The sequence below is a fragment of the Triticum aestivum genome, chromosome 7B, assembly GCF_018294505.1.
Source record: "Triticum aestivum cultivar Chinese Spring chromosome 7B, IWGSC CS RefSeq v2.1, whole genome shotgun sequence".
In the NCBI taxonomy this organism is placed as follows: Eukaryota; Viridiplantae; Streptophyta; class Magnoliopsida; order Poales; family Poaceae; genus Triticum; species Triticum aestivum.
In genome coordinates this window covers 309,407,787-309,479,875 of record NC_057813.1, presented here as the reverse complement: position 1 = coordinate 309,479,875, position 72,089 = coordinate 309,407,787, and the positions used below count along the sequence as shown (strand labels likewise).

General features: G+C 45.2%; 1 protein-coding gene and 1 long non-coding RNA gene across 2 annotated transcripts; both read left to right on the top strand.

Annotated features, from left to right (window-relative positions):
- Window positions 1-50,465: 50,465 nt before the first annotated feature.
- On the top strand, window positions 50,466-53,186 carry LOC123157922 (uncharacterized). Its single transcript, XM_044576109.1, has 7 exons — window positions 50,466-51,069; window positions 51,208-51,311; window positions 52,265-52,366; window positions 52,505-52,592; window positions 52,726-52,808; window positions 52,947-53,034; window positions 53,168-53,186. Exons 3-7 carry the CDS (start codon window positions 52,330-52,332, stop codon window positions 53,184-53,186), a joined length of 315 nt encoding a protein of 104 aa, XP_044432044.1. The 5' UTR covers window positions 50,466-51,069; window positions 51,208-51,311; window positions 52,265-52,329.
- A 2,454-nt stretch (window positions 53,187-55,640) lies between these two features.
- Window positions 55,641-58,465, top strand: LOC123161373 (uncharacterized). The gene is made up of 3 exons (XR_006480686.1): window positions 55,641-56,227; window positions 56,743-56,895; window positions 57,619-58,465. It is a non-coding gene; the product is annotated as an uncharacterized lncRNA (long non-coding RNA).
- Window positions 58,466-72,089: the final 13,624 nt, after the last annotated feature.

The window sequence follows — 72,089 nt, the reverse complement described above, 5'->3', positions numbered from 1 at the left end:
CTTGTTCTTGCTCCAATGTTCACCCTTCTCCAAGCTAGGCCCTTCATTTGTAAGCAAAACAAATGTATCCAATTTAGGCAGCAACATATTCTCATGAACATTAGAATCATTACCAAGGAACGAAAGTAGCTGGTAATTCAATTGGCATGCGTGAGCTCTAGTAATTGGTCCAGTATGTATAGTAGAAGGGACTGTGGGTGTAACAACGGTATTGATGTCCTTATCACGAAGGCACCAAAGGAACATCCCTCCCTGGCTATCACCCGAAGAGACAGGTGATGATGGTGCCGGGGAGGGAGGGGAAGAGCGGAAAGACGGGCGATAGGACGCCAGTAGGAGACGAAGGCGTCGATACCTTCGTACTCCGACCTGACGCCTTGCCACCCGCCTTTTGTGTCTTCCCTCGTTTTCTCTCCCTCGCCACCACTCTAGGAAGACGCAGGACCCCCAAGCCGTCGCCTCCCCCGGAGAAGCGGCCAGCGGCCAAGACGGCCGGGGTGCTCGAGGTGCGTCGGTCCCCACCTTGGTGGGCAGGAAGGCGCCCTCTGCTTCGACATCAACCCCGGTTCCGAGGGAAGGGGCAGTGCTGGGATTACTAGTGACTCCGAGCCCTGCATCCCAGACGGGCGTTGAAGGCTCCAGGAACCTGGTCGCCAGGCCAACGAGCTGCAATGGCTAGCGGTAGGGTGTCACGCTCCCCGCCAGATGGCCGGCCGAGACAGAGGAGGCAAGCATTTCACCACAAAGGAAAAGCTTGATATCTCCAGCACTGCGAATGGCTCGCGGACCGTGCCGCCTCTGGACCTGGACCAGACTCACTCCCCAAACATCAACACGAGCACTTGGCATCATCAGTGCTAAGCTAGGGCCCGGGGCCTGGTCCCAGGCTCTCCCTTTCAGATACCCAGGAGAAAGCACGGAATGGAGGAATAGAGCAATGTGGATGAATGCCTCCGCTCCTCCCCCGCTCCTCCTTCTATAGGCTAATTGGGGCTGGGGGCTGGTTCCCCGGTGGGTAACCGCCGTCCTCCTCCACCAATTCAAAAAGACCGGGGCCCTGCCTTGATGCTCTCCCACACCATGCGCCTCCATTACCTACCCCACTTAATGCATGCAGCATACATGGCTAAGGATAAGGGCATGGTGGGAAGAGTGAATTGGTAGTTACTCACCCGTGTGTTAAAGTCATTCACGAGCCATTACAAGAATGGGCCCACCACAATTGGCGTTGCACGGCGCGCAAGAGAACCGGAAACTGACCCAAGCTCGGGTTAAGGAAGAAGAAAAGAAGATCTCAAAGGGCGGAGCCACCCTTCCACTCCTGCCTTTGTACTGGTTAGGGCCTACCCCACGACGCCCAGCGACACGTTCGTGCCAGGCCCAGGGGCTCTTGTCGGTGCAACAAATCATGGGTTCATTGCCCGGACTGTGCACATGCCCAAGGACAAGATTACAACACCAAGATCAGACCAAGCAAGAGAGATCAATTCTTTGAGGGATTCAAGTACAGATCAGGAAGACCAAGATGAGCCAGAGAAGCAAGATATCACTAAGGAAACAACCTCCCTTGCCGGGCAGGCGAGCCTGGTGAGGTTGTGTTTTTCCACGGAAGCAAGCTTCCAGATTGTCCCGGCAGGCCTGCCAGGGCTTTCGGAGGCAAGCCACTCCACCGCTCCACCTCACAGGCAACTCAAGTCATCGATCAGTGCGGTGTCAAGTCCCAAAGTAACTAAGTGGCTGCTTCTTGCCACATGGCAGCCACTTCCCATAGCAAACACCTCCATATGATACCCGTCCTGAGACGTGTCAAGCAAGCATGCACAAAGCTGGCAAAACAGCCCGGCAAGGGTTGCCGGGCACGTTGTGATGTGACACTCGACGAGATATTTAATGCATTCTATCAACCTGCATAGTTAGGTATGATAGCACTGTTTGCTATCCAATCAGTACGTAAAGACTGATTTGCCGCTGTGGTGATCCCTTTATCTATAAAAGGAGGCCCATGGCCACTGTATAAAGGATTCATACCCTCACATATTCATACGCATGTAGCCACTCTCGCCTAGAGGCAACCCTCTGGGCAAGTGTGCTACATTCGCCACCATTATCCACCATCAATCCACCAAAGCAGGAGTAGGATTTTACGCCTCACAGCAGCCCGAACCTAGGTAAAATTGCCCGTGTGATCTCTGTCGCGTTGTTTTACGCTTCTCCTCTCTTTGTGACACGTGCCCATCCTCCCGCCGACCCAAAAGGGGCTCATGGCCCCATAGGTGGATGTGGTTTCCCACGACACTCACTCCTGCCCAGAGCTGCTCCATCGCCTCCCCATGCCGGAGCCGAGCCGTCGGCCTCCGCTCAAATTACCATGAGCAAGGCCTCCTCCTCCCCTCCTTTCTCCACTGGAACCCCCCCCCCCGGACATGGCGGAACTTTCCCCCTCTTCTTCCCGTACACCCATACGTCATGGCGCTGATGCCGCCATCACCGTCGTCCTTGTCCGTCGCGGCCGACCCCCTGCCTGACCCGGCACTCCTCAGCGACGGTGCCACCCATGGATGGATGCGACCCGGTCCCTTAAGCACTACGGTGGGCCGAGCGCCGCAGTAGGTGGTCAGGGCCAGCGGCAATCTCCCGCCGATGAGGCCTTTCCATCCTTTGTCGCTGGCGGGAGGAGGGAGACGACCCTACGGGTGGACGCCACAGGTCAGTGACCCTACCAGCGGGCCCCTCCTGATTAAGTGGAGACACACCGGGACCTTCCTCACTTCCCCCGCAGTGAAGACGCCCCAGAGCGAATACGCCTCCAACGTGGACCCGTCACACGTACGGCTGAGCCGCTGGGCGAGCCCAGTTGCTCCTCGGCGCTAAATCCCGCCCAGTGCACGCTGCCGCCACTAGATTTAGGCCCGTTATGTATTTTACTTTTTTTTTCTTTTTCAGCAGATTCAAATCTTTCCACAAGGCTCATTCAAATCCAAATTTGATTATTCAAGTTTCCACCGACTCCATAAATCAAGTTCTATTTAATGAGTTACAGTGAACATTTTTACTGTGCCTATTGACACTGGATCTATTTAATATTCCACTTATTCACTTATGCCAACTTCAAAAATCCATATTAGATTCATTTCAACTCCAAATCCACTGAAAGCAATTTCTTAATGTTTCTAAAAGCATGCCTGATTTAATGGGTACTTTCACTCATTTTTATAAAAAAGGCATTCTGTAGACTCCTTGCAAATCCATTAAATCTCTTGATTCCATCATATTTAAATGTTCAAAAGTATTCATTGATCCACTTCCAATGAAACCATTTTGGTCATTTTTCATATGACCAGAGGTATCCTAGAAAAGTCGAAATCACATTTTTAGAGCACTTTTGTTTTTGCCTTGTTGTGTTGCTTATTGTGATTGTTTCTGACGTTAGTTGACGAGGTTGATGGAATACTCGAAGATGGACCACAAGGACTGAAGACCTTGAGGCAAGCATCCCTTTGACCATGTCTATGAAACCCTTTTTGTGCATTTCATATAGCATCTTATTATTGTTGCATCGAAATCATGATGAGATGGTAACCACTTTGGAGGGTTTCCTTTGTTACTTCCTTGTTGATACTTGCATTGTGCATGACCCTACCTTCCTATGAGGGTTATGCCGGTGGGAGTAGATAGGATGCTAAACTAGTTGCTACGCAAATGGGGCGGGTATGCACGATGTTGGAGACAAATTTATTTTCAAAGACTTTTCAAAAAACCCATCGGGTGCCACTAATTCCTGAGGGAGATGTTGATCTAGGTAACCACTTGATAAAGAAGTGGTGTACCGAGGCAAGTGAGTGTGTTGTTTTTGAATACGGATTGGTTTAAGTTGCGACCGTTACTCCAACCTTACATGTGCAACCACTCTACCCTTATAAGGGAAAGGGCATTATTGATCACCTAGTTCATGCTAACATGGATGCCTGCATTACTAGTGACGGGAGTGGCATGGTCACTCTTAGGATGGGGTCATGCTAGGTAGGGCGACCATGGCTGTTTTTACAGGGCACCGGACACACCATTGGTACCCCGTGCTTGTGATATGTGATGAATATGGGAGCGTGGCTCCACAAAATTCATTATGTGACAATGTTTGGCACGGGGCTTCTACCAATCGAGTGGACTCCTTGTTAGTCACGGCTAGGGAAAGGTAGTGATAGGGTGCTTACCCCGGGTACTTGAGGTACCGCGGGTAATGGATGACACGAAAGTTCACCGGATCTTGTGGGTAAAGTGTGCAACCTCTGCAGAGTGTCAAACCATTCGAATAGCCGTGTCCACAGTCAAGGACTATTGGGTAACCACTCTTGGGCTACACCCATTGTTTACAAAACCTGGTGTGTATCTGAGGCAAGCAACACAGTTTGGTAATATTATAGATATGATTCATGAGGAAGTCACGATGAGCTTGAGCATGAGTTCTTCATAACGCTTTCTAGATGTTGATGTCTGTAACCTTCTGATACTTGTTGCAGACTCATTCATGTCCTTGACAAATGTTGATCATACTTGCATGAGAAAAACTAGCTTTCTACAAAAATGCCAAATTAGCAGTAGAGCCTTGCATAATTATTCTGTTATTACTCTTGGGTTGCTTGCGAGTACATTCAAAGTACTCATTGGCTTGCCATTGGTCATTTTATTGGCCATGCATGAGAGTACAGGAAATAATGAAGAGTACCATGGTGACAAACATGCAAGCTAGGATGCTTCCCAGTCAGAATGCATGTAGGGTTAAGGCAGATGGCATGGGTTCATGCTATCGTTGAAGACTTCTGCTGCAAGTTTATGAAGACTTGGCCATAAAGATCAAATTTGAGTAAAATGGTGTGTGTTGGGTGTAAGACTCTTGTTATTTAGTTTCTGTGTGTTTAGTGAGCATTAATCTCTAGGATCACTGTACACGGGCATTCAGTGATCATGACTTATGAGTCGGCGTCCCCACATAGTAGGGCTGGCTGGCGTTGATAGTACCTTCACTATCAGTGCCACCCTCGATGACAAATAGGAAAGTGCGCTTGTTGTCTTCTTGCGGGCGAATATCAATGTGTTTGCCTGGCAACCATCGGATATCCCTGGTGTTCCTAGGGAGGTAATGGAGCACCACCTTGTTGTTTTCCCTCATGCCTGACCCGTCAAGCAGAAGGTCTAGAAACAAGCTTTGGAGCGACAGCAGTTCATTGCTGAGGAGATCAAGAAACTTCAGGCAGCTGGTCTGGTCAGAGGAGTATTGCATCCAACATGGTTAACAAATCTGGTGGTGATGCACAAGGCTAATGGGAAATGGAGGCTTTGCATAGATTTCACGGATTTGAACAAGGCATGCCTGAAGGACCCATTTCCCTTGCCGCGCATCGACCAAATTGTGGATTCCACCTTCGAGTGTGATCTGCTTTCTTTCCTGGCTGCATATTCTGGATACCATCAGATCTTTATGTCCAAGGAGGACGAAGAGAAGACGACGTTCATCACCCCATGTGGCACATAGTGCTTCATACGGATCCCTTCGTATTGAAGAGCGCCAGATCCACTTTTGCAAGGGCAGTCCAGATTGGCTTTGAGTCCCAGCTACACAAAAACATTGAAGCTTACATGGATTATATTGTGGTCAAGACCAAGGACAGATCAACCCTCATTTAGGATTTGGAAGAAACCTTCGCTAATCTGCGCAAGATCAACTTGAAGAGGAACCCATAGAAGTGTGTCTTTGGCGTTTCTTCCAGCAAGCTACTTGGCTTCTTTGTGTCCCATCGGGGAGTAGAGGCCAACCCCGACAAGATCGAAGCTATCAAGCAGATTCAAACACCCAAGATAGTTAAGGACGTGAGGCATTTGACTGGATGTGTTGCCGCGCTTAGCAGGTTCATTTCCAAGTTTGTCGAGCGCGCCTTGCCATTCTTCAAAAACTTGAAGAAGGAAGGACTCGTGGAGTGGACCCCGGAGGCGGATGCTGCACTACAGGATTTGAAAACCTATCTTTCCTCTATGCCCACTTTGGTCGCTCCCAAACCACAAGAGTCGTTGCTGCTATACTTAGCAGAGACTAATCAAGTGGTTAGTGCAGCACTAGTGGCGCAGTGGGAAGTAGATGAAGGGGCAGCCATAGCCATTGTCCCCTCCTGAGAGGAAAGTGAACACGCCCCGGCAAAGTCAGATGGAGTTCAAGACAAGGGAGAGCGAGGCAGCGGAGACAGTCCCAAGGTTGCGGCAAGGAAGAAAGTGGTGCACCGCCTAGTGTACTTCTTCAGCTCCTATTGCAGGGGGCTAGATCAAGGGACTCTGGCGTGCAAAAGTTGATTTTTGGCCTTGTCGCAGCCTCAAGGAAACTGTGCCACTACTTCTAAGCCCACGAGATCACTGTTGTCACCTGCTTTCCTCTACAAAGAATACTCAGAAACCCCGATGCCACCGGCAGGATAGTGGAGTGGGCCTTGGAATTATCCAACTTTGGTTTGAAATTTGAGAGCAAATCAACTATTCAAAGCAGACCACTGGCAGAGTTTATTGCAGAGTGGACACCAACCCCTCATGAAGAAGTGTTGGAGACCGTTATCCCCGGCAAGGAGGTACCCTAAGAATGGATATTTCGATCATGCTTTGTCCCTACGGGAGCTGGCATACTTCTTGTTGCCACCACGGGGGAACACCTTAAGTACGTCGTCCAAATGCATTTTCCCCGGGAGAAGAGTACCAAAAATACTGCAGAGTACGATGGGCTCCTTGTCAGGCTCAGGATTGCGATAAAACTAGGGATCAAGAAGCTGATCATCCACGAAGATTCACAACTTGTGGTGAGACAAGTGAATAAGGATTACCAAAGTCCATTAATGGAGGCATACGTTCAGGAGGTGAGAAAGTTGGAGGAGCGCTTTGACGGATTGCAAATAGAGCACGTACCCCGTGCAGAAATAGGTTGTTGGTCATCTATCAAAGTGCATTGCGCAAAAACTCCCTATGGAACCAGGGCCATTTGTGCGCAAAAACTCCCTGTGGAACCAGGGAGTTTTGTTCTCCATCTTACTCAGCCCTCTGTATCCCCGACAGCAATGGCCAGGAAGAGGAGGAAACTGGACTCCGGCAAGCCTCTCCTGGTAGAACCTCTCGAGGCTCCCGGCAGAGAGCTTGGCGGGAACAACTCCCCTTCGGTCACTGAGCTACCCCCTCCCACAAGACCACCGGTCCCCGCGATCGAGGAGTGCACTCCCACGAAGGTGGAGGTGCCGCTAGTCCTCATTGCTGAGCCTCCGGCCTCAACTTGGCGCGGCACATAGTCCATTTCCTCCAAACTGGAGAACTTCCCGAAAAGCAAGAAGAAGCTGAAAGAGTAGCTCGGAGGGCCAGTATGTATCATTTCATTGATGACACGTTGTACCGAAGAAGGCCCAACAGTGTGAAATTGAAGTGCATTTTCCTAGAAGAAGGAAAGGAACCCTGGCGGAGATACACAAGGGTATGTGCGGCCCACACATTGGGTCGAGGGCTCTGGTTGGAAAAGCTTTCTGGCAAGGATTTTACTGGCCCATGGCCCTCAAAGATGCAGTTGAGTTGGTAACCAAGTTGGAAGCCTGCCAATTCCATTCCAAGAATATCCATCAGCCTGCCCAGGCTCTTCAGACAATCCCTTTGTCATGGTCGTTTCCGGTCTGGGGGCTCGACATCTTTGGCCCCTTCACCCGTGCTACCGGGGCTTTAAATTCTTGTTCGTTGCAGTCAACAAGTTTACAAAGTGGCCGGCAGTAGAGCCAGTGAGAAAGGTGACTGCTCAGTCAGCTATCAAGTTCTTGAAAGGATTGGTGTGCCGCTTCAGAGACCCTGCCCGAATCATCACTGACAATGGCACCAAATTCATGAGCGACGCCTTCATGCAATACGCTCATGCCCTCAAAAGTAAGATCTCGTTCTGCTCTGTTTCTCATCCAAGGAGCAATTGGCAAGCTGAGAGGGTGAACGCTGAAGTGTTGCGAGGACTCAAGACATGGACATTTGTTAAGCTGTAGAAGTGTGGCAGGCGATGAATCAACGAGCTGTCGATGTTTCTTTGGTCCCTCAGAACGACACCAAATCGAGCTACCGGGCAGACTCCCTTCTCCCTAGTCTATGGGGCAGAAACAGTTATCCCCATAGTACTCATTTATGGGTCACCTCGACTGCTTGCCTACGATGAAGTAGCGCAAGAATAGCACCAGCGTGAAGACGCTGTGCTACTCGAAGAGAACTGTCTCTGGGCTGCTATGTGTGCTGCATGCTACCAGCAAGCCCTACGTCGCTATCACAGCCGCATGATCCATGCCCGGAGTTTTGAGGAAGGCGACCTTGTCCTTAGGCACGTTTAGTCCACCAGTGGTACAAACAAGTTGACGCCGAAGTGGGAGGGCCCTTACCGAGTTGTACGAGTCACCAGACCTGGCACAGTCCGTATGGAGATCGGAGATGGCATTCAGTTGCAAAACTCATGAAACATTGAGCATCTCCGTAAGTTCTACCCATAAGGCGCAGCTGTCGGGCCCTGCCCGACAGCCACCCTTTTGTACATGCCTTGCTGATGTTGCACCTAACCCCTTCTACAAAGCCAGACGCAGACCCTGAGCAACAGAGAAATAAATGAAGCGCTGGGGGCCCCCGACAAATTGCATGCATGCATAAGCATATCATGAGCATAGCATGTTCATGTAGATAAGATCGATGTGGCATCATTTTCATCTGCACTAAACTACAGGCTCCTACCATGGGCTTAGTCCTAGAGAGGAGAAGAGAAGACAAGTGTACATCACAATCCCGGGCAAGCCAAACAGATAAGTTCTTTCTTACCCATACGTTTTTTGTAAGTAGAGACTTGTGCATATGAAAACCTCGCCATCTTCGAAACTTAGGTGCTCCCATCTTTTGACCCGAATGTTGCTTCAGTCTAGATGGTCGCAGTGGCCTTTGGCAAAAAAGTTTGGCGGGGGGCTGGTCCCTATTTACAACTTGTGCCAGGAAGGCCTAGCTCCGCGGCAACAAACTGAGGGTAACGGCAGGATAGCTGATAACCCACAAGTATAGGGGATCGCAACAGTTTTCGAGGGTAGAGTATTCAACCCAAATTTATTGATTCGACACTAGGGGAGCCAAAGAATATTCTCAAGTATTAGCAGCTGAGTTGTCAATTCAACCACACCTGAAAGACTTAGTATCGGCAACAATGTATTTAGTAGCAAAGTAGTATGGAAGTAACGGTAACAGTGGCAAAAGTAATAGTAGTGGTTTTGTAGCAATTGTAACAGTGGTAACGGAGAAGTAACTAAGCAAAGATCAATATGTGAAAAGCTCATAGGCAATGGATCAATGATGTATAATTATGTCGGATTTAATTCATCATGCAACAGTTATAACATAGGGTGACACAGAACTAGCTCCAGTTCATCAATGTCATGTAGGCATGTATTCCGAATATAGTCATATATGCTTATGGAAAAGAACTTGCATGACATCTTTTGTCCTACCCTCCCGTGGCAGCGGGGTCCTAATGGAAACGAAGGGATATTAAGGCATCCTTTTGATAGAGTACCGGACCAAAGCATTAGCACTTAGTGAATACATGAACTCCTCAAACTACAGTCATCATCGGGAGTGGTCCCGATTATTGTCACTTCGGGGTTGCCGGATCATAACACCTAATAGGTGACTATTGACTTGCAAGATAGGATCAAGAACTCACATATATTCATCAAAACATAATAGGTTCAGATCTGAAATCATGGCATTCGGGCCCTAGTGACAAGCATTAAGCATGGCAAAGTCACAGCAACATCAATCTTAGAATATAATGGATACTAGGGATCAAACCCTAACAAAACTAACTCGATTACATGGTAAATCTCATCCAACCCATCACCGTCCGGCAAGCCTATGATCGGATTACTCACATACAGCGGTGAGCATCATGAAATTGGTGATGGAGGATGGTTGATGATGACGATGATGACGAATTCCCCTCTCTGGAGCCCCAAACGGACTCCAGATCAGCCCTCCCGAGGAAGATTAGGGCTTGGCGGCGGCTCCGTATCGTAAAACGCAATGAATCATTCTCTCTGATTTTTTTTCTCCCCGAACGTGAATACATGGAGTTGAAGTTGAGGTGAGTGGAGGTCCAGGGGGCCCACAAGGCAGGGGCACGCCCCACGGGGGTGGGCGTGCCCTGCACCCTCGTGGACAGGGTGTGGGCCCCCTTACGTTGATTCTTTTGCCAATATTTTTATTAATTCCAAAACGTGTCTCCGTGTATTTTCATGTCATTCCGAGAACTTTTATTTTTGCACAAAAATAACACCATGGCAATTCTGCTGAAAATAGCGTATGTCCGAGTTATTTCCATTCAAATCATGCAAGTTAGAGTCCAAAACAAGGGCAAAAGTGTTTGGAAAAGTAGATACGTTGGAGACGTATCAACTCCCCCAAGCTTAAACCTTTGCTTGTCCTCAAGCAATTCAGTTGACAAACTGAAAGTGATAAAGAAAAACTTTTACAAACTCTGTTTGATCTTGTTGTTGCAAATATGTAAAGCTCGCATTCAAGTTTTCAGCAAAGATTATGAACTAACCATATTCATAATAACATTTAGTTCTCATGTTTACTCATATCAATGGCATAATCAACTAGCGAGCAGTAATAATAAATCTCGGATGAAAACCCTTTCTCAAAAAAATCATAATATGATAGAACAAGATGGTATCTCGCTAGCCCTTTCTGAGACTGCAAAACATAAATGCAGAGCACCCCTGAAGATCAAGGACTGACTAGACATTGTAATTCATGGCAAAAAAGATCCAGTCATAGTCATGTATGGTGGACTCATATGGAATAACTTTGGGGCTTATGGAAGTGGATGCACAAGCAGTATTCCCGCTTAGTATAAATGAAGGCTAGAAAGAGACTGGGAAGCGACCAACTAGAGAGCGACAACATTCATGAACATGCATTAAGATTAACCAACAATGAGTGCAAGCATGAGTAGGATATAAATCACCATGAACATAAATATCGTGGAGGCTATGTTGATTTTGTTTCAACTACATGCGTGAACATGTGCCAAGTTAAGCCACTCGAATCATTCAAAGGAGGATACCACCCTATCATACCACATCACAACCATTTTAATAGCATGTTGGCACGCAAGGTAAACCATTATAAACTCCTAGCTAATTAAGCATGGCATGAGCAACTACAATCTCTAATTGTCATTTCAAGCATGTTTCATTCATAATAAGCTGAATCAGGAATGGTGAACTAATCATATTTACATAAACAAGACAGGTCGAGTTCATACCAGCTTCTCCCATCTCAATCAATCCATCATATATCGTCATTATTGCCTTCCACTTGCACGACCGAATGGTGTGGATAATAATAATAGTGCACGTGCATTGGACTAAGCTGGAATCTGCAAGCATTTAATAAAAAGGAGAAGACAAGGTAATATGGGCTCTTGGTTAGATCAACAATAATGCATATGAGAGCCACTCATCATTTTCATCATGGTCTTCTCCTCTCAACCCCCAAATAAAAGAAAAGAACTAAAAGTATTTACACGAGAAAGCTCCCAACAAGCAAAAGAAGAACGGGAAATATTTTTGGGTTTTATTTTAATTACTACTACAAGCATGGAAAGTAAACTAACTAAAAGCTACAACTAACTTTTTTGGTTTTTTCTTAAGGTTTTTCAAACACACAGGAAGAAAGCAAGAAAAGAAAATAAAATAGTATGGATAGTACAATGAAAAAGTATGAGCACCGACAACTGGAATGAGTGTGTGAACATGAATATAATGTCAGTGAGAAATACGTACTCCCCCAAGCTTAGGCGTTTGGCCTAAGTTGGTTTATACCCATGGATCGAAGCTACCCTCGCCGGTGTACTAACGAGGGTCCTCAGGGTACCACTGGTTAGCGAGCTCCTCCGGATCTCACTAATAAACAGACTCCCGATATGGGTCAAGTGGTGGCTCTGGCTCAGGCTTTGGAGCTTGTGTCCGCTTCCAGTATGCATAACTGTCCTCGGGCAGGATGAGGTACGTGCCTGAAAGTATGGTAAACAAAGAGGGTGCAGGCAAGATAATAATCTCACAATGAGTTTTAGCAAATATCAAGTTATACTTAAGTATCTTCTTCTTATTTTTAACAATAAAATCATGTGCTAACATACTCTTATAGTCTAGAAAAATAGTGGGCAGCAACTTTTCCTCTTTCTCATGATGCCTAATAGGTATCTCAAAGTGTTTAGCAAGGCGTGAAGCAAAGATACCTCCGAAGATGGGGCCCTTCGTACAGTTCAAACTTAACTATTTGGCAACAATAGCGCCTAAACTGAAAGGTGTATCAAGAAATAAAGCATGGCGCAAAATAGCAAGGTCAGGAGCACTAAGGTTCCCACTGTTCCCGCGATCAATTAAGCATCTAGTAGCAAATATTGTGATGCGGATCATCCCACGTTCATCCCCGTGTACACTCTGACTACTCTCCAAGACCCAAGAGGACATATGACGAGACCTCGAACATACGCCATTGGACACAAGGTTAATTCACTCCTCTTTGAACCGTCACTTTCCGCATGTGAGACATGGCTACTACCTCATGCATGGACCATGCATATACTCAGGTACAACTGAGATGACCATGGAGAATCCAAGGACCAAGGCCAAGCATGGAAGAGGAGAAGGAAGAAGAAGAACGGAGCAAGAAAAGACTTGCCCGGATCATCCGGATACCCAGTCGGACGATCCGGACCAAGCCCGGATGATCCGGACCCCCGCCCGGACGATCCGGCTAATGTGCCCAAAGAGACCCGAAGCCTACTCGACGAAGCCAGATCATCCGGACGGCCGCCTGGATCATCCAGGTCACCTTCCGGATCATCCGGACCACGCATGCGTGTGTGACTTGGGCCGAGGCCCATGTACCCCTTCGCCCCCCTAGCCTATATATACGACTCCTTCATCTCTTTTCTAGGGTTAGCATTGTGATAGCTCATACTTGGAGATAGAGCCTTGCTCATCCATATGGATCTACTCCACCGCGAGGGACCTACACCGCTTTGGAGAAGATCCTCGTTGGATTCAAGACCTCCTCTCGGAGAAGACCCACTTCAAGACCTCCTCATGGAGAAGAACCGGTTACCCTATGTATCGTCCTTTGTTGGATTCAGATGTTGTATCACTTTGTGTCTCGAGGATCTAGCGCATGTGTGACTATATTATTGTTGGTTGAGTGTTTTCTCTTGTGTTTCCCTCATGTTCCCCTTGTTTCCCCTCTCGTGTTCTTCGTGTTCTTGGTAGGATTCCCTCCAAACATGAAAGATCGGGCGTCTAGGGTTCTACCCTACATCATCTTGCTATCATGAGCCATGTTGATCACGTTTTCGGAGCCCCTGCCCTTTGTTTTCTAGCTTGATTTTGTTGTTTTTCGTCCTAATCCGAAAATCCCCACCAAAAATAGCCCCCAATTTTTTTTGTGATTTGTTGGTTTGATGATGTTTTGTTGATTTTGATCCATGGATTTGCTTGGTTTCAAGTGCATCTAGCATTCCCCATCTTTTCCCCACCTTCCATCCATGAAATCTCCACAATTTTTGCACCAAAATCATCCAATTTCTGCCCAAAAATTCGTCCCCGAGAGGAAATCCCGAGAAGTTTGACCTGCACGGATCATCCGGAAGTGCTCCCAGATCATCCGGACACCTCCTGGATAAGCCGGACCCTCTCCCGGACATCCGGATAACCCACCTGCCCAAATACTCGTACCCTAGTTGACGAACCCGGATCATCCGGATGTACTCCCGGATCATCGGGACATAGCCCGGATGAGCTGGACCTCCTCCCGGATGTCCGGTTAACCCTGACACTGACTCGGCTGAAATTTTGTTTTGGCCATAACTATTTCATCTGGAGTCTGTTTTTGATGTTCTTTAGCTCGTTTTGAAACTATTGACATCCCCCATCCCACAAAAATACTTCCAACATCATTTGACTCCATAAAAGTTTTGGAACTTTGGCATCTTTGCCTAGGGCCACCACCATATCATCCGCATTACCACCACCGACTTCTGCAACCTAACCCATTTTTTTCACCATAGCATTAGTGCTTGCTTGAGTAGTGATTCGAGTCTCCTAAGGTGTTTCGGCTACTTAGGGACGGTTGCTTCTTCATCAACCACCACCACCACTTCTGCATAACCTTGCCCACCATACATTTCCACCACCCCAACTTAACCCAATTTTGTTTGAGCTTGTTTGAGTTGTTGCCTGTGTCTCCTAAGGTGTTTCGGCTACTTATGGACAGCAACTTCAACTTCGACTTGCATAGCCCATCATTACACTTCCGCATTGCCGAGTGCAAACCACCACCACTTTCCGCTACCAACATTTGACATTTGCCTTTGGAGATTTTGAGTTTGCGGTTTTTCCGTTTCCTAGGGTGTTTCGGCTAACTAGGAACGGGTCAACTTCGGCAACACAGCCTCTCATCATTGCCAAGGACGGTAACCTCGATGACACCATTGTATATTCCCCTTGCAATTGCATTGATAACCCCTAGCCCATTTTGCGTCACTTGCCTATCGAGACTAGCCATTTGAGTATTGCCGGCAATGTTGCTTGTGCACATTAGTGATCCGTACCTTCCATTGCATATATACCATATCATATTGGTATCATCATATCATCTCTTGTGTCACAGGATTGTTCCCGCATATACACAATTGCTATCTTGGTTTGTGCATTTCGCAAAAGTGGCCATACAAAAAAAGCTTTTAAGCAAAAAAAGAGAGCAAAGAAGCTTGTAAGCAAGTGCCATAGCATCATACCACATTGCATATAAGATTGTCATATCCGGTCATCTTGGATCATCTTGAGAAGAACACTGGGAACCATACATACATAGAATACTTGGGATAGTAAGTTATCCATTTTGCATCTTATTGGTTGTGCACAAGTGTCGTATTCGCCTATAGAGCAATCGTGCTAGCGTCTCTCTTGAGTTGTGCAACACGAGCGTCTTCTATGGATTCCACATTTTGTGCTCATTCCTTGGTTGCATGACCCCATTTATCTATCCGTGTGTGTGTTTCCGTGTGCCACATATTTCTATTGGTCTACTTGTTTCGCTTGCGAATTAGTGAATCTCTTGCAACATTATTGACTCTTGCTAACATTTTGCATCAATTTTTTTGTGCCACTATCCTCACCGAGCTCCACATAAGCCTTATTTTGTGTAGGTGTGAGAAATCGACGAGATCGGTACCAATTGTGATATTTCCTTGTTACATCATTGAGTGATCATTGATGCATTTTCAACATCGTTCAAGGTACATTAGGTATAGTTCTCTCCTTTCTTCCATTTGCTCGAGTCTTGTGATGGATAGGCAAGGCATTTCATCTCCAGTCTTCGATAACAATGATGGCGCGAACGACTACATCACCAAAGCGTCCATCTTCGGTCTACAACAACAAATGCAAGGCGCACAATCAAGATTGTGAGAGCGCATTGACAACATCTCCATTGACATTTGTCACTCCGAAGCGAGGAAAAGGGACTACATCGACAACAAGCTTTCCACACAAAAAGAGGAGCAAGATGCAAGGATGGAGGAGATTAGGGCCTTAATCAAGTCTTCTTCCCCTTCGTCATCTTCAAGTCAGCAATGTTCAAGCCAGAAGTCTTCGGAGCGCGAAAACAATGCAAGCGCAATTCATCCACGTCCACATCTCGATGGCGACCACCATCACGTTCGTGGTCATCATCGTCATGAAGGGAAAGTCATCTCCAAGCAACATGTGCACGATGACGACGAACGACATCTACTACAAGATCAAGCACGATAATGACATGATCATCATGAAGATGCTCCACAAACGCAAATGCACAAGTCCCAAAAAGCCCTACTACACGCCAAGGCGAAGCTTCATGAGAAAAAGAGAAGACCGCGAGACGAGCACCACCAAGACGTAGTTACGGCTACACCAACCACTTCGACATCTTTGCCAAGTGTTATCAAGGCATCTTCGCCTTCGGACGTACGACATCTTCGCCTACTTCCCATGAGTTCGCATACATTGACATCTTCAAGAACAAGGCGACCACCTATGAGCGAGGGTGACACTTCCATCGTCGGAAGCCCCTCAAGAAAGATGGCCGAGAATGGGAATTTCCCTTCAGTCATGGAGACAAGCTATGAGGTACCACATCATATGGACCTCCTACAACAATACGGCAACAAGACGATCGAGCAAGGGCCATCCCCTTCGACCATGGCGACAAGCGCGAACCTCTTCAACAACATGAAGACGACGCCCATATTGGACTCATACTCCAAGTCAAGCTACGCGGCTGCACATGGAGACATTTGCACCTACATCTCTCCGACACCCACATATGTCAAGATGCCCCAATTGCCATGTGAGAAGAGCCACCCCCCCCCCCCATGAGTGAGATGAGTGACTCCACCATATGTGACATTGAGTGCACTTCCTATGAGAGGCTAAGTGTGACCACCACTAGCCCCACACATGAGAGCATGCCACACATCCTATGTGAGATTGAGTGCCATTTGAGTGACTCCACCAACCATATGAGTGAGAGCATCCTTCAGGGAGTGAGTGAGCCACAACACTTAGCGAGTGAGGTAGTTGACATGGCATGTGAGGCCACTATGATTTCTAATGACTTAACCTCTAGTCCGAGTGTGTTTTTGTTGGTGCTAGGTCTCCTACATGACGACATGCCTATCCTCGATGAGTCCATCCCTCCAATGGAGACGACGATAGCCATGGTGGACGATGATGCACCCCCCACATGGTTCCATCAAGATGAAGTTGACCATGACTTGATCTTCAACACCTCACCTACAACACATGAGAGATGCTCCAAAGGTAACATAGGTGATGGTGCTTCTCTTGTCCCACTAGCGGACTATCTTACCAATGATTGCTTCCATGATGTTGACCCACCTATTCCCATGCTTCATGCTAGTGCGACCTCCTCATGTCTTGACTTACCTATTTATGATGAATATGATGATGAGCATGTTGAGTTGCCTAGTTGTGATGCTATGCTCCATAGGATATCATGTGAAAATTCTTTTGGTCACATCATGTTTGATAATCCTTTAAACTTGTCATATGCTATGAGTGAGATCTCCCATATTGCATCACTTCAATCTCAACATAGTAGCTATGCATGCCCATTAAAATAAATCCTATTTGCACTTATGTCATAGATGACGAGATGACGGTCATTGGCTTTTGTTTTTCATGTGATGATATTGCCATGCTCCCTTTACATGATTTGCGCAATTCATCTACTATGCCATGCCATGATCACATTGTTCCAAACATGCTTTGTTTTGGATGTTTTCAATATTCTCCATGTGATGTTTCCACTGATGCTCATGAGGAGACCCCCATAGTTTCCTCATACATACTAGGAGATCTTGATGCATTTCATACTTTGCATAGTTCCCATGATTGTGTGCACCATATGCATTCCATGAATAACAATGTTCTACATATATCTCATGATGCATTGCATCCTTTGAGTCTCCATTATGCCATACATAATTACAAACCTCTCATGATGGATGACATGTTTTTGTATCACGCATCTCATTTATTTGAGCATTGGATATTTTGTGCTAACCAACACAAGCACGTGCGCATCATGATGGATGATGTGTACATATACCATGCACACACAATGTTTCCTTTGCCTTTGTTTTGTGTAGGTACTTATGAACACTCGTCAACCTCACAATCCCATGAGTTGACGAAATGAGCTCTTGAGAGCAACGAAGCTTTGGGATCCCCTGGACTATCATCCCCACCATTCTCTTCACGCAACGACTACGCACATCTCTTTTACTTAGCTCTCACACGGCTATGTGATATTTACCACTTGTCACCTTATGCCCATACTATCGTGTTCACTTTGCATGTTATGCCTCTTTACATGATTTTGCCATGCAATTGTGACCCTTGCTTGCATCTACCCATGATTCACCATTATGCTACTTTTATGTGTATTTGCATGCTTGGTGGAGATCCTTGTAGCTATTACCATGATTTCTTTGTGCCCCACGCTATTGATACATCTTGTGTTGGGAGAGTGGTGTAGGGCGAAACCCTAAGGGGTTGATCTTTCACGTATGGATGGGATCCTACGGAGAAACACGAAGAACACGCGGAAGAACACAAGGGAAAACACGGGGAGAAATGACAGAATCACTCAACCGACAAGTAATTGATCACACAAGGGATAGATCACCGAACACATAAGGTAGCACGAGATTCAAAATCAACAAAGGAAGATACAAGGGTAACCGTTCTTCTCTGTGAGGAGGCCTTGATTGTCTTCTCCGGATCGAGGCCTTGAATCCGAATGGATCTTCTCCGAGGAGGCACGATCCCTCATGTGCAGTAGGTCTGGTACGGATGAGCTATGCTCTATCTCAAGATGAGCTATCACAATGCTAACCTTAAAACATAGGTAGGAGAAGAGTATTTGTAGTTTTCGGGGCGAAAGGGTACACGGGCCACGCCCCAAGTGGCTGCGCGCAGGCAGGGCTGGAAGTTCCGGGCTAGGCCGGAAGTTCTGGGTGCCGAAGGTTCTGGGCAAGGTCCAGCCTAAGCCGAGAGTTGGAGCGGGTGGAGCTGGGCTGGCGTCCGGGGCACGGAGGGTCTGGGAAGGCCGGAAGTTACAAGGGCCAGAAGGTCCGGGCCAGGTTCCGGGCAGGTTCCGGGCTAACCAGAGAGTTGACACGCCCGGGCTGGTTGTTGTCGAAGGAGGCTGGAAGCTCCGGGTGGGCCAGACGTTCCGGGGGCCGAAAGTTCTGGGCTATCCAGGGAGTTGACGCCTGTCGCTTCTTCTTCAGCTCCTGGCTCCATGACTTGAGTGTAGTACCTGATCACGCATAGCATCTCGGACTTAGGCAGTAGCCATGTCTCACTTGAAGAAGAGCGGAACTCAAGTAGGAGTGATGTCACCTCAGATTGAATAGCACGAGCTCTTGCTCTTGTCATGGGTCCACTTGAAGCTTGGATAGTTTATTGAAGGTCCATGGGGATGACCGAAGGATGCTCCGCATCATCTCCCCCCCCCCCTTGTGAAAGATCCGACCTCGGATCGAAATCCTCCTCACCATGGTACGGGGATAGATCGGAGACGTTGAAGATGTCGCTCATGTTGTACTTGTCGCGTGGGAGGTCGATCTTGTAAGTGTTGTTGTTGTAGCGTGCTAGAACCTTGAAGGGTCCATCGGCTCGAGGGAGAAGTTTAGACTTGCGTTCATTGGGGAAGCGGTCCTTGCGAAGGTGTAGCCACACGATATCTCCGATGTTGAATATCATGGGTTGCTTGTTGACGTTGAGCTTGGACGCGAGGCGTTGTACTTGGCGCTCAATGGTGTGCCTTGTATCTTTGTGCATCTTCTTGATGTAGCTTGCACGGGCACTTGCGTCGAGGTTGGTGCGCTCTTGTAGAGGAAGAGGTAGAATGTCCAATGGGGACAATGGGTTGAAGCCGTAGACGACCTCGAAGGGGGACTTGCCGGTCGTAGAGTGTCGTGCACGGTTGTAGGCGTACTCGGCGATGGGTAGACATTCCTCCCACTCCTTGATGTTCTTCTTGATCAACACGCGAAGTAGAGTGGAGAGCATCCAGTTTGTCACCTCCGTTTGGCCGTCGGTTTGAGGATGGTATGCGGATGACAACAAGAGCTTGATTCCGAGCTTGGCGCATAGCGTCTTCCAAAAGTACCTCAAGAACTTGACGTCGCGGTCAGAGACGATTGTCTTTGGTACTCCATGGAGGCGCAAGATTTCCCTACAAAAGAGATTTGCAATGTGTGAAGCATCGTCTATCTTGTGGCAAGGAATGAAGTGTGCCATTTTAGAAAATCGGTCCATAACAACAAAGACGGAATCCTTTCCATTTCTAGTTCTCGGCAAACCAAGTACAAAATCCATGCTAATGTCTTCCCAAGGTTGATAAGGAATAGGAAGAGGCATGTAAAGACCATGGGATTGAGCTTTAGACTTAGCTTTGCGACATGTAGAGCATCGATTGGTGAAACGTGATACGTCGCAGAACATCTTGGGCCAAAAGTAGTTCTTGGAGAGCATGGTGAATGTCTTGTCGCGTCCAAAATGTCCCATGAGTCCGCCTCCATGAGCCTCTTGCAAAAGGAGAAAACAAAGAGAAGACTCAGGAATGCATAATTTGTTAGCTCTCATAAGATAACCATCCTTGATGTAATATTGTTCCCAAGAAGTATGCGTAAAACACTTAGCATAAGGGGTAGCAAAAGATGGATCATTAGCATACAACTCTTTGATGTGCTCAAAGCCAATGAAATTCAATTCAAGTTTAGTGACAAGCGTGCATATGCGTGAAAGTGCATCCGCAACTACATTTTCCTTACCATTAATGTACTTGATGACATAGGGGAAAGATTCAATAAATTCACTCCATTCGGCATGACGCTAGTTCAACTTAGTTTGACCTTTTAAGTACTTAAGCGTTTCATGATCGGTATGGATGACAAACTATATGCCTATCTTAATGGCTTTAAAGAAAGCGCTGCCAGGGAGACAACCCGGAAGTTTTAGAGAGTCATTTATTCTGTTGAGTGCTTTTATTTATTCTAAAAACAAAAAAATAAAAGAGGGGAACCTAAAAACTTTTCAAAAAGGAAAGTGAATGTGAGAAAGACAAGCATTGTTGAAGTGGGAGCTAGCCTTGAACTTTGTTCATGCTCACGGAAACTTTGTGAATCTTGGTTACAGAAACTTTTCATCAAAAATAATTATCCCCTTGTATAATTCCATTGTATTATAAAAATAATGTGCCAAGGTTTGCCTTTAGGATGTTTACAATGCTTGTTGGTTTGTACGGTGCAGGACAGAAACTTTGGATGTAGTGCGCGATTTTACATTTTTAACTTAAACGTCAAACGGTTCTGATTCTTTTTAAACTATCTTTATGTACAAAAATTTTATCTTTCCTAATTTTAGTACAATATTTTGGGTACCAGAAGTATGGTGAATGTTCAGATTGCTACAGACTGTTCTGTTTTTGACAGATTCCGTTTTTGATGCATAGTTTGCTTGTTTTGATGAATCTATCAATTTTTATCAGTGGATTGAAGCCATGAAAAAGTTATATTATAGTAGACACAGTGCAAAAACAAAATATGAATTGGTTTGCAACAGTACTTAGAGTAGTGATTTGCTTTATTATACTAACGGATCTTACCGAGTTTTCTGTTGAAGTTTTGTGTGGATGAAGTGTCTAATCAAGGATGTCTCAATATGAGGAAAAGTAAGAGAGACAAGAGCTCAAGCTTGGGGATGCCTGAGGAACCCCAAGTAAATATTCAAGGAGACTCAAGCGTCTAAGCTTGGGGATGCCCCAGAAGGCATCCCCTCTTTCTTCAACAAGTATCAGTATGTTTTCGGATTTCTTTCGTTCATGCGATATGTGCAGGTCTTGGAGCGTCTTTTGCATTTAGTTTTCACTTTTCTTTTATGCACCATGCTGGTATGCGATAGTCCTTGGTTGATTTATAGAATGCTCATTGCACTTCACTTAAATCTTTTGAGTATGGCTTTATAGAATGCTTCATGTGCTTCACTTATATCATTTGAAGTCTGGATTGCCTGTTTATCTTCACATAGAAAACCGCCATTTGTAGAATACTCTTTTGCTTCACTTATATTTGTTAGAGTGTGGGCATATCTTTTGTGGAAATAATTAAACTCTCTTGCTTCACTTATATCAATTTAGAGAAATAACAGGAATTGGTCAATCACATGGTTAGTCATAAAATCCTACATAAACTTGTGGATCACTGAATATGATATGTTTGATTCCTTGAAATAGTTTTGCGATATAGAGGTGATAATATGTGGGAGGTACTAGTAGATGGTTGTGTTTAGTAAGGATGTTGGTGTTAAGGTTTGTGATTCCTGAAGCATGCACGTATGGTCTACTAACTATGTAACCAAATTGTCGCGCATTGTATTTTTATTGTTTATCTTTGCGTGAAGGTCGGGGCGCGCGATGGTTAACTCCTACCAACCTCCCCCCTAGGAGCATGTGCGTAGTACTTTGTTTCAAGGGCTAATAAATTTTTGCAATAAGTATGTGAGTTCTTTATGACTAATGTTGAGTCCATGGATTATACACACTCTCACCCTTCCATTATTGCTAGCCTCTTCTGAAATTTTTAGTGACTCAAAATAAAAGTGAACGAAACTCAACAAGATTGATAGCAACTACTCCCACAAGAGCCTAGAGGCTATATCATGCATTAAAACTACTTTAGACCATATAAATTTGACATGCAAGCTCAAGAACAGGGTCACCTCAGCAGCAAAAATTTGCAATAGATAAAGCACTAGAACAAACACTAATTAGACCATTGGAGGAGTCACATACCGAAGAACGATCCCGGTTTGTGAATGAAGCTTTGAGCAAGGAGATCGAAAATGGCAGCAAAACAAGCTAGAACACAGGTTTGAGCTATGGGATGATTTTTTCAGGAGGAAGACGAAGTGTGTGGGTGCTGGAATAAGTGGAGGGGGGGCACGTGGGGCGCATGAGGCAGGGGGCGCGCCCCAGGGTGTGGGCGTGCCCTGTACCCTCATGGCCAAATGGTGGGTCCCCCTGGTGTGTTCTAAGTCCCAGAAATTCTTAGATATTCTACAAAAAATCATACTCCATTTTCAGGGCATTTGGAGAACTTTTATTTTTGGGGTATTTTTTATTCCACGGATAATTCAGAAAACAGACAGAAAATATTATTTTTACTTTATTTAATCTAAATAACAGAAAGTAAAAGGAGGGTGCAGAGAGTTGTGCTTTCTAACTTCATCCATCTCATGCTCATCAAAAGGAATCCACTAACAAGGTTGATCAAGTCTTGTTAACAAACTTCTTCCGAATAACATGAAACCGGAGAATTTCGAATAACACTAGGTTACCTCAATGGGGATATGCATGTCCCCAACAATAAGAATATCATATATTTTTTTGACAGTAGGAAAAGGGAATTCAAAACCTCCTATAGTAATTGTTGAAATGTTTCCAATAGAATTGATACTATGAACTTGAGGTTGTTTCTTCGAAAAGTGTACCATATGCTCATTACCGTTAACATGAAAAGTGACATTGCCTTTGTTGCAATCAATAATAGCCCCTGCAGTATTTAGAAAAGGTCAACAAAGGATGATCGACATACTGTCATCCTCAGGAATATCAAGAATAACAAAGTCCGTTAAAATAGTAACGTTTGCAACCACAACAGGCACATCCTCACAAATACCGATGGGTATAGTAGTTGATTTATCGGCCATTCGCAAAGAGATTTCAGTAGGTGTCAACTTATTCAAATCAAGTCTATGATATAAAGGGAGAGGCATAGCACTAACACGGGCTCCAAGATCACATAAAGCAATTTTAACATAGTTTCTTTTGATGGAGCATGGTATAGTTGGTACTCCTGGATCTCCTAGTTTCTTTGGTATTCCACGCTTAAAAGTATAATCAGCAAGCATGCTGGAGATTTCAGCTTCAGGTATCTTTCTTTTATTTGTAACAATATCTTTCATATACTTAGCATATGCATTTATTTTAAGCATATCAGTGAAACACATACGCAAAAAGATAGGTCTAATCATTTCAGCAAAGTGCTCAAAATCCTCATCATCCTTTTTCTTGGATGGCTTAGGAGGAAAAGGCATGGGTTTCTGAACCCATGGTTCTCTTTCTTTACCGTGCTTACTAGCAACGAAATCTCTCTTATCATAACATTGATTCTTTGATTGTGGGTTATCAAGATCAACATCAGGTTCAACCTCTACATCATTGTTATTGCTAGGTTGAGCATCAACATGAACATCATCATTAACATTAACATTATCACTAGGCTCGTGTTCATTACCAGATTGTTTTTCAGCATCATAAATAGAAATATCATTGGGATTCTCAAGTGTGTCAACTACAGGTTCACTAGAAGCATGCAAAGTCCTATCATTTTTATTTTTCTTTTTCTTAGAAGGACTAGGTGTACCAGTATTAGTTCTCTGAGAATCTTGCTCAACTCTCTTAGGATGGCCCTCGGGATACAAAGGTTCCTGGGTCATTCTACCACCTCTAGTCATGACTCTAACAACATTATCATTATTTTTATTATTCAACTCATTGAGAAAATCATCTTGTGCTTTAAGTACCTGTTCTACTTGAGTGGTAACCATGGATGCATGTTTACTAATAAGATTAAGGTTACCCTTAACTCTAGACATATAATCGCTCAAGTGTTCAACCATATTTACATTTTAGTTGTCTACCATCATAAGCATTGAAGTTTTCTTGTTTAACAATAAAATTATCAAACTCATCCAATCATTGACTAGCAGACTTGTTACAAGGAATATCACCTTCATCAAATCTATAGAGATAATTTACCTCTACTACCTATGTCGGGTTATCAAGACCATGTATTTCTTCAATAGGTGGTAAATTCTTAACATCTTCAGCTTTAATACCTTTTTTCTTTCATAGATTTCTTTGCCTCTTTCATATCTTCAGGACTGAGAAATAGAATACCCCTTTTCTTCGGAGTTGGCTTAGGAGTTGGTTCAGGAAGTGTCCAATCATTACCATTACTCAATATATTATTCAATAGCAATTCAGCTTGCTCAACAATTCTTTCCCTGAAAAGACAATCGGCACAACTATCGAGGTGGTCTCTGGAAGCATCGGTTAGTCCATTATAAAAGATATCAAGTATTTTATTTTTCTTGAGAGGATTATCACGCAAAGATTTAAGTAGTCGGAGAAGCCTCCCCCAAGCTTGTGGGAGACTCTCTTCTTCAATTTGCACAAAATTATATATTTCCCTTAAGGCAGCTTTTTTTTATGAGCGGGGAAATATTTTGCAAAGAAGTAATAAATCATATCCTGGGGACTACGCACACAACCAGGAGCAAGAGAATTAAACCATATCTTAGCATCACCCTTTAATGAGAAAGGAAACAATTTAAGAATGTAATAGTAGTGAATCTTTTCCTCATGAGCGAATCAGGTGGCTATATCATTCAATTTAGTGAGATGAGCCACAACAATTTCAGATTCATAACCATAGAAAGGATCAGATTCAACCAAAGTAATTAACTCAGGATCGATAGAGAATTCATAATCCTTATCAGTAACACAGATAGGTGAAGTAGCCAAAGTAGGGTCATATTGCATTCTAGCATTCAAAGACTTTTCTTTCAACTTAGCTAACAGTTTCTTAGATCATATCTATCATTGCAAGCAAAAAAGTCTCTAGCAGTTTCTTCATCCATAACATAACCCTCAGGTACAATAGGCAATTCATATCTAGGGGGAGAATCTTCATCATCACTTTCATCAATATTATCAGTTTCAATAATTTCATTCTCTCTAACCCTAGCAAGTTGTTCATCCAGAAATTCACCTAATGGCATAGCATTATCAAGCAGAGAAGTAGTTTTATCATAAGCATCATGCATAGCAAAAGTGGCATCATCAATAACATGCGACATATCAGAATCAATAGCAGGTGCAGGTATAGGTGACGCAAATTTACTCATAACAGAAGGTGAATCAAGTGTAGAGCTAGATGGCAGTTCGTTACCTCCCCTCGTAGTTGAGGGAAAAATCCTAGTTCTTTCATCTTTCAAATTCCTCATAGTGATCAACAGATATAAATCCGAAGTGACTCAAAGAATAGAGCTATGCTCCCCGGCAATGGTGCTATAAAACCGTCTTGATAACCCACAAGTATAGGGGATCGCAACAGTTTTCGAGGGTAGAGTATTCAATCCAAATTTATTGATTGGACACAAGCGGAGCCAAAGAATATTCTCATGTATTAGCAGCTGAGTTGTCAATTCAAGCAAACCTGAAAGACTTAATATCTGCAACAAAGTATTTAGTAGAAAAGTAGTATGGAAGTAACGGTAACGGTGGCAAAAGTAACAGTAGCAGTTTTGTAGCAATCGTAACAGTGGTAACAAAGAAGTAACTAAGTAAAGATCAATATGTGAAAAGCTCGTAGGCAATGGATCAATGATGGATAATTATGTTGGATGCATTTCATCATGCAACAGTTATAACATAGGGTGACACAGAACTAGCTCCAGTTCATCAATGTAATGTAGGCATGTATTCCGAATATAGTCATATGTGCTTATGGAAAAGAACTTGCATGACATCTTTTGTCCTACCCTCCCGTCGCAGCGGGGTCCTAATGGAAACTAAGGGATATTAAGGCCCCCTTTTAATAGAGTACCGGACCAAAGCATTAGCACTTAGTGAATACATGAACTCCTCAAACTACGGTCATCACCGGGAGTGGTCCCGATTATTGTCACTTCGGGGTTGCCGGATCATAACACGTAATAGGTGACTATTGACTTGCAAGATAGGATCAAGAACTCACATATATTCATGAACACATAGTAGGTTCACATCTGAAATCATGGCACTCGGGCCCTACTTAGAAGCATTAAGCATGGCAAAGTCATAGCAACATCAATCTTAGAACATAATGGATACTAGGGATCAAACCCTAACAAAACTAACTCGGTTACATGGTAAATCTCATCCAACCCATCACCGTCCAGCAAGCCTACGATGGGATTACTCACGCACGGCAGTGAGCATCATGAAATTGGTGATGGAGGATAGTTGATGATGATGATGGCAACGAATCCCCCTCTCCGGAGCCCCAAACAGACACCAGATCAGCCCTCCCGAGGAAGATTAGGGCTTGGCGGTGGCTCCGTATTGTAAAATGCAATGAATCCTTCTCTCTAAATTTTTTTCTTCCCGAACGTGAATATATGGAGTTGAAGTTGTGGTCAGTGGAGGTCTAGGGGGGCCACGAGGCAGGGGGCGCACCCCAGGGGGGTGGGCGCGCCCTGCACCCTCGTGGACACTGTGTGGGCCCCCTTATGTTGATTCTTTCGCTAATATTTTTTATTAATTCCAAAACGTGTCTTCGTGGATTTTCAGGTCATTCTAAGAACTTTTATTTCTGCACAAAAATAACACCATGGCAATTCTGCTAAAAACAACGTCACTCCGGGTTAGTTCCATTCAAATCATGCAGTTTAGAGTCCAAACCAAGGGCAAAAGTGTTTGGAAAAGTAGATACGTTGGAGACGTATCAATAGCCTACTGGGGAAAACTTGTTTACTCTAATGTATAGAGGCACTTCACCTCTGCACGGGCACATTACGTGCACAAGTACCCGGCAAGGTTTATGTTTTTCATTAAATATGTTGATCAACAAGTCCAAATCTTACAAAACACAAACATGGATAAAAGAGATTACATAATTTGAACTAAAGTTTGGCAAGTGGCTGCATATTTTAAATTGAAAAAAGATAGATGCCCGTGATGCCTTTGCTCTGTCCCTCCCCTCCTTGGGGCTGCAGGGGGAGACCAAGAAGACGAAGGGATGGCCTGGTTGGGATTCGGCGCCTCCCTAGGATCAGGATGGCACCGTTCCGGGGCTAGAAGGAAGGAACCAAAGGGCAGGCGCGGGTGGTAACAGTGTCGGAAGACCAGCCGGTGATGATGGTGCTGCCGGCAAGCACGCCTCGTCGGAGCAGTCATCCTCGGTCTTGACGCGGTGTGGGTTGCTACCACCTTCCTCACCGTGGTCACTCAGGAGCGCGCGCCCGCTGCTGCTTAAATCCCCACCATGACGGCCAGGGCAGGCACCAGGCGCTCTGTAGGGCTCCACAGAGAGCATGGTCATCTCTAGTGACCGAAACTAGAAGGATGCATGTTGTCCCCTAAAGAAGCATACACGGGCACAAGGAACCGCCCACACGCAAGACAGGAAGAACCCCGAAGGAATGGATCTGCCGTTACCAATGGCGAGCCGCTCCCGTGGTCTCCCTTCGACATCATAGGCATAGGGGTGTAGGCACGATTGACTACCACGCGTTGCGTCCATTATGGGCTCCGGCGTGATGTCGCTCACATAGCCCCTGACTAAAGTTGAAGCTCCGGGTGGCCCGGCGATGAGCGCACCAGAGTCGCGAACTCCGGTTCTACCACTGTGCCCCCCCTGAGGCATGTGCGAAGACGGGAGAGGGGTCCTATCCCAGCGAAGACATGAACACGCCCTTCTTCTCCCCGAGCATCAGCATAAGCATTCGACGTCATCAACCCCAAGCAAGAGCCCGGGGCCTGGCCCGGGTCTCTCCCTTTCACCGTAACTAGAAGAAAGCATAGGATGGAGGAGGAAGGGTGTGTGTATAAACACTCCCACTCCTCCCCCACCCCCTCTTTTATAGGCGGACTGGTGAGGGAGTCGTTGATTAAGGGGTCCTCGGGCGTCCGGCATATTGGCATGGGCCAGACTGATGGGCTGTGAAGATACAAGACCGAAGACTCTCACCTGTGTCCGGATAGGACTCTCCTTGGCGTGGAAGGCAAGCTTGGCGCCCGGATATGAAGATTCCTTTCTCTGTAACCGACTTTGTACAAGCCTAGTTCCCACCGGTGTCTATATAAACCGGGGGGTTTAGTCCGTAGAGGCAATCATAATCATACAGGCTAGACTTCTAGGGTTTTACCCATTACGATCTCATGGTTGATCAACTCTTGTAACACTTGTATTCATCAAGATCAATCAAGCAGGAAGTAGGGTATTACCTCCATAGAGAGGGCCCGAACCTGGGTAAACATCGTGTCCCCCGCCTCATGTTACCATCAACCTTAGACACACAGTTCGGGACCCCCTACCCAAGATCCGCCGGTTTCGACACCGACATTGGTGCTTTCATTGAGAGTTCCGCTGCGTCGTCACCAAAAGGTTTGATGGCTCCGTCAATCATCTACAACAACGCAGTCCAGGGGGAGGTTTTCCTCCCCGGACAGATCTTCGTATTCGGCGGCTTTGCACTGCGGGCCAACTCGCTTGGCCATCTAGAGCAGATCGACAGCTACGCCCCTGGCCATCAGGTCAAGTTTGGAAGCTTGAATTACGTTGCCCATATCCGCGTAGACCTGATCTTCGATGGATTCGAGCCCATGGCAGCCGCTCCCTGCCACCACGATGAACATGACCTAAATCTATCATCGGACCGTGCCTAGGAGATAGCGCCTGTAACTGCTCTGGCCCTCGATCCGGAGCAGATTGCACCGTCCGAGGATGGGAAGCTCAACCCCGCCGCGGAAGCCACAGACTTAGCAGTGTTAGAGCCACACACAGATCCAACCTCGAGTAGGGCCTGTGTCACCGGAACCTCGGATTCGTCTCCGGTCATAGGTTCCGAACCGTGTACATCCTCGCCCATCGAACCCGATCAGGCGCCGATCGTTGAGTTCAGCTCTGCGGACATCTTCAAACACTCACCTTTAGGCGATGTGCTACTCAATAAAAGCCCTCTCCTTATTAGGGGACTCTCAGACGAACTATATCCGGTTTGGATTGGAAGCTGATGACGGAGAATTCCGCTTCCCACCCACCACCCACTTCATAGCCACTGCCGAAGACTTAACCGACATGCTCGATTATGACTCTGAAGACATCGACGGTATGGACGACAATGTCGGAGAGGAGCAGGCACAAAAACCACCTCTTACAGGACGCTGGATAGCCACCTCCTCGTATGACGTATACATGGTGGATACACCAAAAGAGAACAACGACGACAATGAAAAGGATCTAGTCGAGGATAAGCCTCCTGAGTATACAGCCAAAGCACCAACGTCAGCGGTGCCGCTCTAAACCACTCCGTGGGAAAAATAGCAATACCAGCACAGGAGAAAATAATACTCCGGACGATGCCGAAGACAACGAAGACCCCGTTGAGCAAACTTCCGAACAGGATGAACGGGAGGATGGGCGAGTCAGCCGTAATGAACAGGTCGTTAACGAAGACTCGGAGGACAGTAATTATCTTCCACGCTCCAAGGATGAGGCGAGCCTCGGCGACGAAGACTTTATCGTCCCAGAGGAGCCCGTCGATCAGGAGCGCTTTAAGCGTCAGCTAATACCCACTGCAAGGAGCCTGAAAAAGAAGCAGCAACAGCTTCAAGCTGATCAAGATCTACTCAATGACAGATGGACTAATGCCCTGGCAGCCGAGGAATACGGCCTCAAGCACCCAACCAAAAGTTACCCGAAACGCAAATTGTTACCCTAATTCAATGACGAGGCGCTAGAGCCCGTCCTACCAGCGCGTAATGCGGCTGACCGACCACCACGTGGCCAGGACAAAGCGGCAACTCAAGCCGAACACCAGCCTGCACTACCTCGATGTAAGAACAGAGACACACAAGCTCGGGGATACACATATGACATGTGGCATGACCTAGAAAAAAGAGCAGGTCAGACCAGATCGATCTATGGATCCCAGGGGCGTGCCCCGATGTGCGACGATGGCCATCCGGCCGGACGTGACTGCTACGTCTTGAGCTTGCGTTGGTTTTCCTTGAAGAGGAAAGGGTGATGCAGCAAAGTAGCGTAAGTATTTCCCTCAGTTTTTGAGAACCAAGCTATCAATCCAGTAGGAGGCTCCTCAAAAGTCCCACGCACCTACACAAACAAACAAGAACCTTGCAACCAACGAAATAAAGGGGTTGTCAATCCATTCATGGCCACTTGCGAAAGTGAGATCTGATAGAGATAATATGATAAGATAAATGTTTTTGGTATTTTTATGATATAGATTGGAAAATAAAAGATGCAAAATAAAAGTAGATGGTAAACTTATATGATAAAAGATAGACCCGGGGCCATAGGTTTCACTAGTGGCTTCTCTCAAGATAGCATAAGTATTACGGTGGGTGAACAAATTACTGTCGAGCAATTGATAGAAAAGAGCATAGTTATGAGATTATCTAGGCATGATCATGTATATAGGCATCATGTCCGTGACAAGTAGATCGAAACGATTCTGCATCTACTACTATTAGTCCACACATCGACCGACTCCTGCTTGCATCTAGAGTATTAAGTTCATGAAGAACAGAGTAACGCATTAAGAAAGATGACATGATGTAGAGGGATAAACTCATGCAATATGATATAAACCCCATATTTTTATCCTCGATGGCAACAATACAATACGTGCCTTGCTGCCCCTGCTGTCACTGGGAAAGGACACCACAAGATTGAACCCAAAGCTAAGCACTTCTCCCATTGCAAGAAAGATCAATCTAGTAGGCCAAACCAAACTGATAATTCGTAGAGACTTGCAAAGATAACTTAATCACACATAAAAGAATTCAGAGGACATTCAAATATTTCTCATAGATAAACTTCATCATAAACCCACAATTCATCGGATCTCGACAAACACACCGCAAAAAGAGTTACATCGAAGAGATCTCCAAGAAGATCGAGGAGAACTTTGTATTAAGAATCAAATAGAGAGAAGCCATCTAGCGAATAACTATGGACCCGAAGGTCTAAGGTAAACTACTCACAACTCATCAGAGAGGCCTTGGAGATAATGTAGAGGCCCTCCATGGTCGATTCCCCCTCCGGTGGAGCACCGGTGATGGCTCCAAGATGAGATCTCGCGGATATAGAAGGTTGCGGCGGTGGAATAAGTTTTTCGTGGTGCACTTGGATGTTTTCGGGGTACGTGGATATATATATAGGAGGAAGAAGTAGGTCGATGGACGCTCGAGGGGCCCACGAGGGTGGGGGGCACGCCCACCCCTAGGGGGCCCGCCGGGCACCCTCGTGGCCACCTCGTTTGTTGCTTGACTTCCACTCCAAGTCCCCTGGATTGCATTTGTTCCAAAAAGATCGCTCCCGAAGGTTTCATTCCGTTTGGACTCCGTTTGATATTCCTTTTCTTCGAAACACTGAAATAGGCAAAAAAAAAAGAGATTCGGGCTGGGCCTCCGGTTAGTAGGTTAGTCCCAAAAATGATATAAAAGTGTAAAGTAAAGCCCATAAACATCCAAAACGGGTAATATAATAGCATGGAACAATCAAAAATTATAGATACGTTGGACACGTATCAAGCATCCCCAAGCTTAATTCCTGCTCGTCCTCGAGTAGGTACATGATAAAAACAGAATTTTTGATGTGGAATGCTACCTAGCATAATTCTCAATGTAATTTTCTTTATTGTGGCATGAATGTTCAGATCCAAATGATTCAAAATAAAAGTTCATATTGACATAAGAAATAGTAATACTTCAAGCATACTAATCAAAGCAATCATGTCTTCTCAAAATAACATGGCTAAAGAAAGTTCATCCCTACAAAATCATATAGTTTGGTCATGCTCCATTTTCATCTCACAAGAATGCTCTCATCTTGCACACCCCCGATGACAAGCCAAGCAATTGTTTCATACTTAAGCAATCTATACTTTTTCAACTTTCACACAATACATGAGCGTCAGCGATGGATATAGCACTATGGGTGGAATAGAATATGATGATGGAGGTTGTGTGGAGAAGACAAAAAAGGAGAAAGTCTCATGTTAACGAGGCTAATCAACAGGCTATGGAGATGCCCATCAATTGATGTCAACATGAGGAGTAGGGATTGCCATGCAACGGATGCACTAGAGCTATAAATGTATGAAAGCTCAACAAAAGAAACTAGTGGGTGTGCATCCAACTTGCTTGCTCACGAAGACCTAGGGCATTTTGAGTAAGCCCGTCGTTTGAATATACAAGCCAAGTTCTATAATGAAAAACAATTCCCACTAGTATATGAAAGTGACAACAAATGAGACTCCCTATATGAAGAACATGGTGCTACTTTGAAGCACAAGTGTGGAAAAAGATAGTAGCATTGTCCCCCCCCCCCTTTTTTGGAACTTTTTTTTGGCCATTCCTTTTTTTGGCCTTTTTTTATTTGGCCTTTGTTTTTAGGGACAATGCTCTAATAATTATGATCATCACACTTCTATTTATTTACAACTCATGAGTTACAACTCAAAACTAGAACAAGATATGACTCTATATGAATGCCTTCGGTGGTGTACCGGGATGGGCAATGAATCAAGAGTGACAAGTATGAAAAATTATGAAGGTGGCTTTGCCACAATACGATGTCAACTACATGATCATGCAAGGCAATATGACAATGATGATGCATGTCATGATGAATGGAACGGTGGAAAGTTGCATGGCAATATATCTCGGAATGGCTATGGAAATGCCATAATAGGTAGGTATGGTGGCTGTTTTGAGGAAGATATAAGGAGGTTTATGTGTGATAGAGCGTGTCGTATCATGGGGTTTGGATGCACCGGCGAAGTTTGCACCAACTCTCAAGGTGAGAAAGGGCAATGCACGGTACCGAAGAGGCTAGCAATGATGGAAGGGTGAGAATGTGTATAATCCATGGACACAACATTAGTCATAAAGAACTCATATACTTATTGCGAAAATCTAGAAGTCATCAAAAACCAAGCACTACGCGCATGCTCCTAGGGGGATAGATTCGTAGGAAAAGACCATCGCTCGTCCCCGACCGCCACCCATAAGGATGACAATCTAAGAACACCTCATGTTTCAAATTTGTTACACAACGGTTACCATACGTGCATGCTACGGGACTTGCCAACTTCAACACAAGCATTCTTTAAATTCAAAATTACCCAACTAGCATGACTCTAATATCACCACCTCCATATCTCAAAACAATTATCAAGTATCAAATTGATCATAGCATCCAATTCACTTCCTATGATAGTTTTTATTATACCCAACATGGATGCCCATCATTCTAGGACCAATTTTATAATCATAGCAAATACCATGCTGTTCTAAAAGACTCTCAAAATAATATAAGTGAAGCATGGGAGATCAACAATTTCAACAAATTTAAGCCACTGTCGTGCTCTAAAAGATATAGGTGAAGTACTAGAGCAATACTATCAAGCTCAAAAGATATAAGTGAAGCACATAGAGTATTCTAATAAATTCCAAATCAAGTGGGTTTCTCCCAAAAGGTGTGTACAGAAAGGATGATTGTGTTAATCTAAAAATTAAATACTAATATCATACAAGACGCTCCAAGCAAAACACATATCATGTGGCGAATAAAAATATAGCTCCAAGTAAAGTTACCAATAGACGAAGACGAAAGAGGGGATGCCTTCTGGGGCATCCCCAAGCATAGGCTTTTGGTTATCCTTGAATATATTGGGGTGCCATGGTCATCCCCAATCTTAGGTTCTTGCCACTCCTTATTCCATAGTCCATCAAATCTTTACCCAAAACTTGAAAACTTCACAACACAAAACTCAACAGGAAATCTCATAAGCTCCGTTAGTGCAAGAAAGAAAAACCACCACATAAGGTACTTGATGCGGAGCATCCCACGTTCATCCCCATGTACACTCCGACTACTCTCCAAGCCCCAAGAGGACATATGACGAGACCTCGAATATACACAATTGGACACAAGGTACGACCGAGACAACCATAGAGAATCCAAGGACCAAGGCCAAGCATGGAAGAGAAGGAGGAAGAGAACCTGGCCGCTCCAGAACGAGCGGTACTACCGCCCACTCCAAGCGGTACTACCGCTGAAGCCACCCAATCGGAACTACCGGTCGACTACCGCCCAACAACCGCCCGAGCGGTACAACCGGCCGACTACCGCCCAACAATCGGCCACCATTCTATGATCAAGCGGAGCAAGGCCGGTACTGCACCGGATGTACTGGTAACTCCAAAAAGACCGGTACTACTGGCCCGACGACCGATACAACCGTTGGGACCCCGAAGTCCATCTTCAGAAGCCAGCGCCTAACCCCCTGTGGTAGTACCACCTCCCACGACCAGTACTTCCGCCCTGCATGACTTACCAGCGGTACAACCGCCCCAGTGACCGGTACAACCGGCCTGTCTGCGCACAGTGTAACGGGCCGAGCCCATGTACCCCTTCACCCTCACTTACCCCTTCGTGGCTCTAGACTATATATACTCCTCCACCTCCTCCTAGTTAGGTTAGCATTGGTTTAGCTCATGTTTGTGTGAGAGCCATGCTCATCCACTCGGTTACTTCTGCTCGGAGCTCACGACCTCTTCGGAGTAGATCCCCCGAGCGGATTCAAGACCCCTTTCTAGGGAAGACCACCAAGACCTCCGTAAGGAGAAGAACGGTTCCTTTGTATCCTTACCTTTGTTGATTGTGGATCATATGTTACTCTTTGCTTCCGATGATCTAGCACTCATGTGATTGATTCCTTGTCGGTTGAGTGATTTCTCCCTCGTTTTCCCCGTATTCCCCTTTGTGCTTCCGTGTGTTCTTCGTGATTCCCCGTAGGATCCCCTCCAAACGTTAAAGATCGTCCACATAGGGTTCCGCCCTACATCATCTTGGTATCATGAGCCACGTTGATCACGTTTTTTGAGCCCCTACCCCGTGTTTTCTAGCTTGATTTTGTTGTTTTCGTCCTAAATCCGAAAATCCCCACCAAAAATAGCCCCAATTTTTTTTGTGATTTGTTGGTTTCATGATGTTTTGTTGATTTTGATCCGTGGATTTGCTTGGTTTCAAGTGGATCTAGCTTTCCCCCAAGTTTTCCCTCTTCCCATCCACGAAATCCATCTAATTTTGCCCCCGAAATCATCCATTTCCGCCCCAAAATCGCGCCCCGATTTGATCTGCGAAAAATCCTGACACAAGCAGTACTACCGCCCTTCCAAGTGGTACTACCACTGAGTACCACAAGCAGTATCACCGCCCGTCCAAGCGGTACTACCGCCTCTCCCAGTTTCAGTGTTCTGAGTTTCACCGTTTTGCCCATAACTTCCACATCCGCAGTCAGATTTTCGCGTTCTTTAGCTCGTTGATTAGCTATTGACATCCCCCATCCATCCAGATAGGTTCCAACACCATTTGACTCCACCAAATTTTCCAAAATTTGGAAAGTTTACCTAGGCCCTCCACCATATCATCCACATTACCACCACCGATCACCCAAACCTAACCCAATTTTGTTTGAGTTGTGGCTTGTGTCTCCTAAGGTGTTTTGGCTACTTAGGGACGGCAACTTCAACTCCAACACCATGTATATTCCATCACTCTACTTCCACATTGCCAAGTGCATACCACCACCGCTTTCCACTACCACCATTTTGACATTTGACGCTGAGATTTTGAGTTCACGGTTTTTCCGTTTCCTAAGGTGTTTCGGCTACTTAGGGATGAGACTCCATCATCTTGGTTTCTACATCAAGAACACCGCCACTCATCATCGCCAAGGACGGTAACCTCCATATCATCTTGGTATCATGATATCCCTCCATTGTATATTCCCCTTGCTATTGCATTGATAACCTCATGCCCATTTTGCGTTACTTGCCTATCGAGACTAGCCATTTGAGTATTGCCGGCAACGTGACTTGTGCACATCAGTCATCATACTTCCCATAACATATATACCATATCATCGTGGTGCATATATTGGTATCATATCTTGTGTCACAAGTTTGTTCCCGCATATACACAATTGCTATCTTGGTTTGTGCATTGCGCAAAAGTGGCCATAGAAAAAGAAGAAGAAAATAAAGCTTTTAAGCAAAAGAAAGAGAGCAAAGAGCTTGTAAGCAAGTGCCATAGCATCATACCACATTGCATAAGATTGTCATATCCGATCATCTTGGATCATCTTGAGAGAAACACTGGGAACCATACATACATAGCATACTTGGGATAGAAAGTTTATCCATTTTGCATCTTATAGGTTGTGCACAAGTGTCGTATCCGCCAATAGAGCAATCGTGCTAGCGTCTCTCTTGAGTTGTGCAACATGAGCGTTTTCCGTGGATTCCACATTTTGTGCTCATTCCTTGGTTGCACGACCCCATTTATCTATTTGTGTGTGTGTTTCTGTGTAGCTTTCATTGCTATTGGTCCATTTGTTTCACTTGCGAATTTGTGAATCTCTTTCAACATTATTGACTCTTGCTAACATTTTGCATTAAATTTTTATGCCACTATCCTCACCGAGCTCCTCCATAAGCTTTACTTGTGTAGGTGTGAGAACCGACAAGGATTGGTACCAATAGTGCTATTTCATTGTCCGCATTTGAGTGAACTTGATTCATTGTCAACATCGGTCAAGGTACATTGGTATAAGTTCTTCTCTTTCTCCCACTCATATTTGCTAGAGTCTTGTGATGGATAGGCAAGGCATTTCCTCTCTGGTCTACGACAACAACGACGGCGTGAACAACTACATCACCAAAGCGTCAATCTTCGATCTACAACGACAAATGCAAGGCGCACAATCAAGATTGCGAGAGCGCATCGAGAACATCTCCATCGACATTCGTCACTCCGAAGCAAGGAGAAGGGACTACACCGACAAGAATATTTCCGCACATATAGAGGAGCAAGATGAAAGGATGGGGGAGATTAGAGCCTGGATCAAGTCTTCCTCCCCTTCGTCATCTTCAAGGCGGCGACATTCAAGGCACAAGTCTTTGGAGCGCGAAAGCGATGCAAGTGCAAATCGTCCTCGTCCACATCTACATGGCGACCACCATCACATTCGTGATCCACATCGTCAGGAAGGGCAAGTCACCTCCAAGCATCATGTGCACGACGACGACGAACGCCTACGAACTCAAGCACGACAACGACATCATCATCATGAAGATGCTCCACAAGCACAAATGGACAAGTCCCAACAAGCCCTACGTCACGCCAAGTCAAAGCTTCATAAGCACAAGAGAAGACCGCGAGACGAGCACCACCAAGACGGTGCTATGACTACAACAACCACTTCGGCATCTTCGCCAAGTGCTATCAAGGCATCTTCGCCTTTGGACGTACGGCATCTTCGTCTACTTCCCACGTGTACGCCTACATCAACTTCATCAAGTCGAAGGCGACTACCTACGAGCGAGGGCGACACTTCCATCTTCGGATGCCCCCCAAGGAAGATGGCCGAGCATGGGAAACTCCCTTCGGTCATGGAGACGAGCTATGAGGTGCCACATCATATGGACCTCCAACACCAAGACGGTGACAAGAAGGTCGAGCAAGGGCCATCCCCTTCAACCACGGCGACGAGCGCGAACCTCTTCTACAACATGAAGACGGCACCCATATTGGACTCATACTCCGAGTCAAGCTACGCGATTGCGCATGGAGACATTTGCACCTACACCTCTTCGACACCCACATATGTTGAGATGCCCCATTTGTCATGTGAGGAGAGCCACCACCCCATGAGAGAGATGAGTGACTCCACTATATGTGACATTGAGAGCATTTCCTTTGAGAGGATGAGTGTGACCACCACTAGCCCCACACATGAGAGCATGCCACACATCCTATGTGAGGTTGAGCGCCATTTGAGTGACTACACCAATCATATGAGTGAGAGCATCCTTGAGGGAGTGAGTGAGCCACAACACTTAGCGAGTGAGATAGTTGACACGGCATGTGAGGCCACTATGATTTCTAACGACTTAACCTCTACTCCTAGTGTGTTTACTTCTTTGGTGCTAGGTCTCCTACATGACGACATGTCTACTCTCGACGATTCTAACCCTCCAATGGAGACAACAATGGCCATGGTGGACAATGATGCACCCCCCACATGGTTCCATCAAGATGAAGATGACAACGAGTGGATCTTCAACACCTCACCTACAACACATGAGCGATGCTCCGAAGGTAACATAGGTGACGGTGCTTCTCTTGTCCCACTAGTGGACTCTCTTGACATTGATTGCTCCCATGATGTTGACCCACCTATTACCATGCTTCATGCTAGTGAGACTTCTTCATGCCTTGACTTACCTATTTATGATGAATATGATGATGAGCATGTTGAGTTGCCTAGTTGTGATGCTATGCTCCATAGGATATCATGTGAAAATTCTTTTGGTCACATCATGTTTGATAATCCTTTGAACTTGTCATATGCTATGAGTGAGATCTCCCATATTGCATCATTACAATCTCAACATAGTAACTATGCATGCCCCATTAAAATCAATCCCATTTGCACTTATGGCATAGATGACGAGACGATAGTCATTGGCTTTTGTTTTTCATGTGATGATATTGCCATGCTTCCTTTACATGATTTGTGCAATTCATCTACTATGTCATGCCATGATCACATTGTTCCAAATATACATTGTTTTGGATGTTGTCAATATTCTCCATGTGATGTTTCCACTAATGCTCATGAGGAGACCCCCATAGTTTCCTCATACATATTAGGAGATTTTGATGCATTCAATACTTTGCATGATTCCCATAACTGCGTGCACCATATGCATTCCATGAATAACAATGCTTTAGATATTGCTCGTGATGCATTACACAATTTGAGTCTCCATTATGACATGCATAACAACAAACCCATCATGATGGATGACATGTTTCTATATCACGCATCTCATTTATTTGAGCATTGGATATTTTGTGCTAACCGACACATGCCCGTGCGCATCATGATGGATGATGTGTACATATACCATGCACACACAATTTTCTCTTTGTCTTTGTTTTGTGTAGGTACTTATGAACACTCGTCAACCTCACAATCCCATGAGTTGACGAAACGAGCTCTTGAGAGCAACGACGCTTTGGGATCCCGTGGACTACCATTACCCCCGTTCCCTTCGCGCAAGGACTACGCGCATATCTTCTACTTGACTCTCACATGGCTATGGGCTATTTACCACTTGCCACATCATGCCCATACTATCATGTTCACTTTGCATGTTATGCCTCTTTCTATGCCTTTGCCATGCAATTTTGACCCTTGCTTGCACTTACATATGATTCACCATTATGCTACTCCTATGTGTATTTGCATGCTTGGTGGAGATCCTTTTGCTATTTCCATGTTTATCATGTGCCCCATGCTATCGATGCTTGTTGTGTTGGGAGAGTCATGATGACACATTGCTATTTACATATGGCTTCTCACCAATAGATTGATGATATTTTGCTCATATCTTGCTTTCATTCTTGTGATATGTCATGTGCATTATTCATGCCCACTATTTGCACACATGACATACTTCCCATTATTCCCTCTAGTATGTTGCATCTTCGCACTACTAGCATTCTTGACTTGTTCACTATGATTGCTTGCTATGTTGCATCACCCATGTTCCACTATTACTTGCTTTCTTGGGTTGATGACATATATGCTCATGCCTCTCACGTGATATATCTTGATCATTATCTCTTGTGTCCATTAGTTGCCTCTCTCATATCCACTTGTATTGAGTGCAACCATACTATGCTTATTGATCTTGGAGACTTTGACACTTTACTTGTGATGCATGCTTGTTTGATTGAGCATATTGTATTTGGTTGTTCTTGCATCATATGCCTCCATACTACGAAATGCTCCCTTGTACTCTCTTATGATGAGCATGATGCATACACTTGTTGGGTATCTTACCACACGAATGATAGGCTTTGCACTTCCGCTAACCTCATTTGTTTTTCTGAGTGTTTGTCATGTTCTTTCATTTTGAAGGATTCGCAAGGCATTACCGCCATGAGACATATTGGTTATGTGAAGGCATACATGATGTATCACTCCAACATCTTCGGGCACATTCATAAGGTGAACTCCTTCGCTTTGAGCCATCCTCAAGTTTACATATTGGATGGGTCACTCTTTCATTGTTGTTTCCTTCTTGTTGTCTACATGATACATCTCGTGAACGGAGGAGCGACATTGGAGATTGGCTACATGGACCTTCACATTGAGGAGCGCTCGCACTTATTGGATGCACCTTCGATCTTCCACTCATGCCTCGACATCGAGCTTTGGTACACCAACACCTGCATATTTGTTGATTGTGCTCATACATGTCATGCTCGATGGACTTATCATACTCACCACAAGTTTGCACCCTATGCATGGATTGACTCACATTATGATTGCCTTGTTGCATCTTGTATTCCCATGTCATCCATGATATATGAGCTTGTGCATTTCCTTAGCAAATTTGTTGTGATCTTCCTTGATGGCATATTCATACATAATGATCATATTGTCCACCATCAATTGCATGATAACATACACATGTTGAGCATCCATTGCCATATTCATGCTATTGATAAATCGTCTCACTATGACATCATTTTGCACCGTGGTTGCATTGATCATATTTACAACACATTTGTGTGCATAATGATTGCATTTCCTCCCATGAATGCTTTGCATCTCATTAAAGATCATCTTGATAAGCTTCATGCGCTTTGTCACAAGCAATCTTGCCGCACAGACTCATTCTTACATGATGGACACTTTGTGTGCGCTAACCATTGTATTTCCGAGTGTTGCTTGTGTTTGCTCTTTTTGCATGTCTATCATTCCGGCGACACCTTGGACTACTTGGATTGCGCCATGTCTTCAACTTCGTCCAACTACAAGTCCTTCCACGACAACCGTTTCCCTGGTGATGAGGATCACGATGCGAGGTCGGATCTTTCCCAAGGGGGGGGGATGATGCGGAGCATTCGACGTTCATCCCCATGTACACTCCAACTACTCTCCAAGCCCTAAGAGGACATATGACGAGACCTAGAATATACACCATTGGACACAAGGTACGACCGAGACGACCATGGAGAATCCAAGGACCAAGGCCAAGCATGGAAGAGAAGGAGGAAGAGAACCTAGCCGCTCCAGAACGAGCGGTACTACCGCCCACTCCAAGCGGTACTACCGCTGAAGCCACCCAACCGGAACAACCGGTCGACTACCGCCCAACAACCGCCCGAGCGGTACACCGGCCGACTACCGCCCAAAAACCGGCCACCATTCTGTGATCAAGCGGAGCAAGGCCGGTACTGCACCGGATGTACCGGTAACTCCCAAAAGACCGATACTACCGGCCCGACGACCGGTACAACCGCTGGGACCCCGACGTCCATCTTCAGAAGCCAGCGCCTGACCCCCTGTGGTAGTACCGCCTCCCACGACCGGTACTTCCGCCCTGCATGACTTACTAGCGGTACAACCGCCCCAGTGACCGGTACAACCGGCCTGTCTGCGCACAGTGTAACGGGCCGAGCCCATGTACCCCTTCGCCCTCACTTACCCCTTCGTGGCTCTAGACTATATATACTCCTCCACCTCCTCCTAGTTAGGTTAGCATTGGTTTAGCTCATGTTTGTGTGAGAGCCTTGCTCATCCACTTGGTTACTTCTCCTTGGAGCTCACGACCTCTTCGGAGAAGATCCCCCGAGCGGATTCAAGACCCCTTTCTAGGGAAGACCACCAAGACCTCCGTAAGGAGAAGAACGGTTCCTTTGTATCCTTACCTTTGTTGATTGTGGATCATATGTTACTCTTTGCTTCCGATGATCTAGCACTCGTGTGATTGATTCCTTGTCAGTTAAGTGATTTCTCCCTCGTTTTCCCCGTATTCCCCTTTGTGCTTCCGTGTGTTCTTCGTGATTCCCCGTAGGATCCCCTCCAAACGTGAAAGATCGTCCACATAGGGTTCCGCCCTACATCAGTACTGTAATGAACTCATTGTTTACTAATATTGGTGTTAAACCTACTGTATTCCAACTTCTCTATGGTTCATAACCCCCAATACTAGCCATAGATGCATCAAAATAAGCAAACAACACACGAAAAACAGAATCTGTCAAAAACAGAACAGTCTATAGCAATCTGTAACTCTCGAATACTTATGGAACTCTAAAAATCCTACCAAAATAGGAAGTCTTGGGAATTTGTCTATTTACCTACAGAAAAAAGAATCAACGCAAAAGCACATTTCTGTGAATTACTAAAATTATTTTCGTGCACGCAAAAGTTTTTGTTTTTCAGCAGAATCAAATTAACTATCACCGTAGGTTATCCTATATGTTCTACTTGGCACAAACACTAATTAAATCATGAAAACACATCTAAACAGAAGCTAGATGAAAATTTTATTACTAAACAGAAGCAAAAAGTAAGAAACAAAAATAAAATTGGGTTGCCTCCCAACTAGCGCTATCGTTTAACGCCCCTAGCTAGGCATAAAAGCGAGGATAGATCTAAGTAGTGCCATCTTTGGCATTCAATTCATAAGTAGCTCGCATGATAGATTCGTAAGGTAATTTAACTTTCTTTCTTGGAAAGTGTTCCATGCCTTTCCTTAATGGAAATTGGAATCTAATATTCCCTTCCTTCATATCAATAATTGCACCAATCGTTCTAAGGAAAGGTCTACCAAGAATAATAGGACATGAAAGATTGCAATCTATATCAAGAACTATAAAATCTATGGGCACATAATTCCTATTTGCAACAATAAGAACATCATTGATCTTTCCCATAGGTTTCTTAATGGTGGAATCCGCAAGGTGCAAATTTAAAGAGCAATCATCAAAATCATGGAAACCTAGAATATCACATAAAGTTTTCGGAATCGTGGAAACACTAGCACCCAAATCACACAAAGCATAGCACTCATGATCTTTAATTTTAAACTTTATAGTAGGTTCCCACTCATCATAAAGTTTTCTAGGTATAGAGACTTCCAAATTAAGTTTTTCATCATAAGATTGCATCAAGGCATCAACAATATGTTTGGTGAAAGCTTTATTTTAACTATAAGCATGAGGAGAATTCAACACGGATCGCAACAAGGAAATACAATGTATTAAAGAAAAATTATCATAATTAAATTCCTTGAAATCCAAGATAGTGGGTTCAATGCTATTTAAAGTCTTGACCTCTCCAATCCCACTTTTACCAAATTTAGAATCAAGATCTAAAAACTCTGAATCATTGTGACGCATTTTAACTAAAGTTGACTCATCTCCAGTTCCATCATTATTAAGATTCATATTGCAAAATAAGGATTTAATAGGGGACACATCAATAACTTTTAGATCTTCATCATTATTTTCATGGAAACTAGAAGAACACGCTTTTACAAAGCAATCTTTCTTAGCACGCAACCTAGCGGTTCTTTCTTTGCTCTCATCAATGGAAATTCTCATAGCTTTGAGAGACTCATTGATATCATGCTTAGGAGGAGTAGATCTAAGTTTCAAAGAATCAACATCAAGCGAAAGCCTATCAACGTTCCTAGCCAAACCATCAACTTTAAGCAATTTTTCTTCAAGCAAAGCATTACAATTCTTTTGAGAGATCATAAATTCTTTAACACTATTCTCAAAATCAGAAGGCATATTATTAAAATTTCCATAAGAATTATTGTAGGAATTTAAAACAAAAAAGAGGCTAGCCAACTCGCATGGAGAAGGCTCCCTCGATTTGGCCTTCGACAGCCGTCGGATCTGGCTTTCTGGCGTGTCTGAGCCGCCAGATCTTCACCTAGCTGTCAAACCCGATTTTCACCTCGCATTTGTTTTGACTGGCCAATGACGAGTGGGCTCGTCTCGCGCGCTTGTTGGCCGGGTTGGCGGTGGCCGCGTGCATGAGGTTTTGCCCAATCCGCACCCCGCATCCCGCAGCCAATCCATCCTCGCCTCGTCCCACTCCCGCACCAGCCACCACCCAAACCCTAGCCCCGTTTCCCCTTGATCCCTCCTCCTCGCCTCGCCACGGCCTCCGCCCGGAGCCTCGCCGCCGCCTGCGATTCCTCCCTCCTGCCCGCAGAGCCCATTGGGCTCGCCAACCCTAGCCCCAAACCCGCGCCCCTCACTGGTCCCTCCTCCTCCTTGTCAGGCCAGCACCTTCAGTTACAAGTGTCAAGCACCTTCAGTTAACGGACGGCCACGATCCAAGTCATCCAACGGCTCGCGCGGCTCGCCGTAGCACTATACCGTTTCGTTGTAACTGTAGCATTTCTTCCGTACTGTAGTTGTCATCCAATTGCCGGCTCAACTGCTATAAAGCTGGCGGCCCCTGGTTTGTAATGGATATGCGAATATTCTGAGAGTTCTCTCTTGATACAATCATACCTATTACAGTAATACAAACCCTAGCGGGGCTACTTTCCCCTTTCTTCTCCCATGAGATTCGCTGAAATTCTCTCGATTGGGGCCTTGAATCCCCTTAGGGCGTGACAATTGGTATCTAGAGCGTAGGTTTTCCTCAGCGGCGCGACAGATCGGAGCGGCGAAGGTGAATTCCCACCCTTCCCTCCCTTTCTCGTCGGTAGCAGCAGAGTTGGTGGCGTTGGCGGCGGAGTAGGTGGCGCAGGCGGCGGTAGACCTATTCGACGGCAGCGCGTTGAGCCCGACTGGTTGCGTGAGCACAATGCTCACTCGGTAAAATCCCAAGTCGTGCGACGTGTGGTGCTGTTTCGGGGGCGATCTCGTCGGCGGCGGCAGACTGCGTGTTCAGATCCGGTTCCCGGCCAGACCCGGAGGTAAAATTCCCTTCTGAACAACTCCACCAAGATGGGGCGCGGCAAGGCCAGTTTGGACAAAGCTGAAGTTGCGGAACTCTTGGCCATGAAGGGTGAATTTCTGCAACACCGGGACGAAACCGCAGAGTTGCGGGGCGAAGTCGATGACCTGCGCAAGGACGTGCATGGCATCAGCCTCAAGAAGGATACCATGGTTTTGGTCATGGATGGGGTTCAGAAAGCCGTCTCCTCTCTGAATACACAGCTCGCGACCATGGCAGATGTACTCAAGTCCATGAAAATTGTAGAAACATCAGCGTCGACACAACCTGGCCAACCAGCGACTGAAAAACAGCTTCCAAACAGGGAAACAAGTGCACCAGAGGACAGACCGCTCACTGAAGAACTGCGAAAACGATTGGCACTTGAGCAGGCCAAAACCCGTCAGGTTGCTGCCCAAATCCCTTCCAATCTAGCGCCAATTCATGTCCCTATGCCCTCTGTTCCTCCAGGTTTTGGCACTACTGCTGTTCTGGATGTTCCGTCAGGCAATGCCACACCCACAGCGGCTTATAAAACTGCTCGAACGCCAAGTTTCAACAACTTTCAACTACCTGCGGTGCGCCAAAGTTGGGATGAATTTCCTAAACAGTATGAGCAAGAAATGAGAACTCAGTTTCTCAAGAGCATCACCAAGGGGCCTCGCATGGATTTCCCACGTTTTGATGGTGAAAACCCAGCCGGATGGATTCGTCAGTGCGACAAATATTTCCAGATGGCAGGGGCACCTGCGGAGTACAAAGTCAGCCTTGCTCAATTATATATGGTGGGAAAAGAAGATGTATGGCTGCGTCACTCGGGCATACTGAAGAAGCAGTTAACTTGGTCCCAGTTCTGTGAAGAAATACTTCATAGATTTTCATCAGCAAGTTCATATGATCTCACAGAGAAATTCACCAACCTGAAACAGAACACACTCACAGTGTCTGAGTACACAGATCAATTCGAAGAACTTATGGCAGAGGTGCAAGTAGAGAATCCCATAATGGATGAGAGTTGGTTTATTAGATGTTATGTTAATGGACTGAGGTCTCACATCAAGTTCCAAGTGCGCCCACTTAGACCAAGTTCACTCACTGAAGCCTACTGGTTAGTAGTGGATCTAGAAAAAGGGGCACCTGAGAAGAAGTCTTACAACTCATTTGCCGAAACTGGCAAAAATTCAGGCAGCTATCAGAAAACATATACTACTACTCCTGAAAAAGCTACTGAACCTAAACAACAGGTGTAAACCAAAGGGCCAGAGAACCAGGCAAATGCTGGAGATGTGGAGATGTGTGGTTTCATGGACACAAATGCAAACTTGCTCCTATTCTAAATGTACTAACAGGTGAAGAACCTACTGAACAACAAACTGAACAAGAAGTGTTAGAGGAGAACGAGTTAGAGGAGCAACCACAGACTGAAGAAAAATGCATGACCATATCTGCTCAGGCCATGTAGTCAGACAATGTCGATACCATTTCCATCTTAGTGCAGATTGGAGGTAAACAAGGCATTGCATTAATAGATTCAGGCAGTAATTCCACCTTCATCAACCTTAAGTTTGCTCTGACTACCAGTTGCACCATACTCAAGGACACCTCCAGGGCTGTAACTATTGCAGGAGAGGGTACTCTATGGTCTGGTGGTTTTGTACCCACCACCACTTTTATGGCAGGCAATACCAAGTTTGAACAACAGTTCAGAGTTCTTGACCTACCTGGTCATGATATGGTACTTGGCAACGATTGGATGGCCAGTCACAGTCCAGTTTCTTTCCATTACAACCCCAGACAAATAACTGTAATGCAAAACAAGCTTACACCTGTCACTATCAAAGCTTGTGACACCATAGCAGAAGCCACACCAATTGAAGCTGCTGAAGTGGATAAGCTCATGGCAGCAGGAGCCCCTGGCTTTGTCCTGCACCTCATAAGAGACACCACAATGAAAAAGCCTGACAATCATACCATTCCCCCACCTGTGGAAGAAGTAGTACAGAAATTCCCTGAAGTTTTCCAGGAGCCCAAGGGCCTTCCTCCCAAGAGATCACATGATCATAAAATTCCATTGAAGGAACAGGCCAAACCACCTAATTCTAGGCCTTACAGAGTGCCACATATGCAAAAGAATGAGTTGGAAAGACAAATTGATGGTATGCTCAGAGACAAGATCATAAGAGCTAGTGAAAGTCCCTACTCCTCCCCAACAATTCTAGTAATGAAAAAAGATGGTACTTGGAGAATGTGCATTGACTATAGGAAATTGAATGCTGTCATTGTCAAAAATAAATTTCCAATTCCTGTCATTGAGGATTTACTTGATGAACTACATGGAGCAACTTACTTCACCAAGTTAGACTTAAGATCTGGTTATCATCAAGTCAGAATGAGTGAAGAAGATATCCCAAAAACAGCCTTCAAAACCTACTTTGGCCACTATGAGTTTCTAGTAATGCCTTTTGGCCTTGCTAATGCACCTGGGACATTTCAAGCTCTGATGAACAGTATCTTTGGACCTTATCTCAGAAAGTTTGTGTTAGTTTTTTTTATGACATCTTAATTTTCAGCAAGTCATTGTCTGAACACATTGCTCACTTACAAATAGTGCTGCAACTGCTCAAAGAATACCAACTCTTTGCAAAAATGTCAAAATGTGTGTTTGGAGTTCAATAGGTGGAGTACTTGGGCCACATCATCACTGGAGAAGGGGTCTCCACTGATCCATCCAAAGTGGCAGCAGTTGCTGATTGGCCAATTCCCACTACACCAACACAACTCAGAGGGTTTTTGGGCTTATGTGGCTACTATAGAAGATTTGTCAAAAAATTTGGTACAATTGCAAGGCCATTGCATGATGTACTCAGAAAAGACAATTTCCAGTGGACACCAACACAAACCTAGGCCTTTCAAAATTTAAAACAGGCAATGATCAGTGCCCCAGTGCTTGCACTCCCAAATTTCTCTGAACCTTTCACTTTGGAAATAGATGCTTTTGGAACTGGACTAGGAGCAGTAATAATGCAACAAGGCAGACCCTTAGCTTATTACATCTCAACTCTTGGCCCTACCAATGCTGCTCTGTCAACATATGAGAAAGAGGCCCTAGCAATCATTGCTGCTCTCAAACAATGGAGACACTACTTCTTGGGCAATGACCTCATCATCAAGATAGATCACCAGAGTTTGCAGTACATGACTGACCAGAAAGTCACCACTAGGATCCAGCATAAGTTAATGCTGAAGTTGTTGGAATTCAACTTCACACTGCAATACAAGAAGGGCAAAGAAAATATTGTTGCTGATGCTTTCTCCAGAAAAAATTGCCTTATGGCCATGTCAATGGTGACTCCCCAATGGATATTAGCAGTGGAAGAATCATACACAAATGACAGGACCTGCCAAGCACTCTTGGAGAAATTACTGCTGGCTCCTGACCATTCCATCCATCAGAACACTCTGCATTCTGGAATAATAAGGCACAAAGGGAAAATTTATGTGGGCAACGACCAAGCACTCAGGACAAAGTTGCTCACTGCACTCCATTCCTCTGCCCTAGGTGGACACTCAGGTATGAAAGCAACATACCAACGCATCAAGCAAATCTTTTACTGGCCAGGACTCAAACAAGAGGTGGATCAATTTGTAGCTGCATGTCCTGTTTGTCAGAAAAACAAAGGGGAGAACTGCTCTTACCCTGGATACCTTGACCCACTACAACTACCTGACATGGTTTGGACTCACTTGAGCATGGACTTCATCGAGGGCTTACCAACATCCAATGGAAAAGATGTGATCATGGTTGTAGTCGACAGACTTTCAAAGTTTGCACACTTTATTCCCCTCTCACATCCTTTCACAGTCCAAACAGTAACACAAGCGTTCATTGACAATGTATTGAAGCTGCATGGGCCTCCCCTGGCCATAGTATCAGATCGGGATCGCATCTTCACCAGTCAGATGTGGCAAGACATATTCAAGGGGATGGGAACAGAGTTACGTTACAACTCTGCTTATCATCCAGAGTCTGACGGCTAAACTGAACGCGTAAATCAGTGCATAGAAAACTACCTGCGCTGCTTAACATCCACCAAACTCAAACATTGGGCAAAACACCTGTCTATGGCCGAGTAATGGTACAACACCTCTTACCATTCTTCTCTCAAAAAGACACCTTTTGAAGCTGGTTATGGATTTCCTCCTCCAAACATATGTGAGAATATCCTACCAGACAACATGACGGATGACGCTCTTCAGTTCTTTACTGACAGAGATGCATTGCTCCAACATCTGAAGAACAACCTGTCTGCTGCACAATCCCGTATGAAGAAGTACGCTGATCGCAAGCGTACTGAAAGAATCCTGGAAGTAGGTGACATGGTCTACCTCAAGATACAGCCATATCGGCTCAACGCATTCAGCTTGCGCACGCACATCAAACTACAGAGCAAATACTATGGCCCTTTCTGCATCATGGCCAAAGTGGGCGTGTGGCTTACAAACTGCTCCTGCCGGACAACACCAACATCCACCCAGTCTTCCATGTGAGCCAACTGAAAAAACATGTGGGACCGAAAGCAGTTCCTTGTACTGATTTGCCACTGGTACGCGCAGATGGGATGATCCAGACCGAACCTGTCATGGTCCTGGAAACACGTCAGGTACCACACAACAACTTGCCGGCGGTTCAATGGCTTGTATAGTGGGAAAACTTGCCACCTGATGAAGCTTCTTGGGAAGACGCGGCCTTCATGAAGAAAACGTTTCTTGCATTCTTCAAGGCAACCATCGACCGCTGGTTCAACCGCTAATCTCCTTGAGGACAAGTTCGTTTTTAGCAGGGGGTATTGTCAGGCCAGCATCTTCAGTTACAAGTGTCAAGCACCTTCAGTTAACGGACGGCCACGATCCAAGTCATCCAACGGCTCGCCCGGCTCGCCGTAGCACTATACCGTTTCGTTGTAACTGTAGCGTTTCTTCCGAACTGTAGCTGTCATCCAATTGCCGGCTCAGCTGCTATAAAGCTGGCGGCCCCTTGTCTGTAATGGATATGCGAATATTCTGAGAGTTCTCTCTTGATACAATCATACCTATTACAGTAATACAAACCCTAGCGGGGCTACTTTCCCCTTTCTTCTCCCATGAGATCCGCTGAAATTCTCTCGATTGGGGCCTTGAATCCCCTTAGGGCGTGACACTCCTTCCCTCGTCCGCCGCCTCGCTCCCTCGCTCTCCTCCCTCGCGCCATGGCCTTCGCCCTAGGAGCCCCGTCGCCTACTACTGCTCCTCCACCACCTCGCCTCTTTCTCCTCCTCGCCTTCCCTTCGCTCGCCCGCAGGTCGCTGCCGTTGGAGAACACAGGAGTGCGGGTCTTCAAGTTGGGGTGGTCAGGAGGGCTGCCCAACCTGACGGCGCATCCTCCTCCTCACAGCTTCGTCGCACGCGCACCTTCTTCTCCTCCCTCCTCCCTCCCTCGTCACTACTTCCACCAGTCCCCTCCCTCCCTCGTCCGTGGCCGCTGCTGCCGCACAAATCTCCTAGGTCAGGGAAAGGAAGAAGGCCTTGGCGAGTCAGCAGGGGTGGGTGGAGCGGCTGATGCGGATGGGGTCGACGGTTGAGGGAGGGTTGCCGACCAGAGCAGCAGGAGCAAGAGCTCGAGAAGGTTCAGGTTTGCCTCTAAATCCTCTCTCTCGCCCCCACTTTGTCTCATGCAGGGGTGCCACTTTGTCCCATCAATTGTATAGCCTCTAGCAATGCAATTTGATCTCAAGTGGTCACTGAGGCATTTGTATTGTTTGATTTGCAGATTGGATACAAATGGTTCAGCAAAGAGGGAGTGTGTAACCGCATCAGAGATTAGGCCATGGAGCAAGAGTGTGTGACTAGGTTGTGCAAATTTTTTCCCTAGAGGTATGCCTCCGTCTCGGTGGGACAAGGATCGACTATTCTGCCACATATTTACTTCCTTTGCTGCACAATAGTTAGATGTGTTGGGTGTATAGTTAGGGATGGCAATGGGTCGGTTTTGGGGCGGGTGGAGTTGGTCCAAATCCAACCCATGACCCATCTTCCCGCCCTCTGCCCATCCACCAAAGTACCCATGGGCACAACTTGTGCCCATGCCCAAATCCACTGGATACCCAGATACCCATGGAGCTTCATGGGCATAGAAAAATCAGCATGAAGACTTCCCAGAGAACAAATCAAAACAGAAGTTGCATAAATAAAGTACGTAGCATATTTAAATTCAAATGCACTACCAACATTATGTGCACTAGTAATTGGAGACCCATCCGACTGTCCACATGAGCACACTTGGCTCCGAATTAGTCTTCAGTAATGATGGAGTCATTTTCATCCTGACATATGGTCCCATGTGTCATAAGGTTATCCACTGGATATCCATGGAGCAGAAATTGTAACCATGCCCAACCCGACCATTCGCGGGTATCCAGATCCATGGATCCATGGGCGGAAATGCGCTCCATACCCTTGCCCAACCGGGTCGGGTATCCACGGATATCCAGATCCATGGATAAAATTGCCATCCCTATGTATAGTCCTGATTCCGTAAAAAGAGAATACACAGTCCCATCCGATATGTTGAGTTTGGAGGGCCCGATGGTGGTAGTTATCATGTTGTGTCTGTTCCATGATTTCTTCAAATGGTTTAGGTGTACATCTAAGGCCATTTGCCGCCTCCTTAATTTCTGGGTCTGCCTTATGCAGAAATTCTCTCATTGTTAGATTGGTTTGCTGCCTCCTTAATTTGATCTAAAGTGTCACTGAGGCCTTTGTATTCTTTGATTCTTTGATTTGCTGATGGTATTGGTTTAGATGTTTCGTTTTGCTTTCGTTTGTAGACAGCAGAGGAACCCCTCCTGGTCGAGCCCCCACCCTATCCTCTCCACCTTTAGAGGAGAACCCCATGAAAGCTAAAAGTTTGTGGAGGAGTGTTGGCACAGGTGAGCATCTTCCTATTTTTCTTCATCTTTTCCTCAACTTCCATGGTAACCTATGATTTTTTCCTTCCAGTTTTTTAGAGGGTGTTTCGGACTCAAGATTGATCTGGTAGTGCACGTGGTATTGTTTGCCATGACCAGGAATATCTGATCTGCGCCATGACAATATGGGCTTGCTGCAGCCAGGCAGTTCTTCAGAGTATGGTGCTTCGATTTGGTTCCTGTGGTGGTATCTTCTCTCCCTTCTCCCTCCTTTTATTTCTTACTTATGCTTTGATGCTTTAATATGTTGTATTGGCTTAAATTATGTACTTAGTTGAGTCCTACTTGCTTATTGAGATGAACCATTTATAAACTTGTAGTGTTAGTTTCAGAACCCTATCCTCTCCACCTTTAGAGGAGAACCCCATGAAAGCTAAAAGTTTGTGGAGGAGTGTTGGCACAGGTGAGCATCTTCCTATTTTTCTTCATCTTTTCCTCAACTTCCATGGTAACCTATGATTTTTTCCTTCCAGTTTTTTAGAGGGTGTTTCGGACTCAAGATTGATCTGGTAGTGCACGTGGTATTGTTTGCCATGACCAGGAATATCTGATCTGCGCCATGACAATATGGGCTTGCTGCAGCCAGGCAGTTCTTCAGAGTATGGTGCTTCGATTTGGTTCCTGTGGTGGTATCTTCTCTCCCTTCTCCCTCCTTTTATTTCTTACTTATGCTTTGATGCTTTAATATGTTGTATTGGCTTAAATTATGTACTTAGTTGAGTCCTACTTGCTTATTGAGATGAACCATTTATAAAGTTGTAGTGTTAGTTTCAGAATTTGAAATGACACTGTTACCTTCAGAGTTTGAGATGAACTGTTTTCAGAGCGTATATGGAGAGGCCAGAAGCAGCAGGGGTCGGCGGAGTGGCGGATGTGGTCGACGGAGCAGCAGCGGTAGGAGCAAGGAGCTCGAGATGGTTCAGGTTTGCCTCCACTTCCTCTCTTGTTCATTGGTATACAGCTAGGTTGTTATATATAAAAGTTGTTCGTTGTTATACAGCTAAGTTTGTGCGGCATTTTCCATTGTAGGAAAAGTGCCTACAGAGATTTCAGAACTAGATAGATGTGTCTTATGATAGTATTGCTAAAGAACATCAGGTATGAGTAGATGGCACTGCCGCTTATGTGTTTGATTTTTGTTTGTTGTGATATTTCGGGCACCCCATATTGTTGTGATGTAAAATGAACACACAATATTCCTGTTAAAATATGGATACAAGCCTTGTTCTCTGATTATAAGGTTGTCCAATGCTGATTGACACTATATACGCGGGCATTGCATGATTTGTTTTCATGTATACTTCCTCTCTTGTTTTATCTGATTTTGTTGGCAAAACAATTGCAGATTTCTCCATTAGCTTATCTGATTTAGGGTGTAGATTTTCTCTCTTGTTTGATCTGATTTTGTTGGCAAAACAATGGCAGATTTCTCCATTAGCTTATCTGAGTTGGGGCTGATTGTCCTCTTGTGATTCCTATTCATGGCCTTGCCGTGGGAGATTGCAAAATTGAAGCAAATTAAGAGTGAAAAAATAGCAGTAGCAATGCTTGGGCTGTAAATTAATGGTTGAACAAAATCTATGGTTGATATGTAGTTTAGTCATGGCTGATATGAACTTTTCTGTTATTATTTCTGGATTGTTCAGTAAAATGAAAGCTCACGGTGTGGCATGTCACCTCCCTTGCACATATATTTGTACCCAATTTAGACCATCAGTAGAACTGTTTATATTGTAACTTGGATGTGGATAAGGCTTTATTTTCTTACTAATTGGTTATGTTTTCTATTGTCCTCAGATAATTCAGCGGTTCTTCCTTCTTAGTATCAATGAATAGGTTGATTACAGAATATATTTGAAGATTGCAGCAGGCACAAAATGCTCGGCAAACAAAAATAATTAGGTAAGATGAGAACTGATTGATCTGATTCCTTTCCCTAGATTAATTGGTTGGCAGTCATATATCATCATGTACATTTAATATTGACTTGAACTTTTGGTGTGGTCATGTAGCTTTGAGGTTGCCTAGAGAGAGACCACTCTCGCATCATTAGGTGCCGCCCACAAGGATCTCCCGCGGCGAGGCATGCACACCTATGCCACATCATTACATGTAAGTCTGTTCCCTTAATAGTTCTCTTTCACAGCTGCACGTGTGATATTTGTAGTGGGATCTGGCCACTTTACTATATTTTCTTGGTATGGATGATGTTAAAGAGTGAGCTACCCATCGCTTCTCATTACTAACTATAATCAAGAAATACACGTGTTCATGCCATAAAAGATGGATATGTGTTAAGCCATTGTCATGTCATGTGATCACTTGCAGAACAACTATATAGTTATGTTGGGATTGTAAAGTGGAAACGATAGAAAAGCTACAACTCTTCTGTGAGTGTCGTTTGATTATTTACTTTTTCAAGTAGTGTGGATATACTTCCATCAGGATATTAAGTATATGCAAATTTTTAAAATGGGTTTTGGTATCCCATGTTTGTCAGATCCTCATATGTTGCTGACAGTTTATAATTTTCTGTTGTTTCTACCAAATGTGTGTGCTATGACATTTTGTAAGGCTAGGCATATTTCTTTTCTTTATAATCCAGTGATGAACTAATTGTCTTAGCTATATGGTGAATCTCGATTATCCCCCGAGGAGCGAGGCTTGCAGCCCCTATTTGGGTTTATGCAGATTGTTGCAAAATGTGATTATTTGGGTTTATGCAGATTGTTGCAAAATGTGATTATTTGGGTTTATGCAGATTGTTGCAAAATGTGATTTCTAAATGTTGTTATGTTCCTTGCTTTCTCCATCTCCACCCCCTACATCCTTGATGAACTAATTGAGATATGCAAATTAAGTGCCATGGATCAGTTGCAAGTGGTCATGCATCGTCCTTGTCAATTTTAAATGCTCGACTCCACTTTCATTTTCCTATGGTATTTAGTATTTACACTTGCATAGGGCTTTGGCCTATTTCATTTGAACCTACTCCCCGTTCCCTACTATGTTTCTATTCCCAATGATCAAATCTTACTTTCCTTTTGTGTGTGTTCTGCTCTGCTTGTATTAGCTACTGTTAGTTGATGCTAATTTTGTTGTCCTTTTTTGTGTGCCCAGGTGACCAGGCGCATAGGAGAGCTGCATACATTTTGTATGGATGTATATAGTTGCACTATACTGGTATGTATGTCAGCTGCAGTAGCTTGCCAGTTAGTCCTTGGTGAAGGTAATTTGAACCTATGCTCAGTTCCCTTCTATGCGCGTTTGAATTTTTTGATAGGTGAAAAATCCTTTTGTAACTCTAAGAAGGTTCTAATTGGATTGGCCAAAAAATGAGCATAAATATAATGATAAGGTGCACACAAATTGGAGTCTTAGATTAATGGTCTGAATATAGCCAAGAAATATTCCTGCTAGGCTGTTGTTTAAGTACTTACGAAACAATATCAGAGGGATGCAACGGCTAAAATATGTAGGGTTTGTGAGCTTGGAGCAAGAGATGCGCTGATCATCTTTTATGTACCTTCCTAATTTTATTAAATGATAAAATTGTTGGAAAAGAGTATGATTAGCCTACTGATTCTGCAGTGCTTAATATGATTATTATTGCAAAAGAGCATGAGAACATCCCATATGGTTTACTACATTCACATGCATCTTAGCAGCATCACGTGATTAAGCTCATACAATTTGAAATTTCTTATTTGTGGATTCATGCCTAGGCTACATATGACAGATGCATTCTAACCTATAAGGAGGCTGGCCAACTTGCCTCCACAGAGCTCCCACGACTGGGCCCTTTCTGACTGTCCGATCACGGTAAGTTTCCCACCTCTTCTCCCCTAGCCGTTAGATATTGAATGTATGTTTTACCGCATTTCTCTTTCCACACGTGTATGACCAGTGGGCCAGTTCATTGGTGGGTCCGATGTTTATTTATTTAGTGCCAGACATTGTGATTTGGAACATTGCAGAGCAATAATTGACAGAAGTATTAGATGAGTTTGGGCAGGCATGGTTGTCTATGTAGTATTTTCACCATTAGGTTTCCATTGCTCGACTCCTGATGGCATGATGCCTCATTTAGATTTTCTTATCTCGATGTGTTTGTAATGTATTCAAAAAATTAGTTTGCTTTTTTTTGCTCCCTGGAGAATGCATCCTCAATTAGTATGATAGCGGTCAAGCAAAAATGGCTTACTACTGATACCGATATAACTTCGATTACTCCTACTTTGCTGTTTTATTCTTTCTGGACTTTATATAGGATTTATCATTTTCAGTTGATGCACTATGAATGAAATATTATATGTGAGGGAACATGAAACTTGCAGATCATGCCATGTTTTAGCGCTCATGGAGTTCCCGTGATATACGTTGAGTCTGGTGATCCTTACAAAACATATATGGAAGGCTATGGATCTTATCATGGATGAGCTCGAAAATATATTAATTTCAAATCCATATATACATCACACTCATACCCGGTATGTCACATAACCAACTTCAGTTGTCCTTGGCTTGTGAATTCACCATCCAAATATTTTTCTTTTATTGGAGAGCACGTAAAATATATGGAGAATCAAAGGTGAATGTAAATGAAACACTCCCTGTGTGTCTGCATGCACATGATCAGTACCACCATTTTCCTTTGTAGTAATGCTAGGATACAAAGGTTACTTGTAATCAGTTTTTGGCCATTTCATACCTATGTCTTCAAGATTCTGTTCTGGTTTAGAATATTCAATTAAGTTCAGTTTGGTGACTTTGGTCTGCATTTGTCCCAGATTCTGTTCTGGTATAGAATATTTAGTTTAGTTTGATCTGCATTTGTCCCAGAGGGCGAGTGTTTACAGGTCCAGTGCTTATGTCAGTTATTAATTAGTCAGTATTTTGTTCTGATGTAGAATATTTTAGTTGGTCTGCATAGGTCCAGTGCTTATGTAAGTTATTATTTAGTCAAGACTCTGTTCTGATGCAGAATATCTAATAACTTGCCACTTCAGTTGTTTCTGCAAACTAAAATTCGAACTTTAAAACTGATCGAGCCATAGTTTTTGCAGCAAGAATACCATGACTTCTTTTATCTCCTTTTCGAGCTAGAACACTCGGCTATCGTGATTTTTCTTTTTTGACTTTCCATGACTGGACAAAATGTATGTTGCGGAGAAATTATAAATCGCCTTACAAATTGTTGTAATGTTGTGCAGAAACTGAACAGGGACAAGAACATGCAATTATATGTTGTGGTAGATTTCAAAAGAGACCCATGGCCCAGAGTAGTTTTGCACAAATGAAGGATATCAGACAGACCCATGGAGCAAGAGATCCTCTTTGTCAGGGCCACCTTACTTGTATGGCCTCAAGCTCAGGGGACCCTTCTAACTAAGGTGGTTATTACTTGCTGATTTGAACCTAGAATAGAATGTCATTTCGTGCTTGTCAGTAGGATCTCATGTTTAATCTATAGATCTTTTTAGTCAGTGTATTTGCAAACCAGTTGCGAGTTAGTACCTAGGAAAATGAACATTTTTCGACCTCATATTTGCATATCAGTATCCTTGTCTAATTTAAGATTACTTTTCTTATCATGAAGAAGATTTGTGCTGCTGCCGCATTCTTCAGTTTCTGGTGTTTTAGATGTTAGTTCATTGTTGAGATAGTTTTGGTATGTCCGTCTTTTGGAAAATATGTATTTTTTGTTTTCTGGACGTTGTTGCAGATCCTATGCACCTGCCTCCTTCCTCTAGGCACGTGAAGGCTAACATGAGGAGCTGACGAGCTAAACAAGGAGCTGGAGCAGGATTGTAGGAGGGAGGTACACTAGGGGCTGGAGCAGGACAACCATTGTTTCAGATCCACTTGACTCATCCCAAGTGGTTGCAATGTCTTCTTATGTAATTTTTATTTACACACATAATGATAAGAGACTTATTTTTTCTGAATGATTAGGTTCATAGTAGTTTAAAAAAGGATACAAAAATATGAAAATAAGAGCTTCCATTCATAAAATTTGTACAAAATGTCCCTTTCCATAATGAAGTTGGTTTCTAATCACACACATGTACTGCTACATGATCCTATACGTGTTGTCTGAATTAAGTGAAAGGATATTGGCATTTTCTCTCCCGGTTAATCAGGACTTATTGACAGGGACTTGGGATAATTGAACTTAGAAGGTTTTCTATCTTATAATATGATAATGCAGGCTTCCTTACCTTGACCAGAAATTTAGCATTTTGTTGTTGCTCCTTACCATGCAATGTGGCTTCAGCACCATTTTTAAAATATAAGCCATCATTTGTCCCGGTCCTTATCAAGCAGTTCCTTATCAAAGGGGATTTTGATGTTCTTACTGAAACAGAGGACTTGAATTGATGATTTCTAGGATTAGTAAACATTAGCACAATCCTGATTATCCAGTTGAGAAATCTTATATTTTAATTGCGATAGGTAATGTAGACTGCAAGAGTTGTCTTCTAAGTTTTGCAAATTCTTCTGTGAGTAGCTAATGCTGTTTAGAAATTTTGATTTCCCATTTTGTTGTAGCTCTTCATTTTTTGTCACTGGTTTACATTTATTTGTATCTTTCTCATTCTGTTCATAGCATTTTGTCATGTTTCTTCCTTTTTATAGAGATATTTTGATGTTGTGTCAAGAAGTTTGGCTAATTGACGGCTCAAATGATTGCAAGCATATGATCTTGTCAGCTCGAGTGATTGCAGGCGTATCGACTATAGGCAAACGTACAGACATAGAAGATTTTTTGTTTTGGTTAAATTGCAGCCAAGCTACTTACATACGACTCTTATCTGGGCATCTGAGAATTCCCAAACGGTGTATGCTTCTGTTTTAGCCTGATTTACGTTTCTACTATAGATGTAGCTCTATGACAGTACAAACTTTTTGCACTATTGAATAGAAGAACGTTTATGCTTCAGTGTGGCTACTGGCTTGGTAGACAGGCCCTGTCGTGGGACAAGAACCTGATATTGTTGTTTTTTATGTTGGAAGAAATGATGGTTTGATCCATGTGCAATTGCATTGGTTATTTCTCAACCGGTGCAGATCAAATTTATAATTATATTGACATGCCCCCTGTGCTTCCTGTTATTGGAGTTGCCTAATTATTGTTATCTACTCCCTGCGATCCATAATAAGTGTAGTGGTTTGAACTACAACCACGACACTTATTTTAGATCAAAGGGAGTACCATTTCTTCCTTCTGTACTATACTCATTATTCTAAGGCACTATGCAGGACTTCAGAAGATTAACATTTCCAAATTCTACTGTCGAGTTGTATGGTCTATACATCTTATACAAATATGATTTTTTTTTCAAACTCAGGTTTCTCAATGTGATAACCATATTTTCAACTAAAAAAATGCTTCCTTAACAGGTCTATACATGTTATACAAATATGATTGTTTTTTCAAACTCCGATTTTTCAGCGTGATAAACATATTTTCAATATAATATGTTTTAACACACAGGCTTTCTATTACCAATTATACGAATGATTGTTTTTTCAAACTCAAATTTTTTAGCGGGATAAACATATTTTCAATATAGCATGATTTAACACACAGGCTTTCTACTACTAATATTGAATATGTCCTTAACACATGGGCTGTTGATATGTATTCTAATACCTGTGTGGGCGGGCTAAATAACATATGGGATATTCTAATACCTCTTGATCCCTATATCTCCCTATATGCACAACAAAGACATGTTTGTTTTCTTAAGTTTCTTATTTTCCCCCTTTTTTTTCAGGAAAAATATGCATGGCTAGGTTTCTCATCATGATAACCATGTTTTCAAACTTGGTAAAAAATACAACCATGCCAATTTTACTCTCTCATCATAATGGCCATATTTTCAAACTGAACATATTCATATTATGCAAAGTTTTCCTTTTCCCAGACTATTTAACAACGTAATAAACATGTTTACAAAATAGCATGATTTAGTTGAAGGTTCTTGCAGCATGAAATTATTTTCATCGACAACATGTCTTCAGCAAGTCTCTGCGTCATTTGGCGCAACGGGTCAACTAGTTTCCATAATTATTAGAGGAATTACTAGGGAACGGTCTAGGATTAAAGTTTCCTCTATAAGCATTATTACCAAAATTATTACTACCAACAAAATTCACATCCATGGATTCATTATTATTATCAATCAAAGTAGACAAAGGCATATCATTAGGATCAATAGGAGCACTCTTAGTAGCAAACAATTTCATAAGTTCATCCATCTTTCCACTCAAAACATTAATTTCTTCTATAGCATGCATTTTTTGACTAGTAGATCTTTTGGTGTGCCATTGAGAATAATTAGCCATAACGTTATCAAGGAGTTTAGTAGCTTCTCCTAAGGTGATTTCCATAAAAGTGCCTCCCGTGGCCGAATCTAAAAGATTTCTAGAAGCAAAATTCAATCCGACATAAAATTTTTGTATGATCATCCATAAGTTCAAACCATGAGTAGGGCAATTGCAAATCATTAATTTCATTCTTTCCCAAGATTGGGCAACATGCTCATGATCAAGTTATTTAAAATTCATAATATCGTTCCAAAGAGAGATGATCTTAGCGGGAGGAAAATACTTAGAGATAAAAGCATCCTTGCACTTATTCCATGAATCAATACTATTCTTAAGCAAAGACGAAAACCAAATTTTAGCATGATCTCTAAGTGAAAATGGAAATAACTTCAATTTAATAATATCATTATCCATATCTTCTTTTGCATATCACACAAATCAACAAAGTTATTTAGATGGGTACTTGGAATGTCTTAACTTGAGCGAAGACCTCCCCGGCAACGGCGCCAGAAATCCTTCTTGCTACGTCTTGAGCTTGCATTGGTTTTCCTTGAAGAGGAAAGGGTGATGCAACAAAGTAGCGTAAGTATTTCCCTCACTTTTTGAGAACCAAGGTATCAATCCAGCAGGAGGCTCCTCAAAAGTCCCACGCACCTACACAAACAAACAAGAACCTCGCAACCAACACAATAAAGGGGTTGTCAATCCCTTCACGGCCACTTGCAAAAGTGAGATCTGATAGAGGTAATATGATAAGATAAATGTTTTTGGTATTTTTATGATATAGATTGGAAAATAAAAGATGCAAAATAAAAGTAGATGGTAAACATATATGATAAAAGATAGACCCGGGGGCCATAGGTTTCACTAGTGGCTTCTCTCAAGATAGCATAAGTATTACGGTGGGTGAACAAATTACTATCGAGCAATTGATAGAAAAGCGCATAGTTATGAGATTATCTAGGCATGATCATGTATATAGGCATCACGTCCATAACAAGTAGATCGAAACGATTCTGCATCTACTACTATTACTCCACACATCGACCGACTCCTGCCTGCATCTAGAGTATTAAGTTCATGAAGAACAGAGTAACGTAGTAAAAAGATGACATGATGTAGAGGGATAAACTCATGCAATATGATATAAACCCCATCTTTTTATCCTCAATGGCAATAATAGAATACGTGCCTTGCTGCCCCTGCTGTCATTGGGAAAGGACACCGCAAGATTGAACCCAAAGCTAAGCACTTCTCCCATTGCAAGAAAGATCAATCTAGTAGGCCAAACCAAACTGATAATTCGAAGAGACTTGCAAATATAACTTAATCACACATAAAAGAATTCAGAGGAGATTCAAATATTTCTCATAGATAAACTTGATCATAAACCCACAATTCATCGGATCTCGACAAACACACCGCAAAAAGAGTTACATCAAATAGATCTCCAAGAAGATCGAGGAGAACTTTGTATTGAGATTCAAAGAGAGAGAAGAAGCCATCTAGCTAATAACTATGGACCCGAAGGTCTGAGGTAAACTACTCACAACTCATCGGAGAGGCCTTGGAGATGATGTAGAGGCCCTCCGTGGTTAATTTCCCCTCCGGCGGAGCGCCGACGGAGGCTCCAAGATGGGATCTCGCGGATACAGAAGGTTGCGGCGGTGGAATTAGTTTTTCGTGGTGCTCTTGGATGTTTTCAGGGTACGTGGATATATATAGGAGGACAAAGTAGGTCGGTGGACGCTCAAGGGGCCCACGAGGGTGGGGAGCACGCCCAGCCCCAGGGGGCGTGCCGGCACCCTCGTGGCCGCCTCGTCTGTTGCTTGACTTCCACTCAAGTCCCCTAGATTGCGTTTGTTCCAAAAAGATCGCTCCCGAAGGTTTCATTCTGTTTGGACTCCGTTTGATATTCCTTTTCGTTGAAACACTGAAATAGGCAAAAAAACAGCAATTCGGGCTGGGCCTCCGGTTAGTAGGTTAGTCCCAAAAATGATATAAAAGTGTAAAGTAAAGCCCATAAACATCCAAAACGGGTAATATAATAGCATGGAACAATCAAAAATTATAGATATGTTGGAGACGTATCAGTGACAAACATAACCACGCCCGGACTGAAGACCGCAGACAAACTCCATCCGAGCTACGTCGCGACTTGGCTCGATATAGAGGCGCCGCACACCCCATTTGCTTCACTGATGAAGTAATGGAACATGAATTCTCGGAAGGGTTTAAACCCGTGAACATCAAATCATATGATGGGACAACAGACCCCGTGGTATGGATTGAGGATTTTCTCCTCCATATTCATATGGCCCGCGGTGATGATCTTCACGCCATGAAATACCTCCCGCTAAAACTCAAGGGACCTGCTCGGCACTGGTTAAACAGTCTTCCCGAAAACTCAATTGGCAGCTTGGAAGACATGGATGACACTTTCCTCGACAACTTCCAGGGTACAGATGTCCGACCTCCGGATGCCGACGACTTAAGTCACATAGTTCAACAGCCCGGAGAATCAGCCAGGAAATTCTGGACCAAGTTCTTAACTAAAAAGAATCAGATCGTCGACTGTCCGGATGCCGAAGCCCTAGCAGCCTTTAAACATAGCATCCATGACAAATGGCTCGCCCGACACCTCGGCCAAGAAAAGCTGAAGCCCATGGCAGCTCTCATGACGCTTATGACCCGCTTCTGCATGGGCGAGCATAGCTGGCTAGCCCATAGCAATAACAATACAAGCAAACTTGGCACTTCTGAAGCCATAAATAGCAACAACAAGCCCCGACGCAACAAACACAAGCGTCGAAGAAACAGTGACAACACCGAGGACATAGCGGTCAACGCCGTGGCTCTAAGTCCGGTCAGCGGAAGAAGCCATATAAAAGAAACAATCTGGGCTCGTCCACCTTGGACCGCATACTCAATCGTCCATGTCAAATCCATGACACTCCTGATAAACCAGCCAATCATACCAACAGAGACTGTTGGGTTTTTAAACAGGCCGGCAAGTTAAATGTCGAGGACAAGGAGAAGGGGTCGCAAAGTGAGGACGATGATGAGGAGCCCTGGCCACCGAACATAGGGGGACAGAAGAAGTTTCCCCCCAAGTTAAAATGCTAAACATGATATACGCTACCCACACCCTCAAGAGGGAGCACAAGCGCGCGCTCAGGGACGTCTAGGCGATGGAGCCAGTCGCCCCAAAGTTCAACCCATGGTCGTCCTGCCCGATCACCATCGATCGCAGGGACCATCTGTCCAGTATCCGTCATGGCAGTTCAGCCTCACTGGTCCTCAACCCAATCATTGATGGATTCCGTCTTACACGAGTCCTCATGGACGGTGGCAGCAGCCTGAACCTGCTCTATCATGATATAGTGCGCAAAATGGGTATTGATCCCTCAAGGATCAAGCCCACAAAAACCACCTTTAAAGGAGTCATACCAGGTGTAGAGGCCCGCTGTACGGGATCAAACGCACTGGAGGTGCTCTTCGGATCCCCGGACAACTTCCAAAGAGAAGAGCTGATCTTCGATATCATCCCCTTCTGCAGTGGCTATCACGCACTGCTCGGACGAACCGCATTCTCTCGATTCAACGCGGTGCCACACTACGCTTATCTCAAGCTCAAAATGCCTAGACCACGCGGTGTCATAATAGTCAATGGAAACACGGAACGCTCCCTTCGTACTGAGGAGCACACCACTGCCCTCGCAGCAGAAGCACAGAGCGGCCTTTTCAGGCAGAACCTTAATTCGGCGGCCAAGCTCCTGGACACTGTCAAACAAGTCCGAACTACTCTGCAGCAGGACAGTCCAGCTCGTCAAGAGCTTGACTAGCAATTCAACCTCCATCCCAGTCCCGACCAAACAGCGGCATTCGTACCGCGTGTACATAACTACGCACTCAAAGTACCATGGGCATAGACGGAGGCATAACTAGATCGTGGTCCATAATATGGCTCAACCTCCCCTGGACCCGCATGCTTTCACTTTTTCTTTTTCTTTTCAGGTTTTTTTTTTACAGGCCTTTCTTGGTGGCCTGATTGTCGGACGTATCAAAGGACGGATACACCAAGATGGCAAGAATCATTTACGTATAAGGGAATTTCCAGGTGGTCTCTTTTAATGATCGTTATGCCTGTTTTAAGGACCCGCACGAAGCTCTCCCTTGGTCGTGGCATGTTAGATAGCCCTGTTTCTTACCGCACTACTTGTACAAATACGCTTTGACGCATTAATCAAACTCTAATGGAAAATATCTTGCGGCCCAATTTCTGCGGCATTAGCCTATTGCTTCATTTTTCTTTTTTTGATATTCTTATCAATTGCACTCGTACACTCTGTTATGCCTTAATTCACCAAGGGCTTCATTACGCCCCGTACTACGGTAGCAAAGTTCGAACACTTTTTTACAATATAGTTCGACACCCTGAACTTTAGCATTATATGCATCGGCTCCGAATCATGTCTTTGGTCAATAGTTGGGTTGCCCGGCTCCTATGCTTACTACCTTACGTTCCGCTATATCGGCTAGGGTAATAAAGGGAGGACTACTGCAATTGTGTCCTAGTTCATCCGGGTGAGCACCTCAGTAGAGAAAGCCGAAAACTGACTATCATGATGCGGCATGAGCCGGTCAGCTGTTCGAGAAGTTACAAATCTTTTGCGATTTGTTCCCGCATTATGCGATGAATCGGTTTTTATCCGATCAGGTGTTTACAACACCCCAAGTTTGGACTTACGAATACTAGGGGCTGCGCCTAAATTTCTATTGTCAAACTCCTATGGCTAAGTGAGGGTGATAAAGCCACATAGTGTGATTGCCTGGTTCGTTGCGCTAAATACCTCCTTTAAGGACCAAACTTTGGAATAGAGAGTGTTTAAATTCATCCCGAACACCCCCGTACTACCTTGGGGGCTGAAGCCGACAACTGCCCAACTCTCAGATTTAACAAAACGGCCGCACAGGAGGTAAAATTTTAAATAACAGGCATTATAATACATAATGGCTCTGTTTTCATAATACAGGAAGGGATAGGATGACATGAATGTATTCATTCAAAGATAATATCCTTAGCACATTGCTCCGTCACAATGCGGGATCCCTCCAGGACATCGTTAAAATACCGCTCGGGCGTGCGGTGCTCCTTTCCCGTGGGCGGTCCCTCGGTCGCAAGCTTCACGGCGTCCATCTTCACTGACTGTAGCTTGACTCGGGCGAAAGCCATTTGCGCGTCTTCGATGCAGACCGACCGCTTGATGGCATCAAGCCGAGGGTAGGCATTGACCAGCCACTTCACGAGCTCGAAGTAGCTGTTGGGTATGGCTTCGGCAGGCCATAGCCGGATTATTAAATCCTTCATGGCTAGTTCGGCCACCCTATGCAGTTCGACCAGCTATTTTAGCTGATGGCTAAAGGGCACTGGATGTTCTGGCGCAAGGTATTGCGACCAAAATAGCTTCTCCGTGGAGCTCCCCTCTTCGGCTCGGAAGAACTCCGCAGCATCTGAAACGCTGCGCGGCAGATCCGCAAACGCCCCTGGAGAACTCCAAATTCGGGTCAGTAAGAGGAACCTTTTCTTCACATATTTGCTCTGCATAATAAAGACCTTACCCTCCGCGATTTTTCTGGCCTCCTGGACTTCCTAGAGGGCGCCCCGGGCTTCAACCCGGGCATCGTGTGTGCTTTGGCGGGCCTTGGCAAGTTCGGACTCTTGATCCGCAATGTCGCGCTCCAAGGACTCGCATTTCTTCATGGCGTCCTGGAGCTCCTGCTGGACCTCACCAACCCTGGCCTCATGCTTTTCACGAGCGGCTTGTTCCTTGGACGCTCTCTCCTCGGCCTCGGCCAGTGCCTTTTTAAGAGCCTCCACCTCGGTCGCGGCTCCTCCAAATACAATGGCACTACGATCATTACAAATCATCTATCCTTTCTGATATACAGAAGGTCATTGCATACCTTGTTTATCCTTTAGCTGCTTTTTCACATGGCCGAGCTCTTCCTCGGCCCGCTCCAGACTCTGCTTCAGTCCGGAAATCTCAGCAGTATGAGAGGTCGCACCCAGTAACGACACCTGCTTGTTCACATTGATTCATCTGGTTACTCTCCTGCGAAACTTGTTTGATCCTTTGTCTGGCTTTTCTTTTTGAACACCGGACAGTGTCTCAGGGGCTACTGTCTATTGACATTCTTTTTACATAATTACGTTGCTTACCTCAAAGCCTGTTAGAAGGCTTGTGCAGGCTTCGGTGAGTCTGCTCTTCACGGACTGAATCCTCTCAACCACCATACCCATAAGGGTACGGTGTTCCTCAACAATGGAAGCACTTCACAACGCTTCCATTAGACTGTCCGGCGCCTCTGGCTAGACGGAGGCCACCGGCAGAATTAGCGCACCTCCTCCTTTCGAAGGAGGCTACTTGCCGGGTTCCAGAGCCGCATAGGTCTCCGGGACCGTATTCGGCTAGGGGCCGAACTGAATATGGCCCCCATCGCCAGTCTCCATGGCGATTTTCTCCCCCATGTGTCTGGCGGCTGAGGTTTCACCCTCCGGCGCCACCCTGACAGCCTCTTGAGTCTCTCCCCGGCCTAGGATCCTTCGGGGCAACACCTCGGTGTCATCCATGGCCTTGGGAGAGGAGGCCGCCGGTAGGGACCCGTTGTCCATCGCCTTCGGGTCCAGCGAATCCCCCAAAGATGAGGATCGCTCGAGGTCGGACCGAGCTGGACTGCGAATGCATGATTCAACATGTTAAGACTATGAAGTAGAGAGGTCGGATATATGAATGCGCCTGGGTTTTTGAGTACTCACGATTCGGCCAGGGGCTTGTTTCGGGGGCGCCGCTCTGGGCTGCTGTCGACATCCCACGTGGAGTTATCCGCGAGGGAACCCTTCCCTTACTTGGACGCCTCTGCCTCCAGATTTGTGGAGGCCGCCCTCTTTTTCCTTCCATCCTCAGGGGGAGAGTTGCTTTCCTCCTCCTCTTCGCCTTGGCGGTGGAGGAGTGAGTCTTGGTGTCTTCGGACGTCATGTTCGAAGCACCCTTGCGACGAAGGCCACCTCTGGTCCCCTTGGCCTTCTTCTTGGCCTTCTTCTCCGGCGCTTGATAGGGTGCCGGAAGCAGCATCTTCATCATAAGTGGAATTGCTGGGTCTTCGGGCAGCGGAACCAGACAGTGAATCCGCTCCGCCTTCTTTGTCCAGCCCTAAGATAATCAGTAGGGAGGCTTAGGCGTCTTCCTCGAGTATGCAAGTAAAGGATACAACTTGAAAACATGAAAAAACTTACCGGACTAGCGGGATGGGCCAAGTCGTGCCCACGGTCCTCGGTCGTATCCAGCCCACGGTCCTCGACGCGTATCCAGATGTCTTCGTGCGTAGTGCCGAAGTACTGTTGCAAGGTCTAGTGCTTGGCCAGATCGTACTCCCACAAAAGGCAAGTCCGGCTTGGGCACGGAAGGATCCGACGAACAAGCATCACCTGGATCACATTGACTAGCTTGATATTCTTGTCTATCATGCTCCTGATGCACGTATGAAGCGCTGTCAGCTCTTCCGATGAAGACCAATCCAGGCCCTTCTCTGGCCAGGAGGTGAGCCACATCGGGGCTCCAGATCAAAATTTGGGAGCCGCGGCCCAGGTGGTGCCATGTGGCTCTGTGACATAGAACCACTTCTGTTGCCACCCTTTGACAGTCTCCATGAAGGAGCCTTCGAGCGATGTAACGTTGGGCATCTTGATCACCATGGCGCCTCCGCACTCTGCATGTTGGCCACTCACCACCTTTGGCTTCACATTGAAGATCTTTAACCATCATCCGAAGTGGGGTGGGATGCAAAGGAAGGCCTCGCACACGATAATGAATGCCGAGATGTTGAGGAAGGAGTTGGGGGCCAGATCATGGAAATCCAGCCCATAGTAGAACATGAGTCCGTGGACGAACGGGTGGAGAGGAAATCCCAACCCGCGGACAAAGTGAGGGATGAATACTACCCTCTCATGGGGCTCCAGGGTGGGGACGATATGTCCCTTGGCCGGAAGCTGGTGGGCGATTTCCTTGGCCAAATACCCAGCCTCCCGAAGCTTGGTAATGTCCTTCTCCTTAACGGAGGAGGCCATCCACTTGCCCTGCGCTCCGGATCCGAACATGGTTGGAGTGCTTTCTTGGGGCGGAAAAGATGAGAACTTCGACGCTGGAGCTCGAGAATGGGGGAGGCAGAGAGAGAGAGAAGACGTGGGTGAAATGGGTAAATCCTTATCTCTTTATAAAGGCAGTGAATATCAGCGCCTCCCCACTCGCCTTAAAACTCGCCTATTCCCCAGGGCCGTGCAGACGGCACGGATGGGTTTCCCACGCCCATATTGATGAGAATCCCACAATAAGGGGACACGATCTCTGCTTTGACAAGACGTGCCAATGAAACCGCATCTCAAAATATGAAGCGGTAGGCTAAAAACGGTTCGAAATAATGGCCGGACGGCGACGTAATGTCACGCTACAAAAAGTTGTTAGTAGATTGGACTCATGAAATATTATACTCTCTGCGGTTGTGTGTGGAATTTGTTTTGCAGAGCCGGACACGATTCTTGTGTTCAAAGACTATTTTGAAGTATTCAGAGAAGGAACCCGCCTTGCAATGTCGAAGACAATCTACGCGCTGGACACCTCGTCATTGAAGCCTAGTTCAGGGGCTACTGAGGGAGTCCTTGATTAAGGGGTCCTCGGGCATCCGGCCTATTGGCATGGGCCGGACTAATGGGCTGTGAAGATACAAGACCGAAGACTCTCACATTTGTCCGGATAGGACTATCCTTGGCTTGGAAGGCAATCTTGGCGCCCGGATATGAAGATTCCTTTCTCTGTAACTGACTTTGTAAAACCCTAGTTCCCTCTGGTGTCTATATAAACCAGAGGGTTTAGTCCATAAAGGCAATCATAATCATATAGGCTAGACTTCTAGGGTTTTAGCAATTATGATCTCGTGGTAGATCAACTCTTGTAACACTCATATTCATCAAGATCAATCAAGCAGGAAGTAGGGTATTACCTCCATAGAGAGGGCCCGAACCTGGGTAAACATCGTGTCCCCCGCCTCCTGTTACCATCAACCTTAGACACATAGTTCGGGACCCCCTACCCGAGATCCGCCAGTTTTGACACCGACAACTGGGTCTGGGGGCTGATCCTCCGGCGGGTAACCTCCGCCCTTCTCCATGAATCCATGAAGACCGGGCCCCTGCCTTGGCGATCTCCGCACCACGCGCCTCTGTTACCTACCCAACTCAATGCATGCAACATATGTGGCCGAGGATAAGAACCTGCTCAGAAGAGTGAATTGGCAGTTACTCACCCGTGAGTTAAAGTCATTCACGGGCCATTACAAAGGTGACCCCACTTCAATTGGCGTTATGCGACACGCGGGAGAATCGGAAATTGGCATGGGCTCAGGTTAATGAAGAAGCAAAAAAGATCTCAAAGGACAAGCAACTACTACCCTCTTGCCTGTGCACTGGATAGGGCCTACCCCAACGATACCTGGCAGCGCGTTCGGGCCGGGCCCGGGGGCTCCTATCGGTGCAACAAACCCTGGGTTTGTTGCCCAAACTGTGCACAAGCCTGTGAGCAAGACTGCAACACCGAAGACCAGACCAAGCAAAAGAGATCAGCTCTTTGAGGAGTCAGGGAGCGGATCAAGAAGACCAAGTCAAGCCAAAGGAAGCAAGATGCCACCGAGGGAAAACCTCCCTTGCCGGGCAGGCGAGCCAAGCGAGTCAAGGTTACCCCGAAGACGAGCCACAAAACTATCCCGACAGGCCCGCCGGGCCCCACGAAGGCAAACTACCCCACCAAGGCTTCACCGCTCCACCTCACAGCAATGCAAGTCATCGATCGATGTGGTGTCATGCCCCCAAGTGACTAAGTGGCTGTTTTTTTGCCACATGGTAGCCATTTCCTATGGGAACCACCTCCAAATGACAGCCGTCCAAAGATGTGTCATGCAGGCACGAGAGAGGCTGGCCGAACTACCTGACAAGGCTTACCAGGCATGCCATGATGTGACACTAAGCGACACATTTAATGCGCTCTGCCCTGTGTGCAGAGTTAGGTATGATAGCACTGTTTGCTATCTCATCAGTGCGCAAGGACTGATTTGCCACAGTGGTGACCCCTTGATCTATAAAAGAGGGCCATGGCAAGCATAGAGAGGATTCATACCCTTGGATAGTCATACGCGCGTAGCTGCTCTCGCCCTGAGGCAACCCTACTGGGCTAGAGCGATGCGTCTCCACCATGATCCTCCCATCAATCCACCAAAGCAAGAGTAGGGTTTTACGCTAAGCGTCAGCCTGAACCTGGTAAATCTTCTCGTGTGATCTCTATTGTGTTGTGCTACGTTCTCCGCTCTTTGTGCAATGTGCTCATCCCGCTTGCCGAACCACAAGGGGGTGATGGTCCCATAGGTGGCCATGGTTTCCCACCATAGGATAGAAATGACACCCATTGGTCCTGGCATCTTCAAGGTGTTGTAGGCATAGTGGGATGCCGCCATGAACTTTGTCAGGGCAGGTCGACCAAGTATCCCATTGTATGGCAAAGGAAGCTCGACCACGTCGAACACAATCTTCTCAGTCCGGTAGTTCAATTCTCCTTCAAATGTCACCGACAGCATGATCTTCCACTTTGGACGACCCCTGCCACGGTTGATCCCTTGGAACATGCCAGTAACCTTGAGCTCTTCATCTGATACCTGCAGTTTGCTGATTACTTTGGCGGAAATCAGATTCAATCCAGCCCCACCGTTAACCAACATCTTCGTGACCTTGAGGTTGCGAATTATTGGCAAACACACTACCACGGTGGTGCGGTCAGGGTGATCCTCTTCATCAAAGATGATGGGCATGCGAGACCACTTGAGTGGTTTCCGGGAATCTGCCGCTGGCTCCACAACATTGACTTCACGTGCCCACTGTTTAAGTTGGCGGTGAGAGGAGTGCAAGGATGTGCCTCCGTCAATGCACAAGGTGTCAGTGGCTTTCTAAAACTCTTGCTTATTGGTTTCCTGTCCATCCCCTTCATCGTCTTTGTCATCACCTTCCTTCTTCTCACGGCCTCTGGTAGGTTTCCCTTGATACTGAGGGACCTTGCCGGGGCGGCCTCCTCTGCCACCTCGGCCCTTCCCGCCAATGCCGTCTTGGTCTCTCTCCCTGTCACGCTTCTCATACTTAGCTTTTTGCTTCTTGACGAGTTTCTCAACTTGATGAAACTCTTGGAGATCATGGCCCTCGGTCTGATGGATCTTGCAGTATGGTCCGTCAGCCTTCCCAGCCTTCTCGGCCGGC

Bases quoted from the DNA above. Each gene is read 5' to 3' on its own strand.
- LOC123157922 (XM_044576109.1), top strand. From the start codon at position 52,330: ATGAAAGCTAAAAGTTTGTGGAGGAGTGTTGGCACAG. The intron at 52,367-52,504 runs GTGAGCATCTTC...TGCCATGACCAG, and splicing joins GTGGAGGAGTGTTGGCACAG to GAATATCTGATCTGCGCCAT. The intron at 52,593-52,725 runs GTATCTTCTCTC...ATAAACTTGTAG, and splicing joins TCGATTTGGTTCCTGTGGTG to TGTTAGTTTCAGAACCCTAT.